The sequence below is a fragment of the Macaca mulatta genome, chromosome 14 (genome assembly GCF_049350105.2).
Source record: "Macaca mulatta isolate MMU2019108-1 chromosome 14, T2T-MMU8v2.0, whole genome shotgun sequence".
Taxonomy (NCBI): Eukaryota; Metazoa; Chordata; class Mammalia; order Primates; family Cercopithecidae; genus Macaca; species Macaca mulatta.
Window position 1 is genome coordinate 124,394,213 of NC_133419.1, and position 72,089 is coordinate 124,466,301.

At 36.7% G+C, this 72,089-nt stretch overlaps 3 protein-coding genes across 4 annotated transcripts; 1 reads left to right on the forward strand and 2 right to left on the reverse strand.

Annotated features, from left to right (window-relative positions):
* Positions 1-19,497: 19,497 nt before the first annotated feature.
* Positions 19,498-20,439, reverse strand: OR6M1 (olfactory receptor family 6 subfamily M member 1). Its single transcript, NM_001194292.3, is given in 1 exon segment — positions 19,498-20,439. A coding segment is annotated over 1 exon segment (942 nt).
* Positions 20,440-33,823: 13,384 nt separating this feature from the next.
* On the reverse strand, positions 33,824-36,711 carry TMEM225 (transmembrane protein 225). Of its 2 annotated transcripts, none has more exons than XM_028834114.2 (4): positions 36,437-36,711; positions 35,530-35,676; positions 34,997-35,131; positions 33,824-34,268 (listed from the first exon to the last, which is right to left on the reverse strand). In XM_028834114.2, the coding sequence occupies exons 1-4, from the start codon at positions 36,465-36,467 to the stop codon at positions 34,042-34,044; spliced, it is 540 nt and encodes a 179-aa protein (XP_028689947.1). In that variant the 5' UTR covers positions 36,468-36,711; the 3' UTR covers positions 33,824-34,041. The 2 variants fall into 2 exon arrangements, with proteins under 2 accessions (XP_028689947.1, XP_001108697.1); XM_001108697.4 differs by having other exon boundaries at positions 36,287-36,711.
* Positions 36,712-57,096: 20,385 nt separating this feature from the next.
* Positions 57,097-58,079, forward strand: OR8D4 (olfactory receptor family 8 subfamily D member 4). Its single transcript, XM_015116018.3, has 2 exons — positions 57,097-57,667; positions 57,712-58,079. The coding sequence occupies exons 1-2, from the start codon at positions 57,097-57,099 to the stop codon at positions 58,077-58,079; spliced, it is 939 nt and encodes a 312-aa protein (XP_014971504.1).
* Positions 58,080-72,089: the final 14,010 nt, after the last annotated feature.

The window sequence follows — 72,089 nt, forward strand, 5'->3', positions numbered from 1 at the left end:
TGCTCTTCTCGAGGAGTATCTTTGTGGCGTTCTCTGTATTTCCTGAATTTGAATGTTGGCCTGCCCTACTAGGTTGGGGAAGTTCTCCTGGATGATATCCTGAAGAGTGTTTTCCAACTTGGTTCCATTTTCCCTCTCACTTTCAGGCACCCCAATCAGACGTAGATTTGGTCTTTTTACATAATCCCATACTTCTTGCAGGCTTTGTTCATTTCTTTTTCTTCTTTTTTCTTTAGATTTCTCTTCTCGCTTCATTTCATTCATTTGATCCTCAATCGCTGATACTGTTTCTTCCAGTTGATCGAGTCGGTTATTGACGCTTGTGCGTTTGCCACGTATTTCTCATGTCATGGTTTTCATCTCTGTCCATTCGTTTATGGCCTTCTCTGCATTAATTATTCTGGTTATCAATTCTTCCATTCTTTTTTCAAGATTTTTAGTTTCTTTGCGCTGGGTACGTAATTCCTCCTTTAGCTCTGAGAAGTTTGATGGACTGAAGCCTTCTTCTCTCATCTCGTCAAAATCATTCTCCGTCCAGCTTTGATCCATTGCTGGCGATGAGCTGCGTTCCTTTGAAGGGGGAGATGCGCTCTTATTTTTTGAATTTCCAGCTTTTCTGCCCTGCTTTTTCCCCATCTTTGTGGTTTTATCTGCCTCTGGTCTTTGATGATGGTGACGTACTGATGGGGTTTTGGTGTGGGTGTCCTTCCTGTTTGTTAGTTTTCCTTCTAGCAGTTAGGAGCCTCAGCTGTAGGTCTGTTGGAGATTGCTTGAGGTCCACTCCAGACCCTGTTTGCCTGGGTGTCAGCAGCAGAGGCTGCAGAAGATAGAATACTGCTGAACAGCAAGTGTACCTGTCTGATTCTTGCTTTGGAAGCTTCCTCTCAGGGGTGTACTCCACCGTGTGAGGTGTGGGGTGTCCGTCTGCCCCTAGTGGAGGATGTCTCCCAGTTAGGCTACTCAGGGGCTAGGGACCCACTTGAGCAGGCTGTCTGTCCGTTCTCAGATCTCAACCTCCGTGTTGGGAGATCCACCGCTCACTTCAAAGCTGTCAGACAGAGTCCCTTGCATCTGCAGAGGTTTCTGCTGCTTTGTTGTTGTTGTTGTTGTTTAGCTGTGCCCTGTCCCCAGAGGTGGAGTCTACAGAGACTGGCAGGCCTCCTCAAGATTATTTCTTATACAAAATTATCTCTCTTTACTTTTTTTACCAAAAAATGCTTCTTTATTTCTATAACTTTCTTTACATGTCTTTTATTTTCTGGTTCCTTTTACCTTATTTTATACATAATCTTTAAATAAGCTTTGAATTAGACAAAATTTTCACCATTTTAAAAAGGATATATTCATTATTTTATTTTAAATGTTTACCTAGATTATTTATGAAAATTGTAATAGTCATCATTTAAAGTTATGGAACCATCATTGCCAAATTATAACTGAGACAATGAAAGAAAAATATGACCTAACTGACTCCATCTTGCTTTTAACCTCCAAACTGTCCTTCTTCATTCCTGAATGTAGGCTGAACTAACTTTGGGAAGAACACAGTTTATAGTTTAAGCTTTGAAACAAAGATGATAACAGTCCTTTCCCAAAACAATCTCCTTAATACCTGTGGACTAGATTGCCTAAAGCCACAGGATTAGAAGTTATGGTAATTTTACTAAATTCACAATGCAGTTATTTTCTTTAAACCAATATAAATGTCTTATTTATTATAAATTACACAAGCAAAGATCATTCTGTTTTGGGCTGGGTTTAGTTTTGAAACCACTGTGCCAAATTATGGCATCTTATAATATTTGGCATGGATAAGTATGAAATTGCTTGATTAACAAATGCAAACGAAGAGGTATGCTGGCAATTCTTAAGCCATTTCTAATATTACTTTACCAATAATTTTAAAGCTAGCTTATTTATTAAAGATTTTACTTAAGTTATGTAACTTGAAAAAACATTTGACTAGGCTTCTCTTTTTTCTTGACAAAGTATTGTTTTAAATTCTTTTATTTTCTGAAGCTGATTAATTAGAGCTCTTTTATATAGTTTCAGTAGTGAAACTGTGTACACAACACATAAATACATAGACGTATTAGACATGCCAGTAGAAGTATATCTTATAGATTCATAAAAAAGCTTTTTTTTCCTATCTTTCCCAGATTCTTAATAACCTGTTTCACAACCCTAAGCAGTAGTCAGATAAATAACCTTAAATTAACATGTCAAAGGAAACAACTCAGGTGAAAATCAAATAGCAAAATTTATATCATAAGGTATGGAGAAGAAAAGCGTGGTGTGCTAGAGAGAGATTAAAGATGGATGCCAAATGAAACATAAAATTATAAAAATCTATCATAGGATTACATAAGGAGACCAATTTTATTTAGATTGGGATTACCTGTCTTTTAACTGGATTTCTGAGCTCTGGGAAGAGCCCACACTGAATCCTGGGTTTCCCAAAAGGGAGAATTATGAGGTTAGACCACAGGATGTTTTTACAGAGCACTTAAAAAAATTTTTTTTAACAAAGACTTTTCTAAGTGTCCAAACTACACTCTTCTTTAAAAACCCAAGAACAACCTCTGTTGCAATAACTATTTTATTCAATAAATCAGGTAATGCAATACAAAAGCAAGCAGTTTAAGGTATAAGATAAACTTGTCTGTTTACACTCTTGACGTTCCCTAAGGAAAAACAGGTTTCTCTCCCAGAAGGAGTCTGGTGCCTTCTCCATTTTCTTTAAGGAACTCCACCTATTATAAACTATTTTAGGTCCCTTATGCAGCAGAGGGTGCAAGAGAAGGGAGAGACAGCAGAAGCAAGTAAAGAAAATAGAATTCAATCAACTAAGAAGAAAAGAAACTTTTGCTCAAAAAAAAGGAGTAGGTCTTAGGAGAGAAAAATAAAAACAAAAATATGAAGGCTTTTTAAATACAAACATACACATGCACACACACAAACACATCTTGGATGTTAGCTTTCAATTAAAATGACTTTAACCATTGAGATCCTTTAAAAAAATCTTTTAAAAATCTCATTACCATATTTCAGCTAGGACAAATTGCTGCTTTTGCAGAAGTACAGCCATTGCTCTTTCAGTTTGGCCTGATTAGCAAAAGGTGACCTTGTTATGTAAATACTACGTTAAATAAATAAAGTAGTCAAAATGAAAAATCTTTCCTTTTATTGTTTTCTTTCGTTGGCCATTTTTCTCCCCTCACCACACCACTTGTGTGTGTGTGTGTGTGTGTGTGTGTGTGTGTATTTAGCCACTTCATAGGCCTCATTCCCCATAATTTGGAACTTTCCTTCGAATTTGATCAAGTTGGATGGAGTTAATCAAACCCAATGGGAAAAAGACCGAAACAACAACAAAAACAGAAACAAGCAACAACAAAAAACGGTTAAGCAAAACAAATGATTGCACAACTTATACAATTACTGAGTGTTCTGATAAGAGAAATTGAGACCAGCTAGTTGTTTACCAAGACAAACCCAATTCAGTTACTTACCTAGGGATCCGTCCCAGGCTAAAGACTGCTCTCTACCATCCTAGAAGCAGGAAAAAAAAGCCCCTCATCTTCTCCTGTTGGAAGTGAACTCAAACTCCATAAAGGAGTTTCCTGTCTTCCGTCATCATGGAAGCAGGAAAAACTTGCCTTACGTGTGTTGGAAGCAAGTAAAACTCCAAGAAAAGGAGTTTTACAGCAAAATAAACTTTAGATCTCAACCAAATTTTGGGAGATCATGGATTCTCTGGAGGGGGTGCTTCCAAGCCTCCGCAAATTGTCCTATTGGTTTGAGCCATAAAGATAGCTCAAGCTAGTACCAAGCACTGATAGATTTCTCAAGGGTGAGGGGCACTTCCGCTCAGAATTTCTCTGTGGTTACTAAAATGTGAACCCCAAATATCGGAGACAGGTCTCAGTTAATTTAGAAAGCTTATTTTGCCAAGGTTGTGGACACATGCCCATGACATAGCCACAGGAAGTCCTGATGACATGTGCCTAAGGTGGTTAGAGCACAGTTTGGTTCTATACATTTTAGAAAGACATGAGACATCAACAACATATATCAGATAAACATTGGTTAGGTCTGGAAAGGTGGGGCAATGTGAAGTGGGGAGGGGGCTTCCAGGGCTAGATAAGAGACAAATGGTTGCATTCTTTTGAGTTTCTGATTAGCTATTCCAAAGGAGGCAATCAGATATGCATTTATCTCTGTGAACAGAGGGGTGACTGAATAGAATGGGAGGCAGGTTTGCCGTAAGCAGTTCCAAGATTCACTTTTCCCTTTAGCTTAGTGATTTGGGGGACCCAAGATATTTTCCTTTTGCAGAAGCCTTTGAAATGAAGACCTAAACATACAGGGAAAGTTGTCAGTTTTTATTCTTAGCTTCCACAAAGTATGAATAGCTGTTTGGAAATGATTGGACAGAAGGTGTATGAATGTAATGGTGATAGACAGAATGGGGAAACACAGCAAGGTCTGTCTAGATTCTTCTTGACATTTCTGATCAGGTGTTTCCTCCTTCTGGGAATGGGAGTCTTATGACCTACAGTCAAACAAAATAGGTCAGATAAATTATGGCTAGTTTTTATATCGAAAGGTGGAGGGAAAGTTTTAGTAACTTTTTTAGGTTTTATGTCTGGCTTTGGGGAGAAGGGATTCTGGTTTCTATGACCCACCTTGGGGAAGAGGGATTCTAGTTTCTATGCCTGACCTTGAGAGAGAATGGGACTGAGTGACAGGAGGGCAGGATAATATCAGAGCTAAACTTTTACTTCTGCACCTGCTCCTGAGTCCTTCATTTTCGTGTATTGTTTTCTGAGTCCCAACACAGACTACAGATTATTAAGCCACAATTGGGATACATGGAGTAGATATACACATAAAAACATACTTATCTCTATGAAACATAGTTGTTAGTGAAAAAAAGAAAAATATGATATATAAAATGCCATTTTTGTACATTAAAAATATACATACCATCAAAGCAAAAGCTGCAATGGTTATATAGGCCAAGAAAGACTATTCACAACATTACGATAGGGAAGAGACGCTGAAACTGTCTGACTCACCTCCACTGAAACAAATGCAGACAGGTTTTAATCACTACTGTTAGATAGCATAAAAGTACTGAAGCACATTGCAGGGAGATTGATCAGTGGGGTAGTTAAAGAACATTGAGCTGTTCCTGAGTTTGCAAATGTTTTTCTCTGTGATTAGGCCACGTGAGCTTGCTAACTGTCACCCATTAAAGTCAGGCTCCCACTCTTCCACAGAGATTGAGAGATAAGGTACTGTCTTCCTTGATTACATTTCGAAGAGCTAGATCCTGAGTTGTCAAACTGGCAAGAGGGTAAGATTAACATCTTACAGGAGGTAGAGAAAAAAATGTACAATTATAAGTTTTCTAAAGTAAATGATGGTAAAAAAAAAAAAGGAGGTCAAGGATACAGAGTTAGGAAAAAGGCTGTCTAAAGTTCAGTCAAGATGAGGGGAATTTTAAAGCTGTCTTAGAATGTTAGACATCGCTATCTAACAACAAAACACATTAGATACAAATACAAATAATTAGTGCCTGTCTGGAGAGGCAAGGAAAAATGGTGGTGTTACCGATGGAGGGTCTTGACTAAGAGTCATCCGGGTTCTTGGGGTTTTGAACAAAGAATTGGACATTGGACAAAATGTACAAACAAAACAATGAAAGAATGAAACAATGAAAACACAGATTTATTGAATTGAAAATACACTTCACAGACTGGGAGCGAGCTTGAGCAAGCAGCTGAAGAGCAATGGTTACAGAATTTTCTGGGATTTAAATACCCTCTAGAGGTTTCCCATTGGTTATTTGGTTTACACCCTGCCTAATGAAGTAGTGGTCCACAACCAGTCTGATTGATCACAGGAGGAGACCAATTGGAGGCTGAAGTTATAAAATTACACCCCTATGCAAATGAAGACTGAGCCTGTGACCAGTCTGATTGGTTGTGGGAGGGGATCAACTGGAGATAATTTTCAGTTTTCCTCTGCCAGAACTGGAAAGGGGGGTGGGTTGCAAAGGGAGTAATCCTCTGATCGTTTTGTTACTTGGGCATGGAGAGGTGGGGTTTTTCTTTTGATTCAGTTCTAAGAAGTCTGTGTGAATCAGCCGTAGGCTCCCTGCCTCCAGACCCTATTCTCCTGACTCAGTAGGGAATAGAGATAACAAGGAAATAAGATAAGTTGGTCTGAGATGCATGATTAACTAAACTCGTTCTGCCTGAGGTGAAAAAAGAAAGAGGAAAAGAAAAAAAAAAAGAAAGAAACCAAGAGTTATCCATGATAAATTCATTTTCCAATTCCTTAATCATTAGTGTTGTGGTTGAGCAGCAACTATCTGGGCTGGTGGCACAGGGATAAAATAATTTACCAAGACAGTTGTAGGTAAAGAAAGGCAGATTTATTCAAGAAAGCATTAAAATATGTTGCAAGGGAGCAATGGGCAGAATCAGCAAAAGAGGAGTTGACTTCGAGGAAACAAAGACTTGCTGGAGATTTTATATGATGATTCTTAGGCTGCAGAGTGCCATGTGCAGTACTGATAATGCCAACGTTGTAGGGAGCTAACTTGTACTGTTGTGGGAATTAGGAGGACAAGAGAGACCTCAGGGTAAATACAGGAGGATCTTTATTGAGTGCACTCAGACCCAGTGGACTTAACATCCAAAAACTGGGCCCAGAACCAAGACAGCACTTGACTTTTATAAACACTTCAAAAAGGGAGTGGGCTAGCTTGAAGCAGGCTTACAGTGGCACGAAAGCAAGGATACAGAGGCAGAACAAAGACAGTTAATCAAATTGCGACAGGTTCATAACTCAGGATTATGCATGACCATTGCAATGCAGCCCAGATGCCCATTATTTAGGCTGCTTTAGTGCCTAGCATGGGCTTATCTCATAACCTTCACTATGATGCCCAGGTGGCTGTATCTCAGGCCTGCTCAGATGGTTTATGACCTTCACTCCACTGCTTAGATAAACAGAATACTTGAAGTCACTAGTTGCAGAGAACAGGAATCTATAAACTCATACCATAAGAGAAAGGAAAATTTGTTTTTCTCCTCCCTATGTCGAGGGAGTGCTAGGATAGTCTTCAGGGCACATTAGGTAGTATTATCAAGACTTTTCCTGGGTTTGGGCTGTGCCTGTTGCTGCCTCTGGGACAAGCCAGCCTAATACAGGAAAACTTATTTCTCTTTTTTTTTTAATTTTATTTTTCTTTCTTTCTTTAATTTCCCACCTCAGCACATGTCTGGTGATAGGCACAGTAAGATTGTGAGTTATTTGTGCAGTAGGGCTATGTGTCCTGGACCATGAAGAAAGGCAGACTTCGAGCTTATCTGCGTTCTCTTTTTGCTTTCCCTTGTTTTGCCAGCCTAACTTCCTTTCCCTAATTAGGACACCACAATTAGCAGCAACCCACTTTACAAGTGAAATATGCCTGTGTTATCGAAGTGAAGTGGGGTCCACCACCCAGCACAGCAAAGCCAAACACTGACATGGGGATAGCAGCGAGAGAAAGTGAGGAATGTTTTGAAGGGCACCAAGCAAGGACATTCAGGCAGCTCATGCTTCAGGCCTGCACTATCTGATGGCTTACAGGTCAGCAGTTTTAAAGGTGGGGAGGCAGAGGTTACAGGCAAAGTCACAAGATAATACTTGGAGGCTACACATTCGTTTAACCTAAAAACACAGGACATCTTGAAGCAGAAGGGGGATATAGGTGGACTCAAAAATATTCTGCTTAGCGATTGGTTAAGGAGGCAAAGCTTTGTCTAAAAATTTGGGAAAAATTGTTTGCTCTGGCTCATGACTGTGACTTCCTCCAGGCCCCTCAGGAAGAAATTTAGAATAAAGAATAGCAGTTTGTCCTCAGTTCGCCTTATCTGAGGTCTGTGTGCCAGCAGATCATTTGGTGGGAATCTGGGTTTCTGAAAAACAAGTCAAGGACATATGTTAAAATGTTATTTTTAGTTTCTTTAGGGAACAAAACATCTCCTGCCTATAATTTCTTTGGCTATTGTTTTAAGTTATTATTACCTTCTTGCTTATCGAGTTTCTTATTTACTTCTCAAGGCTAGCTAGGTGCCTGGAATTTCCCTTGAAGGAACTGAAGATTTCCTTTTATTTCCATGTTTGGGGTGGACTGCAGCCCTCTAAGAGGGGTCTCTGGTCTCTCTCCTGGAGCTGCTGCTCTTTACTGACTCAAACGTTCTTACCTTGTTCATACAAGGTGTAAGAACATTTGTTCTTACAAATGTTCATACCTTTTGATATTTCTCATAACTATTGAACATTTACTTTCTCAATAAATCTTGGTTTCAGTTCTTTATAGTTTAGGGTTTTGGCTAGGCCCCCACCAAATTTCCTTGCCTAATTTCTGTTCTATTCACTTGCCTTACTTACTCCCTCATTTCAAAGGGCAATCAGACACCTAGCTGTTCTTTTACTGATCAGTCCTGTCTAGGAATATGGATTTGAACCAGCAAAATCCAATGTGTCACTATAAAAAATATGTAAACAAATAGCATCAAATCTTGTGGAAGCCAATTGGAAACGCAAAATATTAGGTCCCACTCAAGAGCTAGTGAATTAAAATCCACAGTAACTTCCTTCCTTCCTTCCTTCCTTCCTTCCTCCCTTCCTCCCTCCCTCTCTCTCTCTTTTTTCTTTCTTTCTCTCTCTCTTTCTTTCTTTCTTTCTTTCTTTCTTTCTTTCTTTCTTTCTTTCTCTTTCTCTCTCTCTCTCTCTCTTTCTTTCCCTTCCTTCCTTCCTTCCTTCCTTCCTTCCTTCCTTCCTTCCTTCCTTCCTTCTTTCTTTCATTTTTGAGACCAGGTTTCACTTTGTTGCCCAGGCTGGAGAGCAGTGGCACAATCACAGGTCTCTGCAGTCTCAACCTTCTGGGCTCAAGCAACCCTCTCACCTCAGCCTCCCAAGTAGCTGCAACTACAGGCATAAGCCACCACACCAGACTAATTTTTTAATAAAATTTTTTTGTAGAGACACGATCCTACTTAGTTGCCCAGGCTGGAGAATCTGCATTTTAAATCAACTCTCTAGGTAACTTATTTGCCTATTAGAGTTCAAGAAGCATTGTCCTAGGATTAGATGAAGCCCTGATGTCACAGACAACAGCAGTCACCTCATTGCATAATTGAGGCAACTGAGAAAAATAGAAATTTTTTGACTTCCATGAAGCTCTTGTTTTAATTTGTGGGTAGACCATGATTGGAACCCAGAACACCTGATTCCCATTCAAAGGCTTGTTCTAAACCACAATGCAGCTTGTCATTTCTAGGTTTCCCAGGATTAAGCTCTGGTCAGATTTTTACTTCTCTAGTCTGCATCAGTTTGGCATTAGCCTCAGCTGTTTCTGTCAGCTGCTCTTATTTCTGTCAATCTCTGTAATGCTCCATATGCGGGAACAGCTGTATGCTCCTCCTGCCAGAGTCCTCTCTGGCACTGTGCAGTTGCAGTATGTTCTCATGCATGAAGAATAGTATGAACAGTTATACTCTCTGTCAATACATCACGTGACCCAGGCACTAGTGGCAAATTTGTGTTGCCTGTGCCTCAATAATATTCATGGACATGAGAATACTTTCATAAGTTTAGAGAATTGTGTCACGTATAACGTCCTATCACATCTGATATAGAAGGATTTTTGTTTTTCAATTTATTAAAAATCATTCTTCATTAAATGAAATTTTAGTCTTTTGATTCTGTGAAACTAACTGTTGTCTACAATCAGGAGCCTTCTAGGTTTAAAGTTGGAAATAAATTGCTATGTGAGTTATTGAATTTTGCAAATGTCAACCATATTACACTCTATCTCTAAAGTATTCGACACTAAATTCTTATTATCCAGGGACAGTTTATAAACAATAGAAAGTATAGTTGCTCAAGTTGGCTGAACACACTTCTCTCAAAAGTTTGTCTCTAAGGTGGAAATCAACAGAAAGAGAGATGGCTGAGACCCATGATACTACATTCTCAATATTGTGACCAGCTGTCTACAGCAGCTATAGCCTCTCCCACAAATCCCTTGAGGACAAGAGCAAGAAAAGGCATGCTCTTTGTTACTGGCTTTGGAGGACAACCTCAATGTGTACCCTTGAAGGGCTGAGTTGAATTATGCCAAACATACCAAGACTTTGTTAGAGAAGGTAGATCCATGACTGAAAGTAGCTCAGGATCACCCTGTATTGACTTCCTCAGTGGCATAAAGAAGCACAGAAGGAATCCAAGGAGAGCACCTCAGGGACAGAAGGAGTATTTGTTCCTAAAACCCAGAGCCACAGGCCTACAAGGACTTCATGCCTCTCCTCGCTGTATCATTAATGTCTTAATGTGGAAATTGTAACAGAGGAAGGGCATCTGTCTTTAGTAGTAGGACAGCCCAGACCTGTCTTACTGCATAAGCCATATATGTGCAAAAAAGAGAATCCAAAAATTCTTAAACAGTTTTAACTGGTTCACTTATATCCAAAGCACCAAAACACCTGAACCCTAATGTATTTTGAATTTGAAATGTGTCATAGACTATAATATGAGTGGTGACCCTCACTGCACCTTTCTCCATAGTTGTGCAACACAGTGAACTTCCTAATTGCTTCTCCTCTGTTTGGAAAAGGAGGTGAATTGCATGGGTGGTGTGGTGTGGGGTGTGTGGGTGTGTGTGTGTGTGTTTTGCACTCCCTCTTGTAGTTGGAGAATGTTACTAATGAAACTTAATTTAAAATTTAACCCTGAGAGGAACTAGAATTTCTTTATGATATTTAACTATGAAAACAAATAAGTAACTAGATGTTTAAAAGGCACAGCATGGAATTTCTAGCAGTAAGATAGGAATTTCTAGTTGCAAAGTAGAAATCCTGGTAAGTTCCAAAATGAAGAGAATGGATTTTCAGTTTGCCCTTGAATTGGATGCATCATTGTATTATTAAATGCTTTTTCTCTGTTTTTTTTTTCCCTTGTGTTTGATATTGAAAAACCAGGAGTTAAATACCTAGAGAAATTTTCTAATATATGTTTACCACTTTCAAACTTGTAAGGCATTCTTGAATACTCCATTTCCATGAATTTTAATGTAATCTTACTCTTCCTTGTCTCTGTATTATGTTGGGCAGTATGAAGTATGTACAACATTGTCTCAGTTTTTTTTTTTTTTTTTTTTTTTAATTTTACTCAAAGAACAGTTGCATGAGCTGAAAGGGATTGAGAGTTCTTAAGAGCAGCAAATTTATCACAGATATTCAAATGTACTCTACTGAATTATCTAATGCTACCTGACTTCTGTCTTACTTATGTATATTAGGGGCCCCAGATAGAGGCTAAAAATGTATGACACACTGGTGGACAAAGGAATCCAAACTTATTATTTTTTTGAAATTAAAAAATTATTTATCTGAATGATAATAAAGATAAGCCATGTAAAACCTTGTCAAATATTGCTACAGCAGTGATTATAGAGCAGTATACAGCTTTAAATGCACATCTATTTATTTATTTATTTATTTATTATTATACTTTAAGTTCTAGGGTACATATGCACAACGTGCAGGTTTGTTACATGTATAAATGTGCCATGTTGGTGTGCTGCACCCATTAACTTGTCATTTACATTAGGTATTTCTCCTAATGCTCTCCCTCCCCCGGCCCCCCACCCCATGACAGGCCCCAGTGTGTGATGTTCCCCTTCCTGTGCCCAAGTGTTCTCATGGTTCAACTCCCATCTATGAGTGAGAACATGCGGTGTTTGGTTTTCTGTTCTTGCGATAGTTTGCTGAGAATGATGGTTTCCACCTGCATCCATGTCCTTACAAAGGACATGAACTCATTCTTTTTTATGGCTGCATAGTATTCCATGGTGTATATGTGCCACATTTTCTTAATCCAGTCTGTCATTGATGGACATTTGGTTTGGTTCCAAGTCTTTGCTATTGTGAATAGTGCCGCAATAAATATACGTGTGCATGTGTCTTTATAGTAGAATGATTTATTTGGGTATATCCCCAGTAATGGGATGGCTGGGTCAAATGGTATTTCTAGTTCTAGATCCTTGAGGAATTGCCACACTGTCTTCCACAATGGTCGAACTAGTTTACAGTCCCACCCAAAGTGTAAAAGTGTTCCTATTTCTCCACATCCTCTCCAGCACCTGTTGTTTCCTGACTTTTTAATGATCACCATTCTAACTGGTGTGCGATGGCATCTCCTTGTTTTTGATTTGCATTTCTCTGATGGCCAGTGATGATGAGCATTTTTTCATGTGTCTGTTGGCTGCATAAATGCCAAACTTATTTTATGCGAGAATTTTGGCTGGAAAAGGTGAGCACCTGTGAGAAGCACCAAGGTGGGGAGGATCATCTGGTATCTGTTTCAGGTATTGATTATCTAACCAAGACAGGGATTTATTTCTAAAATTATAAATAAAAGAAGTGTGTGAAGAAAATGAAGGGCTCACTGAAAAATAGTGCCTAAGCCACCTTATATCTGTGCCTCAGTAAATAAGTAGGGATAATGGGGATTCTCCTAATATCTGCTTTGAATACAGCTCAGTGTCTCTGTCTATAGCAGGAATAACAGCAGATATAGTGGCACACCTGCCACTCAGTAGTTTGCTGTTTTGAGATAATTGAAAGACAGCTCCTTTGTCATTGACAAAGATTTCTTACAGGGGGAATAGACTGCAGTAATAGTGAGGAAGCTCTGCCCTCAGGTGGCTTCAAAGAGTGTAAATCAATGAAGGGTAGCCAGAGCCACATAATATTGAGAGTTCATAAGTACGTAAGAAACATCCCTTGGGGATTCCAAGAAACACTTGCTAAAAATTACTTGGTAGTAATTGCATAGGAGAGCAAGAGCTTATGGTATGCACCTAGGTAAGGTGAACAAGGGCCAGTGACATTAGAAATTTTATTTTGGTCTTTGCATAGATAGGTGTGGCCAAGAAGAAATTCGGTCACATCTCCTACCTGTTATCCTGTGTGCAAGGGAAAGAAGAATGAATGAAAACTGTCTTTTATAGCCATTTAAAAAATAGATCATGTGCATTGTACTGAGCCAAATAACATTTCCTGCAAAGCTCTTCGTCTAATTACTTAAGGATATGGGATCATCATGGCCAACACTGTAAGAATAATGGATGCTAGCAAAAAATAAAATAATACAAGAAAGACATCTAAAGTTTTAAAAGTGTGCAGGACAAATGAAATGGTTATGATGATGATAATAATTATGATGATATATACCATTTGAGAGTATTTATATAAGAAATGCTTTAAATTATTATAAATATTAATACTTTTTATAATTTAATTGTTAAATCACCATACAGTCTAAATTCTTGGGCACATAGCTATTTAAATATTCTTTTCCTGTGAATTCCCATCATTTCCAGATTTGCTTCTTTTGATGATTTTCTTTCTGGTTATGTATCACAATATCCTGCTTCTTTATATGCTTAGAATTTTCTGTTTGGATACTGGATATTGTGATATTAAATTATTAAGTTATAGATTTGGTTGTATTCTTTTAAGTTGTGTTAGACTTTCTTCTCCTAGGCATTTACTTGTGGACTAGTTTGATCTTTTCAGGTTTGTTTCGAAAATCTTTTAAGAAAAAGCTAGGTCTGTCTTTGTACTAGAGATAATTTTTCCCCCTTACTCTACCTAATACCCTAATATTAAAAGGTCTTTTTACTCTGGCTGAAAGAAACACAAGCATTTCCATGCCAATGTGAACACTAGGAATTATTTGGCCTGTTGATTTCTCGTGGATCCTTTCACATCTTCAGGTAATTTCTTTTCATGACTGCTTAGTTCTATATTGAGCCAGTCTTCAGGGGATCCTTCTGCCTATCTCCAGAGTTCTCTTTCTATGCAACTCTTTCATTTCTAGTCATCTTCCCTGTAACTTCAAGTGGCCCTGGCCTCCCCAAACTGATCTCTATTTTCTTACTCATAGAAACTTCCAGCCTCTGTTTGAATACTGCCCCTAGACTGCAGACTAGGAGACTGCATCCAGGTTGCAAACTGGGGCAGTCTTAAGGCTCACCTCGTTTTGTTTTTCTTCTCTTAATAATCGTAATCTTGTATTGCTTGTTAGCCAATGTGTGAAATGGTTTGCTTTATGTATTTTTGTCATGTTCTAGTTGCCTAAGTCAAAAGGGAAAATCAAATATCTGTTACTCCACCATGGCCAATATCAGAAGTATTAATTCGCTTATTTTTTGAATTTATCATTCATAAAATTTTCTTGTATATTCTTTTATCTCAAACTAAAATGTGAATAACTTAGGAGTGGAGATCATGTCCTGTTTATCTTTGTATCATCAGCATCTCCCATTGAATTTTACACAGGGCCCTAAGAAAGATAAATAATATTCATCCAACATTTCTATATTATACAACTGATATAAGTGCTTTCAGGTTTATTTTACTTTAGCCCTACACCATAGAATTATCATTTTGTAGATAAGGAAGAAACTGAGATACTGAAAGATTCAATAACTTGCCCAAGATCATAATTCAGGTGTGCTCAGCACATCTCCTATGAATAAACGCCTGACTGACTAATGAGTTCTGAGGGAAAATGACCATAATGTATACAATGGTAGTTAAACTATACAGTTAAACTGAAGGATTTTTTTTTTCTTGCCAGAAAGAGCCAGAGACATTTAAATCACAAAAGATTTAGGTGACTGAGAAAAGGACCTTTAATACAATGGGCCTTTAATATAACTGTTGGGAACTCATTGTCTAGCAAGTCTTTATTTTATTGGCAAACGCCCATTAAAAGCACACACACAAGGTACTTTGGCAGCTATTTCTAGTGCTTCAGCAAAATACTTCTCTATACATAGGAAGAAGCTTGGCTTTTGGAGCTAATTCAACCATTTGGTAACAGTAAATGAACAGATATAATTAAGCACCTGTGATAAGACTAATGATAATCCTAATGATCATACTCATATTAATAATACTATATGCCAGAGGTACCTAACCCCCAGGTCATGGACTGGTACCCGTACAGGTTCGTGGCCTGTTAGGAACTTGGCCACATAGCAGGAGGTGAGCGGTGGGTGAGCAACCGAAACTTCATCTGTATTTACAGCCACTCCCCATCATTAGCATAACAGCCTGAGTTCTGTCTCCTGTTAGATCAGTAATGGCATTAGGTTCTTAGGAGCAGACACCCTATTGTGAACTGTACCCATGAACGATCTAGTTTGCATGCTCCTTATGAGAATATAATGCCTGATGATCTGTCACTATCTCCCATCACTCCCAGACGGGACCATCTAGTTGCAGGCAAACAAGCTCAGGGTTCCCACTGATTCTACATTATGGTGAATTGTATAATTATTTTATTACATATTACAATGTAATTATAATAGAAATAAAGTGCACAATAAAAGTAATGTGCTTGAATCATTCCAAAGTCAACCCTCTGCCTCCACCTGGCTGTGGAAAAACTGTCTTCCATGAAACTGGTCCCTGGTGCCAAAAAGACTGGGGACCACTGTTGTATGTTATATGATCTTTAACAATCAAATGTCAACCACATTTTATGACTTTTTTTTTCTTGGTAACATTTAATTAAGGCTCTTCCTGAGGCCTAGCAATGATATAGATTTCATGGTAACCAGTAGCTTGACTGGTTCTCCCTCAGTCCTGGTTCTCAAACTTTTGTATTCTTCAGGATCATCTGCAAGGCTTATTAAAACACATATTGCTGAGCTTCATCTCCAGTGTCACAGGTGTAGTAGGTCTGGGGTGGTGCTTGAGAAATTCTATGTCTAACACATTCCTAGGTAATGTTAAAGCTACTGGCCTACGACCTAGATTTTGAGAATCACTGTACTAACTGATGAAGTATTTTGATTTGTCTCAATATTAGTCCATTTTCACACTGCTGTAAAGACATATCGGAGACTGGGTAATTTATCAGGGAAAGAGGTTTAATTGACTCACAGTTCTGCATGGCTGTGGAGGCCTCAGGAAACTGACAATCATGGTGGAAGGCGAAGAAGAAGTACCTTTTTCACAAGGCAGCAGGAAAGAGAGCGAGTGTGTGAAGGAGGAACTATCAAATATTTATAAAACCATCAGATCTTGTGAGAACTCGCTCACTAACACGAGAACAGCATGGGGAACCACCTCCATAATTCAGTCACCTCCCCCTCTTGACACGTGGGGATTATCAGTCCCTCCCTCAACACATGGGGACTACAATTGGAGGTGGGATTTGGGAGAGGACACAGAGCCAAACCATATCATTCTCCTATTTCAGATGTTTCCTGCTTATAAAAACATAAATGAAAGGCTTTAGCTTCAAACTTGTTACGAAACCAATTCATTGAAAAAAAAATGACATTATAAGTAAAAATCACTTATGGTTTTACTTAAGAAGAAATTTTCTTACATATAGTCAGTCAGTATTTGTTGATTATATATGGCTGTGCTTGATGATCAATTCCTAATTGGTATGGGCTTAGTAAAACCTTCTAGTTTGTTCTGGCCTTTAGTTCCAGTGCAGCACACCAATGAACTTGGATTCCCATCTTGGTGCTCATGTGGTCCTCGGGATCTGGCAGCAGAGGCTCTCAGATAATTTCTGCCCTCAATGGCTGTTTGTTATAGCACAAGGACCTGCTTCCCTTACTCTTTCCACAGCATAGGGTCTTTGTCCTACTTTGTCTGGTTTTTCTCCCAGGTAGTTTTATGGCTCATATACTCATCTCCTTGAAATCTTTATTCACAGATCACCTTCTCAGAGAAGGCTTTCTTAACTACCTTATTAACACTTGAAAGTTGTCCCCCAAACTCTCTGTTCCCTTCCCTGCTTTAATGTTTTTTTCATAATTTTTGTAACCTGGCAACTTTTAACATATTTTTTCTCTATTATATTTTTACTTATGGCATGTCTCCGTCTATAATTCAAACTCATTAAAAAGCAGGGATTTTGTCTGTTCTGTTCATTGGCACACAGTAGACATTCAAACAACATTTGGTAAATGGATGAATGAATTCCTTTTGACCTGTGAACATTAATGCATTATACTGCTCAATGATGAACTTAATTATTTTGCTCTACTCTGCAAAGCTATATTTTCCTCTGGTCATTTTCTGCCTGAAGCCAGGTACCAAGCTTCTAGGTCTTCTTAAGATTCACTTTGGGCCACCTATCAAAAAGGACTGTGAAAATTTGCACCTTATTGTTACCTGGCATGGTGCCACTTCTGGATGCATCCATTCCTATTTACCAGTCAGTAACATTAACTTCTGCCAGCAACTCTCCTTCTACTAATGGCCTCAATGTCATCCCCTTTGACCATCCCAGGAAACCCCCCATGCTGATAATTCCTTGTTCTTCTGTTGCCTCAGCCTATCCCTACTGCTACACTTCAACCAACATTTTTAAAAAGCAAACACATCTTCCACTGGAAAATAATCTTTCCTTGATCCCGTGTTTCCGTCATTCATATAGGTTAAGTATCTCTTATCTGAAATGCTTGGGACCAGAAGTGTTTTGGACTTGGATTTATTAAGATTTTAGAATATTTGCATTATAGTTACCAGTTAAGCATACTTAATCCAAAACAAAAGAATCTGAAATTCTCCAGTGAGTATGTTTCCTTTAATATCATGTAAATACTCAAAAAGTTTCAGATTTTGGAAGATTTCTGATTGCAAATTTTTGGATTAGGGATACTCAACCTGTGTTGTAATACTGCTTATATTCTCAGTCAGCCTTCTTGAAAGTGTTTTCTATATTTATATTATCCATTTATTTATAGCTACACATTGTTCTACCTACAGTATTTTGAATTGTACCCCCAAAATTCTATTAAATTTTTTACTAAAGTAATTCAGGATTTGTTGCCCCTAAATGCAACAGATATTTTTCATTCTTTATCACGCCACTTGAAACGTTCACCCTTTGTCTTCCATACTATCTTTCATGGTGTACCTCCTGGTTTCTCTTCTGCTTCGTCATCCATCCTTAAACTAATTGATGGATTATCATCTCCTTTTGTACTCTTCCCTGTTGATCTCAGTCACTTTTATGGCTTTCATTATCGTTAATATATTTGATGACTCCATAAATTATATCTCTAGCTCAAGTTTTCCTCCTAAGCTTCAAATAATTATCCAACTGACAACTTATAACTGGATGACCCTCAAAAACCTTCGGTTCAATAGGTCCACCCCTAAGAAACCCCTCCTGTGTCTCTTTCTTCTTTTTCTTTTTGTTTTTTAGACGGAGTCTCACTCTGTCACCCAGGCTGGAGTGCAGTGGCGTGATCTTGGCTCACAGCAACCTCTGCCTCCCAGGTTCAAGCAATTCTCATGCCTCAGCCTCTCAAGCAGCTGAGATTATAGGCATGCACCACCACGTGCAGCTAATTTTTGTATTTTTAGTAGAGACAGGGTTTTACCATGTTGGCCAGACTGGTCTTGAACTCTTGACCTCAAGTGATCTGCCTGTGTCAGCCTCTCAAAGTGCTGGTATTACAGGTGTGAGCCGCCGCGCCCAGCCCTGTGTTCCTTTTCTCATCAAGTATCTTTCACTCTGTATAGCCAGAGGCTTTGATACCGTCCTAAGTCATACCTCTTTTTCTCTCATTTCTCACATCATCTTTACTTAATCTGGCCAATACAGGTTAAAACCAAGTCTCCAGAAATATTCAAAAGTGCCTAATAAGAAAATATTTTTTAACTTTACATGCCTTACTAGAAGTAGCGATATTTTATTATCTATTATTTTATTTAAAAATGGAGAGAGACATTGAGGATTGGATAAGTTGTAGCATGGTCAAAATCTGTGGAAAATAAGTGAACTTAGCCAGGACTAGAATTGGAGACCTCTGAATCCCTGTTAGGTTTCTTTCATGGTATATATATATATATTTTTAATGAGGTCTCATTCTGCCACCCAGGCTGGAGTGTAGTGGCTCAATCACAGCTCACTGCAGCCTCAACTTCCAGGGCTCAATCAGTCCTCCCATGTTGACCTTCCAAAGTGTTGGGATTACAGGTGTGAGCCACTGCACCCAGGCTCCCTTTGTGGTATATGCAAGATACTTCATGGATTGGATTTTCCCTCCAGACATGATCAAAGTTTGCTTTCAGTTTGGCATGATCATTGCTCATCCCGGGGCACCGTCTCAGTTTCTGGCACACCAAACACCCCACAGTCATGCAGAAAGAATGTTTCGAAGATAAGAAATATGTGCCGTCAGGGGAGGGCTAGGGGTTGGGGAGAGCATTAGGAAAAAGAACGAATGCATGCTGGGCTTAATACGTAGGCGATGGATTGATAGGTGCAGCAAACCACCATGGCACACGTTTAACTATGTAAGAAACCTGCACATCCTGCACACTTACCCTGGAACTTAAAAAAAAATAAAAAAAGGAAATTTATTTGATGTAGTACATACCAGTGTCAAGTTTTCCTTAGTATCAAGGTCATAATTCTTTTCACTGTCTCTCTCAACACTTCCTTTACCTTCTCATTCCTCAAGCTGTAGATAAAAGGATTCAGGAGAGGGGTCACCACTGTGATGAGGATAGCAGCCACCTTGTCATAATCCAGTGAGGAGTTCTGATTGGGTCGCACATACACAAAGATGTTGCTCCCATAGGCAATGGAGACAACAGTGATATGAGAAGCACAGGTAGAAAAAGCTTTCTGACGTCCCTGGGTGGAAGGGATATGTAGGATGGTAGAAATTATGCACACGTAGGACCCCGTAGTGAATGCCAGGGAACTCAGGATGACAAGGGCAGAGAGGAGAAAGTTTATCTTCTCAATGAGATGAGTATTTATACAGGCCACCTGTAAAAGAGGGGCAATGTCACAGAAAAAATGATTAATTTCTTTCCTACAGTAAGGTAGCCGTGTCACTGCAATGGTTGGAACCAACACAGACAGGAAGGCCCCCACCCAGCATCCCAGAACCAGCAGGAGGCAGGCCCTGCTGTTCATGATGACCATGTAGCGCAGTGGGTCGCAGATAGCCACGTAGCGGTCAAAGGACATTACTGCCAAGAGGATAAACTCCACTGTCCCCAGAAAGAAGTAGAAATATGCTTGGGTCATGCAACCAGCAAATGATATGGTTTTCTTTTCTCCTAGGAGGCAGGCTAACAACTTTGGGGTAATGACAGTGGTGTATAAGATATCCAGAGAGGACAAATTACTGAGGAAGAAGTACATTGGAGTTTGCAGGCGATGATCAATCCATATCAGGGAGATGATGATGATGTTTCCTGTTGCTGTTAATGTGTAAGTTAACACAAGAACCACAGAGAGAGATATTCGAATCTCCAGGAGAGCTGGGAAGGCAATTAGGGTGAATTCGGTCACAGTGCTCCAGTTTCCCATGTCGACTACTACATGGTGGGCAGGGTTTCCCTGAAGAAACAAGAGAACAAAATCAGCTTAGGTAATTTTGTAAATATGTGTTGAGAATGTATTGTGGAGAGTGGCTTGTATTGGGAGACATAGTCCTGGCGTGTAGTCCTCTATCAGCAAGTAATTATTGTGCCACGTTGGGAAAGTCAAGATTTAGGTATATGTTTGTTTGTTTTTTCCTGTAAAATGATACAATAAGGCTGGATAAAAAACTCCAAGCTTCCTTCTAGTTATAAAATTCTATTCCTTTTCATTAGATGCAATTTCTAATCTTTTCTACTCTTTTGGCTTCATTTTCTCAGCTAAAAATGTGCTAATGTACTGATGTATACTTAATCAGAATGCCCTTCTATTATTCTGGTTTACAGTTCCTGAGTGGCAAATCCTTTAAAAACTTTGTAGTGTTTTCTATAACAAACTTTATTTCACTTTGGTGGTTATCATGAGTAAAAGATAAAGGTTGATTTAGTTTTTTCTGTATTTGTAGATATCCAGAGTCTCCCAATTCTTAAAGTCTTTCTTTAGCATGTACAGATCTGTGAAAACAGTCCAGAGATGATTAAAAGGAACAACAGCTCATGGTTCCTATTAATCATTTTAGATGACATCTCAAAAAGAAATAATGGGTGTCTCGCCCTTAGATTATACCTTGTGTCTAAAACCTACCTTCAAGTTCTGTGAAGTACCTAATTAATATACATTATATATCTGGATGATCATTTGAGAGCACCATATATAGTGTGATAGCATCAGAGAGGCACAAATTATATACAGGAAGGCAAAAACAGAGGTAATTCATCTCACTTTATTTACTTTGTCAGCGGACGTCGTGAAACTGTACTTCAAGATCTAGTTTGTTCTTTATCCCACTATCTGAGAAATGATATTTTAGATAAAAACCAACCCATGCTTTAACTCTGATCTTGGTGCTTTATTTATCTAGATAGCACCTCTTTAGTAAATCCTTAATAGATTAGTCAGCATCTCCTCCACTCTTTGCCACCGATCGTGACCACCTCTTTTTCTTTTTCCAACCTCCCCCTGCACTTTCCTCAGGATAAAAAAGTTTGCCCTCTTATTTTATTTTTCTTTTTATTATTACAAGAAAGACATTTTTAGTGCAAAGAATTCAGAAATGCAACTGCAAAAAAGAAAATTATAATCTGTAATTAAACTTATTAGAGATACAGTGACATTTTGGTATATATAGTTTTAGGCTATTTTAAAGTTCAAATTACATATCTGTGTATCTAAAACAAATCATACTAGCAGATTGTTTTGTAATTAGCTTTTTAGCTTTTTTCCTTTTCCTTTCTTTCTCTTTTCTTTCTTTCTTTCTTTCTTTCTTTTTTTTTTTTTTAACAATTCAGCATCTTTCCAGGTCAATTCCTAGAAATCTTCACAATCATTTTTGAGAATTGTGTAGCGTTTGATTCTATCAGTGGGACTGTGATATATTTAGCCAGTTGCTTAGTGCTGAATATTTAGATGGTTTACATTTCTCGCTTGTATAAATAATGATCAAATAAATATTCTTCCACCTAAATTTTTTGTGCACTTGTCTTATTAATTCCTGAGAATCTTTTCCAGTAGGATGTTCGCCCTCACTATTTGTTACTCAGTACAAAAACCCAAGAAAGATTTGTTCTTATAATATTAGATTTTACTTTACTAGAGCAGTTGATAATGTAAAATCACTTACAAATCTCTTTCATGGGTTCTCAGTCTGAGGGAATAGTTCTATATCATAGCTGGGCTCAGGGAGCTAATACCTCAATAGTGTAGAAACACTGTGCTCTTTTTTTTTTTTTAGAAAATAAATCTTATTTTACACTCTGAACTTCAGTTTTCTCATCTTAGAATGCTGGGCTGCACATTTAAAAGGTCCATTAAAGTCTTAGAGTCCTGCTGTCAGTACTTTTTGACTCCCTGACCCACCTCAAAGAGTGTAACTTCTTTTATTCTCCATTAAATAAACTCCTAAATGATTTGCTAAGTTACTGCATAAAAGTGGCTAATCATGAATACATATACTAATATAATAGCATGGAAATTATATGTGAACTTTCTATACAAGGCATTTTGTTACGTTTTTTGTGTGTCTTATATTATTATTTCCGTGAGGTTGTTCAACAGGCAAATTATATTTTACACGTCGTTTTTGGTTTTCAATAATAATAGATAATATTTGTTGAGTTTTTGGTAGTTGCCAGACACAATCTAAAGCAGTTTACTCTTTTAATTTTCATTATAACCTATGAGATAAGCATTATCTTTATTCCTATTTTTAAATTTTACTTTAAGTATATTTTACATTTTAAGACTCAAGTATTAATTAGATTAGTGTGAGATAGTTTAAAGAACTGGGTTCCAGTCCTAGTTTTTACCACTTACAGCTCTTTTTTATTGAATTAAATTCTTCACCTCTGAGTCATAGCTTCTTTATCAGAGAAATAAAGATAATTCTCATGTTCAAAATGACCTGCCATGAGGTTTAAATTAAATCATATATGTGACAATACCTAATAAATTCTTGCTAAAAAATTGATTCTTTTAAGAAAGGAGATGAACAATTAACATTATTTGTTTCTTATCTGAATTAATAACAATAAATTGTAAAAACATTAATTTTTAACTGAGAAATATTTCTAGTGCTACTTAACCTGAATCATTCCAGATTGGCTTCTGACTCCATTCACTAAGAATATTGAAAGATTAGAGCAACTATACACAGAAAAGTAAATTTAACAAAAGTGATACTGTATTAGTAAATAAAAATATACAAAAAAGTATACTTACATTGCATCAATTACATAATGTAAAATTTTCCTGTTTTGTATGTGCAGAAGGAAGAGGCTCAAACTTTATCATATGTAAGTGTATGAATTAATTCATAGCATTGTATTTTGTACTTTGAATTTTTTTTTTTTTTTTTGCTAATTCTATTTCTAACTCATAGATATATCTCTCAAAGATGAAACAGCCCTTACTAGGCCACTGACCATCCAACCCCATAATGAATCCTTCTGATTAGCACTCTCACCACATATGCATCCAGCCATTGCTTGGATGACTTCAGTGATTAGTAAATTACTATCTTGCTTTACTACTGGCTGGATGAAAAACTCTTATCTTGAGTGGAAAACTCTGTTATGTAACTTCCAAATACATGTTCACGTACTGATTTTATAGATCAAATACTAATCTTTTCACCATGACAGCCCTTCAAGCACCTTTATGTTCTAGATATCCTCCTTGCCCTACATTCCAGTAAATTCAGCACAACACAAATTCTAAAGTCTGTTTTTGCAGATAAAGAAGGTAATACCTGTGGTAAGTGGCCTTAAAAACTTACAGAGTAGATCTTCCTCAACTTCCATTTATGGGAGACTGAAGCAGGAGTATTGCTTGAGGCCAGGAGTTTGATATCAGCCTGGGTGGCATAGCAAGACCCCATCTCTACAAATATTTTGAAAAAACTAGCCAGATGTGGTGGTGAGCATCTGTGGTCCTAGTTACTCTGGAGATGGAGGTGGCAGGATTGCTTGAGCCCAGCAGTTCCAGGTTGCAGTGAGCTATGACCATGGCATTGCACTCCAGCTTGGGCAACAGAGCGAGACCTTGTCTCTAAAATCAATTGATCAATCAATGAAAAACTATTAAGTCTTAATTCTCAGGTATTTTTCCCCATGCAGAATGACTATATTTTGTCTCTTTGCTTAATTTTCAATTATTTCAATTATCCAGTAACTGAGTTTTTTGAATATAGAATTTCATACAAGCAACTCATCTAGATGTGGCTAAGTGGACTCCTTCTTAAGCATACTTACCAAGTGATGGCTCAGTGAAGGGAACTCAGTAAAGTTTTTGGTATTTCATTGTACCTTCATGACTATTAGACTATCCTTCCACTGAAGCTTTTACTAAATGATCGTGAATGTTATAAATGTTTCACCAGATCAAAGGTGACTTGAATTTTTTTTAACTACTTCTTTCCTTTTCTCAATAGAGTAAAGCTTCCTTTCCTTTCTTCTGTCAGTTTTTTTTTAAGTAGGTGAATGAATTATGTTTTTTCATGGACCTATTTGCCTTAGAGATTTAGATGAGAACAGCTCTTGGGGATATGGGTCAAAAGAAGTTAATTAATATTGTTATAAAAGAATGTTGGTTCTGAACTTCCTAATCACAGAGTTTTAGACTGTCTATACATAGAGCAGTTAGGGATTCCTTGGGGATTTTCCAGCCATTTCGCTTCTTGCATTTAAAGAGAAAAGAATACCGTCGAGCCCAGGTATCTACAAGGAAGCTAAAAGCATGGAACACATCTCATCCTTCTTAAATTTATTTGTATAATAGGAAATATTCTACAACAGTAAATGTTCTAGAGTTTCAGATACCATGTACTATCTCTCTCTATGTTAGCATAATTTTTTAAAAAGTTCCAGATGAAAATAAGGTCATAGTAAATTCCATAATTTTTCCTCCCTGTCCTGTCCCTGTTGAAAAAGATGAGCTGTTGTGTAACAATCACATCATGCCATTATCAAGCACCTCATATACCCCATAAATATATACACCTACTATGTACCACAAAAATTAAAAATAGAAAAATTTTAAGAAGATGGGCTCTTGTACAGAACTCAGCCTAGTACAACTGTGTTCTTCCATGCTCTTGACTTACCTCATAGCTACAAGCTTTCCATAAATTTCCACTGTATTCTCTGATTTTTTTAAATGAAAATTCTTTCAAACATTTTTCACTTAACTAAAAAACCCTCCTTTTTATTTTATTATTTTTTTTTACCTTAACAGTAACCTGACTTTCACTTGAGGACACTGGTTCCACTGAGTTGAACACGCATCCTTCTTTCCATGTACAAGAGTGATAGAGTTACATAGCTGCAGGGACATTATAACAATATAACAATATTATATTGTTTTATATTTAGATTATATCAATTATATATTATGTAATATGCTATATGACATATATTACATGAGTATACAATGTGTTTGTACTTATATATATTATAATATATTTATACTATATTATTAATTTTATAATGATATAATAATTGTGTTGTTTTTGTTATTTTGCTCCCAATTTCTGCTTTCAATAAGAAATTATTCCTCTGGTTTCTGACAAAACTCCTCTGATGCTCATAGCATACAATTTCTTTTATTTTTGTAGTATGCAATCTTATAAATTTTCTCTGGTTCCACCATTTATTGCCTAAGTTTCAAGAAATAAGCAAATAACTGCTATAGAGCCTTCAAGTAAGACAATTATGGAAGTCATTTTTTAATTGACTCTTTTGGTGGTTCATGTGAACAGCTTTTGTCAGCTGTTTTTATTTGCTTTTGTTAGCTGTTCACATGAACCACTGAGTCAATTAAAAAAACACTTTCACAATTGTATTACTAAACTTGACAACTCAAGTTTAGGTTGATATTCGACCTAAAACTTGAATATCTTTTTAAAAAATAATTTCAACTTTATTTTAGATTTGGGGGTACATATCCAAGTTTGTTACATGGGTATGTTGTGGGATGCTGAAATCTGGGGTATGGATGATTCCATCACTTGGGTAATGGGCGTAGTACCCAATAGGTAGTTTTCTAGCCCACACACCCCTCCCTCCTTTCCCCCCTAGTAGTTCCCATTGTTTATTATTCCTATCTTTATGTCCACATGTACCCAATGTTTAGCTCCCACTTATAAGTTAACACATGTGGTATTTGGTTTTCTGTTCCTGTACTAATTCACTTAGGATAATGGCCTCCAGTTACATCCATGTTGCTGCAAAGGATGTGATTTCACTCTTTCTCATGGCTGTGTAGTATTCCATGGTGTATATATACTGCATTTTCTTTTTTCCACCATTGATGGGCATCTAGGTTGATTCTATATCTTCCGCTATTGTTAATAGTGCTGCAGTGAACATATGTGTGCATGTGTCTTTATGGTAGGACAATTTTATATTCCTTTAGGTATATATTCAGTAATGAGATTGCTGGCTCATATGGTAGTTTTGAGTTCTTTGAGAGTCATGCGGTAGTTTTAAGTTCTTTTAGAAATCTCCAAACTGCTTTCCACAATGGCTGAACTGATTTACATTGCTATCAACAGTGTATAAGCATTTCCTCTCCTCTGAAGCCTTGCTGGCATCTGTTATTTTTTATTCTTTTACCTTTTATTTTAGGTTCATGGGTACATGTGTAGGCTTGTTGTATAGGTAAATTGTATGTCATGGGGATTTGGTATACAGATAATTTTGTCACTCAGGTATGATAAGTAGTACACTATAAGTAGTGTTTCCATCATCACCACCCTCCCACCCTCCAATCTCAAGTAGGCCTCTGTGTCTATTGCTTTTGTGGCCATATGTATTCAAAGTTTAGCTCCCACTTATAAGTGATAACATGCAATATTTGGTTTTCTGTTCCTGTATTGATTCACTTAGGATAATGGCCTCCAGCTGCATTCATGTTGCTGAAAATGATATGGTCTCATCCTTTTTTAAAGTTACATAGTATTCTATTATGTATATGTACCACATGTTTTGATCCTGTCTATAGTTGATGGCCATTTAGGTTGATTCCATGTCTTTGCTATTGTGAATAGTGCTGCAGTGAACATACTTGTGCATGTGTCTTTATGGTAGAATGATTTATAGTCCTCTGGGTATATACCCTGTAATGGGATTACTGGGTTAAATGGCAATTCTGTTTTAAGTTCTTTGAGAAATCTCGAAACTGCTTTCCACAATGGTTGAACTAATATATACTCCCATCAGAGGTGTATAATCATTCCCTTTTCTCAACAACCTCTCCAGGTGTCTGTTATTTCTTGCCTTTTTAGTAATAGTCATTCTGACTGATATGAGCTGATATCTTATTAGGGTTTTGATTTGCATTTCTCTAATGATTAGTAATATTGAGCATTTTTTCATATGTTTGTTGGTCACTCGTATGTTTTCTTTCGGAAAGTGCCTGTCTGTGTCTTTTAGTTATTTTTTTAATGGGTTGTTTGTTTTTTGCTTGTACATTTGTTTAGGTTCCTTATTGATTGTACATATTAGATCTTTGTTGGATGCATAGTTTGCAAGTATTTTCTCCCGTTCCGTAGGATGCCTGTTTACTCTGTTGATAGTTTCTTTTGCCATGCAGAATCTCTTTAGTTTAATTAGGTTCCACTTGTCAATTTTTGTTTTGTTGCTATTTCTTTTGAGGACTTAATCACAAATTCTTTGTCAAGGCTGTTGTCAAGAAGGGCATTTCATAGGTTTTCTTTGCGGAATTTAGAGTTTAAGTTCTTACTTTAAATCTTTTATTTGAATATCTTAATCTTACTTCCAATGATTATTTCCTCTTAAGTCATCAACTCCAGTATTATAAATTAGATCTTGCCATTACATTTAACTAATCTCTGAAAAGTCAAACTCTAGGGTATCAATTTTGAACTATATTCCTCTAATTAAACAACTGTTTCTATGCACTTACTTCATGGCTTCACCCAGATCTCCAGCTGATAAATTCCCCCATTTTCTAGCAACCTTTCTGCATATATATATATATACACACACACATATACATATAGATAGATAGATATTTTAGAACACTTTACACATATATACACATATGAAACTTTTTTTCTTTCAGTATTTTAAAGATGTTACTTCACTATCTTCTGGTTTGTACTGCTTATCACAGGAAATCTGCTGTTAATCTATCTTTGTTTCTTAGTATGTAAGAGTTCCATTTTTGTTTTTTTTCTACTTTAAGATCTTTTCTTTATCAATGGTTTTAAGAAATTTGATTATCATGTGGTTTGGTGTAGTTTTATCCATGTCTCTTTTGCTTGGGGGTTTGTTGAGCTTCTTGAACCTTTAAGATTATAATTTTTATCAAATTTGGAAAATTTTTGGTCACGATTTTTTCAGATTTTTTTCCATTCTTATTTTACTTCAGAAAGTAAACACTTCTTGGTGTTTATCTTAATTGAGTTTCCTGGACTTTTGGGTTGACATACTTTATTAAATTTGAAAAAAACTATTGCCTATTACCTCTTCCAATAGCCCTCTGCCCTATTGTTTCTCATTATCTTCAATACAGTTACCTGTGTATTAGACAATTTGATATTGTCTCACAGATCTTAGACACATTAAGAAATTATTTTTCTTTATGTTTCAGTTTGACTAATTTCTACTTTGTCTTTAAGTTTATTCATTCTTTTTTCTCTTGATAAGGCTACTGAATTTTCAATACTGTGTATTTTGTTTCCAGTATTTTGTTAAATTTATTTTAATGTTGTGTATCTTTGAGAAAATTTTACCTCTCTTTATAAATGTTTTCCATCTTATTAATTAGATCATTCAACATCATAGTTAGTTTGAAGCTCTTGTCTACAAATTCCAACATCTGGGTTATCTGTGAGTATGCACCTATTGACTGATTTTCTCTTAATTTGGGGTTATTTTCTCTTTATTTGAATGTCTCATACTTTTTAACTTTATGTTTAACCTTTTTTTTTGAGACAGGATCTTGCTTTGTTGCCCAGGCTGGAGTACAGTGGCATGATCTTGGCTCTCTGTAGCCTCAACCTCCAGGGCTCAAGTAATCCTCTCACCTCAGCCTCCTGAGTAGCTGGGACTACAGATGTGCACCACCATGCCTGGCTAATTATTTTATTTCTGTAGAGATAAGGTTTCTCTATGTTACCCAGGTAGGTCTTAGACTCCTGTGCTCAAGCAATCTACCTGCCTTGGCTCCCAAAGTGCTGGGATTATAGGTGTGAGCCACTGTTCCTGGCCAATATGTTTAACATTATATGTAAAAGATCAAAGTAGATAATATGTATCCAGAAAGGGCATTAGTTTTTCCTCTGTTAGGCCACCAAAGCTAGAAATAGTTTTGTTAATTTTCTTTGTGACTTTTTTCTATTGATTTCTCATCTTTCCTATTTCCTTCTTTTAGGATTCATGTGTTCTTCTTTTATTAAAGTCTAAAAATGAAAGTTTAGAACATTGATATGAGACTTTTCTAATATAAGCTTTCCGTGGTACACTTTTCCTTTTAAACTTAACCTTAGCTGTGTCTAACTGATTTTGTTATATTTACTATGTTGTGTTTTTATTTTTGCTCAATTTAAAATATTTTCTAATTTCCCAATTGACTTCCTCTTGGACCAATAGATTATTTAAAGAGTTTGTTTATTTCTAATTTCCTAATATTTTGGAATGTCATATATACCTTTTCATTGATTAATTCTGAATTCTATTTTGGTCTGCAAATATACTTTGCATAATTTCAACACTTTTAAATTTGTGGAGGCTTGTTTATGGCATAGTATATGGTCTGTCTTGGTGAATCTTCTCTGTACCACTGAACACAGTATGACTTCTGTTTTGTCGGTGGAGTGTTGTACAAATACATTTAATTCTTGTAATTGAATTGGCTATAGGGTTCTTCAGTTCTCTATATTCTTACTGATCTTTTGTTTTTTTCTTCTTTGTTCTGTCAACTTGTTATATGAGAAAGGAGTGGTAAATTTTCTAATAGTAATTATGCATTTAACTATTTCTCCTTGGTTTATTCATTTGAATGCTCTTTTGTTAGGCATGTACACATTGTTTTATATTCTTAGTGTGTTGACTTCTTTGTCATTATATAATATTCATTTTTATCTTTTATAATATCCCTTGTTTTGAAATCTACTTTGTGGTATTAATAGAACCACTCCATCTTTCTATTGACTAATCTTTCTATGGTACGTATTTTCCATTTAACTTTTTTATTGTAGTAAAATACACATAACATAAAATATGCTGTTAATGATCTAGCTAAGCTTTTACATGTAAAGGGGATTTCTTGTAGGTAGCATTCAGCCAGATTTTCCTTTATTAAAATATTTTAATCCATTCTTATAATTTCTGTCTTTTAATTGTGGTGTTAAGATCATTACTTTTTAAAGTAGTTATTGACTTGGCTTTATTTGAATGTGCTCTCTAATTAGCTGTTTTCTGTTTGTTTTATATGTTTATTAATTATTTCTTTTCCATGTTTTTCTGCTTTCCTTTGCATTGGTTGCTTTTTTTTTTTTTTTTTTTAAAGAAACATAATTGTATTTTCTAACTGGTTTTATGGTGACTCTGTATTCCTCTCATGCTCTGCCAGAGCTGAGCTGACCCACAGTTTCTGTTTCTCTTTGGATGACCTGTCTGTCATTGGATTTCTGACTGTTTGTTTTTCCTCTGACTTCAGATCACACTGCTGGGTTCAAGAAAGTTGTGATTTTGTAGTTTAGCTTTTTGTCATTATCAGGTTGGGAGCTATTACCTTTGCAGCTTTCTACATCTTAGAGGGAAGCGCATATCCCATAATATTTTTTAAAATTCCCTAAATCTGTTGTTAATAGAAAAAACAAACTCTAAATGTTTTAAAGAGGTTTATTCTGAGTAAATAGGAGTGACCAGGGCCTGGGCCTGGTCTCAAGAGGTCCTAAAAATGGTTATAGGGTTACAGCTTGGTTTTATACATTTTTAGGGAGACAGGAGTTACAGGCAAAGACATAAATCAATATATGGAAGGTTTCTACCTGAAAAGGTGGAATATCTGGAAGCAGGGGTGAAGGTGTGGGGGTGGGGGTTGGGAGAGGCTTACGGGTTAGAGGTGGATTCAGAGATTCTTTAATTTTTGCAATTGGTTATAGGAGTAAGGCTGTTTCTAAAACTTGAACTCAGCAGAAAGGAAGGTCTTAAGATAAGGATGCTGTGTAGCAAGATTGATGACCTGCAGATGTGACTTAATCCTTGCCTTGTGTGGCTGTAGATCTTGTATAAGAGTTGACATGTTATTGCCACAGAGTTTGTTTTGTCAGCCTTAAGATCTCTATTTTAACATTAATGCTGATCAGTTATTGTACCTAAACTCCAAAAGGGTGGAGGTATAATGAGGCGCATCCAATCTTCCTTCCTGTCATGGCCAACAGTTCAGTTTTTAAGATAACTTTCTCCGTATTTATATTAGTCTATACCTAATCCTTGTACTGGCCTAAAGCCCTAAGGTTGATGAATTAGAGTGATGACTAGATGTAACTAAGCGAACACAGACATTTTCTAGATTTAAGAAATAATCTCAAAAAGATATGGGATCGACACCTTCCAAAGCAGCCAGACATGGAACGGAGAGGTGGTCAATTAACATTTCTCTCTGACAGTGTACTCCTGTATGTGTTCTTTGCATTGTGGCTCTTAGCACCTCTATTCAATGACACAAATTCAGTCTTTGAGACCCATCAATTTCTTACTATCAAAGCCTTGAGGCTTTGACACTTCTGTCTACTAAAAGTTAGAGATTGCTGCATTAAGTTAAGCAATTCAAATATAGTTTACTTGAGGCACACCTAATACAGAAGCAGAAGTAATAATTGAAAAATAATAGAAAAGGGATATACAAGGCAAACATTAAGCAACATTGGTTGATTGTATTATTGTTCTATCATTATGCACCCTTCTTTTTAATAAGAGGGATTGTGTATCTCCACTTACACATATCATGGGATTACAGGCATGAGCTTTTGCACCCGGTCAGGTATGTCTTTCTTATAACAATCCTGCAATGACATGAAAGCTACATTTTGTTTCCTTTCTTTTTTTTTTTTTTTTTGAGATGGAGTTTCCTTCTTGTCACCTAGGCTGGAGTGCAATGGCATGGACTCCGCTCATTGCAACCTCTGCCTCCTGGGTTCAAACGATTCTCCTGCCTCAGCCTCCCGAATAGCTGGAATTACAGGCACCTGCCACCACACCCAGCTAATTTTTGTATTTTTAGTAGAGATGGGGTTTTCCCATGTAGGCCAGGCTGGTCTTGAACTTCTGACCTCAGGCAATCTGCCCACCTCAGCCTCCCAAAAGTGCTGGGATTCTAGGTGTGAGCCACCGCTCCAAAAGCTGCATTTTCAATGTGAGATTAAAAGGTATTTAGCAAAAAGCACACTTTTTTTTATTTGCTGGCATGACTTCAGTGATAGCGTCACAAATTTGCTTTTCATTTTATACTATGATCCTTACACTTAATTCTTTTGTCTTGAAATGGTGAACAGCTGCACTTGCAAATCTCAATCTATGGCACATACAAAGCAATTCAACTTTTTGTTTTAACTTCATGACTTTGCTTCTTGGGAGCACTTCCAGCATCACTAGTGGCACTTCATATGAGTCCCATGGTGCTACAAAAGACATTGTCAAGAATGAAAATACAAACCACAGGCTGGGAGAGAGTATTTGCAAGACATATCTGGTAAAGGACTGTTATCCAAAATACACAAATAACATTTAAAGTCTCAACAAAAAAATGAAAAAGCTGATTACAAACAGGGCAAAAGAATGGAACAGATACCTCATGGATGCCAAGTAACCATATGAAAAGATGTTTTCATATTATATATCACTAGAGAATTGCAAATTAAAACAACGAGACATATTCACATCTATTAAAATGGTCAAAATTCAAAATACTGACAACATCAAATGCTGGCAAGGATGTGGTGTGGCAGGAGCTCTCATATATTGCTGGTAGAATGCAAAATGGTATAGCCACTTTGGAAGACAGTTTGGAAGTTTTTTACAAAACTAAACACATTCTTCTCATATAACCCAGCAATCATCCTCCTTGGTATTTACCCCAAAAAGTTGAAAGCTTATGTTCATATAAAAACCTGCACACAGGTGTTTATAACAACTTTATTCATAACTACCCAAACTTGGAAACAACCAAGATGTCCTTCAGTAGGTGAAATAGATAAGCAAATTGTGGTACATTCTTACAATGGAATATTATTTAGCACCACAAAGTATGAACCACAAAAAGGCATGAAGGAACCAAGTTCTGCTTATATAGATAGATTCAGGAATTCTAAAATAATTAGAAGATTTATTTCAGCAATTTATTAAAATAAATACAACATGATCTCTACGGTGTAATAGTTACCAACTTTCACACATTTGAAAAGCTGGTCTATATAATTTTTATAGATGCATAAATTTGTAATGAAAATGTCAACATGAATGTGAATCATCAGCAATGCATTCTTAAAAGTGTTTTATGATAGGAAACAAGAGAGGGAAATGAAATTAGAGAAGTTTTTAGAGGAACATCAGTTATATCTATAAATTTAATTGAAAAACTTCTCCAGGAAATACTGTTTAAATTGTAAAAAATTGGGTGATGTGTACATAGGTGTTTGATCATCGTTTTGTATTTCTTGTGTATGTTTGAAATATTTCACAATACAATAAAACTATTATATATTATTATAAGCGTTTGTGATGTATAGACTTAACAATACAGAAAGTATTATTTATGTTATAATATTTATTATATTAACAACAAATGTTGCAGAAGAAACTATTTGTTCAGCAGGCCAGGAGTTTTTAAAAAACCATCTTCCAGATCTTTTTACAAACCCCGACTATAATTCCAAATAGAGACAACATGGTTGGAGACACAGCACACACCCACAAAGCTTTTTCCGTAAAGATGAGAGTATACTGCAAGAAATAGATTGCCGAATCACAGAGCCCAGGTTACGCGACGTGTTTGAACTTGTTTGTTTAGGATGTCTTCCTTTGAGTTCACAGTGTGTGCACGGACAATGCTACGAGGCTTTGCAGCGTGTTCTGGTAATGAAGTACCTTCGATAGAATTCTCAGATTCCTTACATTCTGTGTCGGATGTATGGATGTTCAGGCAGGTACAGCTACCGGTAGACAACTTGCACTCTAGGAGAGAGAGGATTCCTAGGGAAAAGAGATTCCAGGGAGTGGGATGAAGGGACAATGGAGAGTCAGAAGCAGTTTCCTCCAATTTGGCTGAAGACCCTGACCCAAAGTCCAGTGGATCCCTTTTAACCACCCAAAGCCATCTGGGAGGTGAATGCTTTGGTGGAAGAAACTGGAAGTGTATGTACAATAGCTTAAATTCTGCTCAGCTTAAGAAAATTGATGATTCTTTTTGAAAGAGAACATGCTTCTTTTTGGGTTAGGAAGTGTAATTACAAATGAATTTTAAAAGACTTCTTAGGAAAGGAGAGACTTAGGTTTTGGTAGATGGCCATCTAGCATCAGATAGTCTCTCTGCCCTCAAACTGCCTTGACACTACACTATACTCCCAGGGTCACTGTTCCTCTCCACAGTGGCTGAGCATTCTGTCTCAGACACCCACCTTGGTCATGACTTTGATGGTTATCTCTACCCTAAAGTGGGGGAGGGTGTGAAAGGCAAAATAAAAAGTGGAGATGAGGAGCTACCCTCTGAGGCCAGGCACAGCAGACATCTCGCATAAGCCTGACCTCCCACTCTTCTTGGAAGAACTGTCATCAGAGAATGAATCCAGGTGAGCTGCAGCCTTTTAAAATGCAAGGTTTGGCACTTTTCCCTTTATTCCCCTATCCCATCTTTTTAGCCTCCCCTCTTGTCAGGGATGGATTGGTTCTTAACACCCTTCAAGGGCCCTGGAGACACTCACCACAGACAGACAAGAAGAAAACGTTTAAGTAAGCAGTATTCATGATCCAGGTGATCCTATAACTAGAGAAGTGCACGGATTGGCCATGCTTCAGTTTATTGTGATATAGCATGAGTGCCCAGAGCAGAAGGATACCTGATGTCCAGACAAAAGGAAAAAAAAAAAGTTCCTTCTGAGGAACTTTGGCTCCTTGATGCAAGTCTTCATTCCATATACACTTGACTTCCCAACCTCCACCCGGTCCAACTGCACCTTGCCCAAAGACTGATCCTGCTCCTGCTTTTATGGTAGATCTAACTCAGAAGCTACAGATATATACACACACACACACACACACACACACACACACACACACACATAAACATATATATAAATATATAAACATATATGAAAACATAAACATATAAATATATAAACATATATATGGTTTTTTATATATAAACATATATATATATATGTTTTCAGAGACTGCAGCCTGAACCCACCCATCAAAGTACACCTACAAGCCTGTGTTAGGGGAGCCAGGAAGTTACCTGAGAAGAAACTGAGGATGGCAGTGAAGAGTTGTAGAGATTTATTTTCAGGAATCAGATAGGTGAATTTCATACCCAGGATTAAGTTAAGGAGGAAGGAAAGGCCAAGGATCGACATCATCATAATCCTGACCACTTGCAGGTCATCTGTTGGAAAGCAAAAGCTGTTTTGAGAGTACAGATATTTCTTCTAGACTCATTTCTACCTGGGGTCCAGAAATCTCTAGGTGAAAATTGGAGTAGGGTGAAAGATTTGATTAAACAATAAGAAAGAAGTTGCAAAATAACAAAGAAGCAAGGGAACCTTAAGCTGAATAAGAGAACCAGAAACAATTGTTCTCTATCCTGGTGTCTCTCTATGTGTCTTTCTCTTCTATCATTTTCTTCAAACTCATTTCTTGTTAAATACCCCAATTCACCCTATCATCTAGTGGCAATACAGACAATTTAATGCCAGTTACCTTTCTTTCTTACCCACATGTCTAGTTGTGTGGATCACCCTGCTGCTACTGCTGACACTTCTCAAATGCCCAGCAGTTAAGGCTGTGAACATATAAACTTTTCTCCAGAACACCTAAATGGTGAGATTTTGGAATCTGCCTTGACTGCATTGACTATGGAAGGAAGAACACTGCAACTTGAGAAGCTGCACCAGAAAAGAATGGGTACATTAGTGAGATTAATGCAAGTTAAGGAAAGCAAAGTTAAGGACACACCCTTCCTTTCCACCCATCTCTTTCTAGAGTACAGTTCTGACCTTCTGGCCAAACAGCAGGGCAACATGTCATCCATGGACTGTGGTTTATCTTGATTCCTTCATCTTCTGAAATCAATTCAACCCATTCGTCTAAGGTGACTCCTATCACCGTTAAGACTACGACCCAGGAGGACAAAAGTATGTTCATACCCTGGATACTTCTATTTGAAACATGCACCATTGTGAGTGAAAATTTCTAGCTGGAACCACCACCACTATTTCGTAGATCTCTTCCTTGACTTGATTAGTTACAGGAAGGGTGATAGCTGAACTTTCAGTGGTTGCTGAGGCATTGGCAGCAGTAGAAGTTGAAGTAGTCTATAAAACAGAGAAGATCGATAACTCCCACCCTTCCCCACTTCTGTATCTATCAGGGACAGCCTGCTGTCAGGACTGCCAACTGCCATGGAATCATCTATTGGTTTGACCCTTGACCCTGGGGCCTAGTTGAGTGAAAGAACCAAGGGGCCCAGAAGTCCTGAGAGAGCTATCAGATATAGAGATCTGACATCACATGTAGAAAGAGCTGTCAGATACAGGAATCATTAGAGGCCTTGAATGAAGTTAGACGTGAATGACTAAAGAGGTCCAATTTAGGAGTTAGAATTACATGCTCCAAGATTAGTTACCATTTGGCAGGGGTCAGTGAAGAGGAAAAGGATTTCAAGATCATTGAAATAAACAGTTAGCTAGCTAGTATCACAACAGGGAATGACCATTCAAAATTTAAGATGTTTGAAGAAATGTGTGTTCCTATTGTGAGGTCCCAGTGACATTTAGTTAGGCAGTCATCCAGGAAATAAACCATCATCCTGAAACCAAACTACTGGCCTGATACACTGAGCTGTTATAGCCCAATATCATTTATAAGGCGTGGGCAATCATTTCTTGTCACGATTGCCTCTGTAACTTGGAATATAAAACATTTTTTGGATTCCTTGAGTAGGCATCAGAGTCAAGAGCTAGAGGACTTCTGCTGCAATCCAAAAAAAAAAAAAAAAAAAAAGCCTTTTACACAACTAAGATGAACTTCATTTCCAAAGGCCTCACTCAGCTTATTTTCTGACCTCAATGCAGGCGACTTTCCTTGGGTCAAAATAGACTTTTTTTTATTACCTCAAACATGTCAAGCTGTCTTTCTTCTAGATCTCTCTACACATCTTTGTATACTTTATTATTATTATTTAACTTTTTCATTTTTAAGCACAATACTCAACAATATACTTAATCTTATGAGGGAGGCTTTAGGGTTAAGAAAATGGTCTAAGGATCCTGGTTGTAAATTGTGGCTCTACCCCTCATTAGTTGTGTGGTCTTAGAGATAATAATGCTTCCTACTGCCTGGGGATTTTGTAAAGATTAAATACGTTTAGAGACATAAAGCACTTGAAAGAGTTCTTGGCACATAGTATATGATCTGTCAGCAATTACCATAGTATTAATTTGGGTTTTCTGGGAAAAGTTTCTGAGGCAGGAATTTGTATCCAGGGAGTTTTTTGTGAAGCACTTTCGGGAACCACACCTGTAATTGTTTAAGCGAAGCAGGTTTGAGCAGAAGTTGAACTGAGAGGTGGTTGCAAGAGAAGAAGCCCTGGCTGACTCCACCAGGTGCTCTGGCTCTGGGGTGGTCCTTCAGAGTCATCCTTTAAAGAGGCAAGAATGCCTAGCCTTTACACTGAGCATCTGGCTGCCCCTAGGGTGTTATTTCCCTTCTTTCTCAAGAGATATTCCTAAATCTCCTAGAAACTGCAAGCCACAGCAGCTAACACTTCTGGTAGCCGTGGGGATGAACTCCCACCCTTCACCAATCCCATATCAGGGTGAGTTTGTTGTTAGGGTTGCCAGCTGCCATGAGATTAACTATTGGTTTGACCCTTGACCCTGGGGCCTAGGGGAGTTGGGGTACCAAGAGGGTATATAGGCAACTCCAATTATGTTCTTTTGTGTTGATCATTTTATTTCTATGCTGTTGATTCTTAAGAGTAGAATGCCTGTGCTGAAAGGCTTTTGTCTCATTCTGGTTTTAACTGGTAGTGGCAGTAAAGAGTCAAAGATGTAGCCAAATTAGAGAAAGAGATAGGATGTGAAGGACGAGTAAGATACAGGTCAAAAAAGAAATCAAGTTTTTAGCTAGGGAGAACTAGTCAAATATACCATTCCAGGTGCCATTCTATCTGCTATTCCAGCTAGTCAAAGATGCCATATAGTAAGAACTAAAATATGGGAGGAAGTGCAAACAGGGTGAGGAAGAACTTGGTAAGCACTGGTCTGGTTAAGCTGAAGGAGTTTACAACAGGCAATAGGCAGAAAAAATTTAATTCTGGAACTGACAATAGATTAGAGGGTTATCAACCTTGGATGAGATTGGGTGCATTCAGGGGGTAATAGACAAGGGGTTATCAGACTTGGGATAACAATTGAAACCTAGATGTGCGTGTCACCGTGCAGAAGTGTCACACAGAATGTGACAAGGGATAGAAAAGGAAAGGCCATTGGATTTGGCAATTAGAACGTCATTGGGCCATAACATTTTCAGTAGAATAATGAGAGAAGTGGTAGGACAGTATTTTTTTTTTCTTTTAACAGGTGACAAGAGCAAATAAATAATGAAAAAGGGAAAAAGAAAAATAGAATTGTAGCTTAAGGGGAAATGTACAATTTTGAACATAAATTAGACAGTAGTATAATGAATTTCCATGTATCCTTCATCCCGTTTCAAAGTTCATCCTCTGAATTATTCTGAACCAAATCCTGACATAATTTTATGTTTAAATATTTGTTTGTGTCACTAGAAGATGAGGATTGATTTTTATTTTTTTGCTGTAGATTTACGTACTCTCTCTCTGTTTCTTCTTAAAATGGTTTATTAGAGGATTATCAGTTTTGTTGGTCTTTTCAAGGTTCATTTATTTAGGTATTTATCCGTTTGAAAATATTATTTTCAAGATCATATTTCATTATTTTGAGCTATTATTTTAATTATTTTCCTTTTGTTTTTGCTTGTATCCCTTAAACTTCTTAAAATAGTTTTAAATTCTTTAATATGTGTAGACTTAAGACCGTATATTTTTCTCTAGGCACTGAGTTTGCTATATCTCCTACATTTCCTATAACTTTTTTACTATTTTGCTTCTTGTTAGACAGTTTTTAATTTTAGGTTTGATTTCACCAAGAATTCAGGGATTGTCTAGGAGAATCTCTTAATTACCAAGCAGCTATCGATTTTAGGTCACTGTTTAAATTTTTTTTTTCTTTGTTAAAAATAAATTATGATAAATATACACCTTGCCGGGCATGGTGGTTACCCCTGTAATCCCAGCACTTTGGGAGGCCAAGGCGGGCAGATCACCTGAGGTTGGGAATTTGAGACCAGACTGGCCAACATGGTAAAGCACCATCTCTAATAAAAATACAAAAATTAGCTGGATGTGATGGCACACGCCTATAATACCAGCTACTCGGGAGGCTGAGGCAGGAGAATCACTTGAACCCACGAGGTGGAGGTTGTAGTGAGCCGGAGGTTGTAGTGAGCTGAAGGCTGTAGTGAGCCAAGATTGTGCCATTGCACTCCAGCCTAGGCAACAGAGCAAGACTCTGTCTCAAATAAGTAAATAAATACATATACTGAAAAATTTACTTTTTGAATTTGTCAAGGTTTCCTTTGTGGTTGAGCACATGATTAATTTTCATATTCCATCAGCAAACAAAAAGGTAAAATTCTTATACCAATAATGAAATTTATGTATGATGGAAGGTTATATAAATCAGCTTGTTTATTGATTAGTTTAATTATTCTACGCTTTAATCTGCTAGGATATGTCTTATTTTGAAATAGCTGTGTTGACGTCTGTCTTTATGGCTATATAGTTTGATTAGATCTTCTATTCTATTGCATTTTTGTATTGGTTATAATTTGTATATATAAAGTCTCATGGTTTTGGTATGTTAATTTTATTCCCACTGAATTCCTACAAAATTCTTGTTATTCTCTTATTGAAAATTATTTTTTATATTCTCTTAGGTTTTCAAGTTATGATTTTATATGTTCTTAACAGAGATTTATTTTTACCTCCTTCTTTATAATTTTTATGCCTTTAATTGTTTCTGCTTGGTTCTTTGATTTGTCAGAGACTTGTATTACAAGGTCAAACAGTAGTGAAAACAGTAGGTTTCTTCGTCCTTGTCCTACCTTAATTGAAACGATGTTTCTCCATTATACAATATATGTTATATTTTTTAAGAAAGTAGACATTGATTCCTATCTCATCAACTAAAAAAAACAAATTAGGTGTTGAATTTTGTTAAATGATTTTTTTGGTGTCTATGGAGAAAAATGTGTAATCTCAACTTAGATCTATTAAGATGATGAATTATATTAATGGATTTCCTGATATTCTGTAATTCTTCCATTCTTGTAATAAACCTCACTTGGTTATACATATTATTTTTAAATGTTCAATGAACTTTGTTTTTGGTACTTTTGCCCTGGTGGGTAGAGTGAGGTAAATTTTTAGGGGTGGACAATTAATATCAGATTTTAAATCAATGTTATGTTCATTCCAACACGGAAATACGGAAATGTTCTTTCATTTCCAATGCTCAGTAACAGTTTGCAGCATTGGACTTACTAGCTCTTAGAGTTGTGGTAGAATGCCTTTGCAAAATCCTCTGTGCCTATGCTTTTATGCATTGTAGCTCATTGGCAACTTTCCCCCATTTCTTTTATGGAAAATTATGTGTTTAAACTCTCTATATCTATAGGGGTCATTTTTTATCTAAAAATTTCAATTTTGTATCTTAGTTCTGTTAGTTTCTGTTTTACACCTACATAATTTAGCTTACCTATTTCTGTTCTGAGTTTTTTAAAAATAAACTGTTTGATAGACTTTGGCAATATGTTTTCTAAAATCATGTTCATTTAGGTATAATTTACAAATAATAAAGTCCACCCTTTAAAAGTGTACAGATAGATGAGATTTTGATAAGTGTGTGCATTTATGTAACCACTATAATATTTAATACATAGAACATGTCTGTCATCCCAAGACATTTCTTCATGCTCTTTGGTGGTCAGCCTCTTCTCCCACCCCTACCTTCTGGGAAACATTGACCTGATTTCTGTTTTTATAGGTTTGCCTTTTCTAGAATGTGATATAAATTGAAATCATGCAAAATATAGACATTTTGATCATCCACTTTGACTTAGCAAAATACGTACTTTCCAGATGCATTCACTTTGTTGGGTATATGGGTAGTACATTCCTTTTTATTACTGAATGGAATTTCATTGGATGATTATTACTACAATTTGTTTATTATTCTCCTACAAGTGGAAATTTTGGCTTTTCCAGTTTTTGGCTATCTTGAATCCAAGTGTTATAAATATTAGCATGTAGGTCTTTGTATGGGCATTTGTTTTCATTTTACCTGGGTAAATACCTAATAAGATTGTATAGTATGTGTATTTGTAGCCTTACAAGAAAGTGTTAAACTGTTTTCCAAAGTGGCTGTACCATTTGGTATTCTCTATAGCAATGTTTGAGATTTCCCCTTGCTTCGTATCCTCATCAGCACTCAATATTGTTAGCCTTTTCAATTTCAGCTATTCTCATAGATTTGAGATTTGATTTGTGGTATCTCATATTTTGGTTTTGATTTGTATTTTCCTTATGACTGATGTCATAAAGAATGTTTTTACGTGCAAATTCATCATTTTACATACATTTTCTGGTAAAGTATGTGTTAAAATATTTTGGTTAATTTTTGAAATATTTGCTATTTTATTGTTGTAACCTGGACCTTTTTTTTGTTCAAAGTGTTTTTATATCTGAAATTATTTGTTTAATTAAAAAAATTTATGTTGGTTGTGTGTTATAGTTTTTCTCTGCTTTATTGGCTATTGCTAACATGTATGCGTGTATGTGTATGCATGTATGTGTACGTTCTATCATTTGCTCAGAATTTTTTATTTTCATTTTCTGTTTTGAAAATTATGGTATCTTTTTATGGATGCTATATTTTGTCTTTTTATGGATGTTAAATTTATTTATTTATTTATTTATTTGCAACAATAGAGGCAACCCAATGAAGGAGGTGGAAGAGGAATTTGTGTGGCTCTTCAAATTCTCAGTTCAACAGGACAAGGGTCCTATTGAAACACGATTCAGACACTTTGTTTTTTTCTATCACATTCCAGACTCCATGTGACTCATTAAACTTCCTAGGTCCCTACCTTTTCTCTAGCAAAGCACCTTTTTGGAACTCTGGTCCTTTGAACTTTACCAGCAAATTCCTCTTGGCTTTCCAGTAGCCAGTACTCAGACCTGTCATATCTCAGACATCCTCTTAGTATTGCATACTCAGAAATGGCTTCTTACTTGCTGATGGGGAACCCTAGCTGCTGTCATCTGTGTTTTACAAAGACGATTGGTTATTGAAGGGGCAACGCTAGCAACAAGAGGCAAAGTGCTATACCATTGGTGTACTAAGTTACAGTAAGCTACAAAAAAGTAACAGAAACATTGTAGAATGTGATATAAATTGAAATCATGCAAAATATAGACATTTTGATAATCTACTTTGACTTGGCAAAATATGTACTTTTAGCAAAATACATACTTAGCAAATTACGTATTGCCAAACTTTATTCAGTGATATATAAATGTAACCAGTCAGTGACCCTACATCCACTGGAGTCTATATAATACACTCTAGACCTAATGCTAGGCTTCCCAGGATTGGTGAAGAGAAAACTGAAGGCAAACATTTTTACAAAAAGAGTTTATAATCCACTTCATCCAGCAATCACAGTCTTGGATTCAGCGTTCTGCCCTATTTGATGTACTTCTTCCTATTGCCCATATTGAGTCCTTTCAATTTCTGCTCAGAGTGATCTAAGAACTCAAAACTGAATGATACAGTTTTCTCTTGCCAGGGCAGCAATAAATGTAGCTTTGCTTTAGACTTATTTGATGTCCTTTTTTTGTTTCCTTCTGACAAGATCTCAGCAGCGTTCAGCTCTCACAGCAGTAGGCTGATTAATAAGGAGATTCCTTCATGACCTCCAAAAGAATTATTCACACTTTTGTCCCTCTAGAGAGCTGTTAGTTGTGTTTCTGCCTTAGAGACAGCAGATGGCTGCATAAGGAGTGGATGTGTGATATACACATATTTGACAAAGAACTAGTATCCAGGATATATGGCGAATTGCTATAAATAAATATAAAAAAGGCTGCTCAAGAGAAAAATGGACAAAACACATGAACAAGACATGTCACAAAAAGAATATCCAAATGTTCAATATACAAATGCTCATCCTTATATATCATAAACAAATGGAAGATAGTGCAGAAATGCTGAGCAGGTTAGTGGGAAATGGACTCAAGATGAAGAATTATGAAAAAAGACTCATGCCTGTAATCCCAGCACTTTGGGAGGCTGAGGTGGGCAGATCACGAGGTCAAGAGATCGAGACCATCCTGGCCAACATGGTGAAACCCCATCTCTACTAAAAATACAAAAATTAGCTGGGTGTGGTGGCGTGTGCCTGTAGTCCCAGCTACTCTGGAGGCTGAGGCAGGAGAATCACTTGAATCCAGGAGGTGGAAGTTGCAGTCAGCCAAGATCACACCACTGAACTCCAGCCTGGTGACAGAGCGAGACTCTGTCTCAATAAAAAAAGAAAAGAAAAAAAAAAAAAAGAAAGACTTGATTTATGTTTCATAGCAATTTTAAGAGCTTTGGAAATATAGTTTCCCATAAGATACATCTATAAACAGTTTTAGTGAATGTAAAATATTTCCATACCTATCTTATATTTGTTCTTTTCAGATAAAATTGAACTCATATAAAATTCTTTTTAAGAAATATGCTTAGTATCTCATTGTATCAGTGTAGAATTAATTCTTCACGATAGGTAAATGATCAGAGAAACATTGAAGAGAAACCTTTTTAAAAGTATGTGTGGATCAATGTAAAGAGTGTTAAAAAGTAGTTTTAAAAGGGCTTGCATTCTAGTTTCCATTCTGCCACTAACTAGCGATTTTTGTTAATGGAAAAGTAACTGTATTCTTTGAGCTTTAACTTAAAATGACATGGTTTTATTTGATCTTTCTGGCTCTCTCTAGCTGTAGCTTTGTATGCTATCATTATTTGAAGTCATATGGGACATTACATCTCTACTGAAAGGAGAATAATACAGTCTGTGTCTTAATTCAGGGTTTAGGGTTTGCATGGCTGAAATCAGGCCAAAGACTAGGCTAGTACCCTCTTTTCTGCTAATACAGGATGCCGTCTATGTTTTTTAATATTGGAGAAAGAAATCTAATCATTTATTCCACCATGCTTATTCAGGTCACATTTTGGAATAGAGACAGGACTTCAGTAAATATACTACTTACCACTGAATGTCCTCTTTCTTTTCTTCTGTTTCACACTGTGCATATTTTCTGAAATTATTTTTCACAGGATTTTAAAATGTTTTGCTTATAGATGTATTTTTCCTATATCATGAACTCTTCAAAGGCATTTTTTCCCCATAGTTGTATCCTTAGTGCCTGAAACAGCACCTATCATGCATTAGACAAGATTCACCGAGCAGATAAATTTTCACTGCTCTAACACTCACTAGATATCCTACTATCCATCTTTCTCAGCCCCCTAAATGCAATAGATGGGTATACTTAGGAGTTAATTGAAGCAGTGTCTCAAACATCTGACCTATGGTGTTAGAAAAATGGGAATGAAGGCTTCACTGTTTACATTCTTCATCCTTACTCTGAGAAATAGGATCTAGTATTTAAAGAGTCACTAGAGCAATTTATATTCCAATTTGATGTCTCCACTCCTCAGTTATTAATATAAGTGCTTCCTTTTAGCTATTTTGTCTTCTTTCCCATATCTCCACATATTTAGTATGATTTCCTACCTTTATTTTGTTTTCTTGAGGGTTGAGATACTCTGGGTTTTCTTTCCCAGGTTATCCTTCCAGATGAAATGTAGATGAGAACTCAAAGGTGGTAAAATCATCTGTAACCACAGCCTTGCATTACAATGAAGTTTGATTCCCTTCTACCTCTCTAAGTGAAGGAGCTGAAGACAGAGTTCCTAAGAAGGCAATTTTTTTTATTTATGATGAGTTAGCAACAGACAAAGATAAGAAAATATCTTTATTGAAAAAGGTGAGGAGAGGCCAAAATTGTGAGAAATTGAAAGGACTTAGAATTATTATTGAAAACAAAAGAAAAAAGGAAGAATAGATAACAGCAATATGCAAAAATATTTAGGAAAAAATCCATAAATTATACCATTCTACCACAGCAACTAATTTCCTTTGGCGTATTATTTTCCAGGTTCTGTTTATATGCACACATGTTCTACGTGGTTTCAATCAAAACATTCTTATTATATGTAACTAGTAGTGTGAACAGTTAGAAACAGACTTTCAAATTATAATTTTAATAAATGCACACACTGTCTATTGTATCAATTTACAAAAGTATGTGATAACAAAGCTGGGTGTAGATGTGTGCACCTGTAGTCCTAGTAACTTGGGAGAAGGAGGTGGGAGGGTGAGACAAGAAGATGACTTGAGCCCATGAGGTTGAAGCTTTAGTATGCTATAATCACACCTGTGAATAGCCAGTACACTTCAGTATGGGCAAGTGAGACCTAGTGAGACCTAGTTTCTAAAAAAGAAAAATTGTGTCAAAACATTCTCCAGTGGTGTGTAGGTGTTTTTCATAGATTGTACTGACACCCACCTTGAAAAATGGGATGGAGTTAGAGGAAGTAGGTGGTTCACATATCTGATCCCCTCACCACTCCCTCCTTCAGAAGCTACCCAGCAAGCACTATTAATAACAGCAAACATATATGAAACCCTTTATGTTTTGGAAAATACTTCTGTATCTATTTCTTACTTGATCCTTAAAAGAACGTGCAACATTCAAATAGAGGATCTGTTGGTAGTGTTATATATCTAGCTTATCAATATTGAAACCTTTGTGAAAACAGGCACAAAATCAGTGGAACAGAATAGAGAACTCAGAAATTAATCCACGTATGTACAGCTAACTGATTTTTAACAAAGGCACCAAAAACATACATTGGGAAAAGGACACTTTCTTCAATGAACAATGCTGAGAAAGCTGAATATTCATATGCAGAAGAATGAAATGAGATACATTCTTACCATATATACAAATAAACTCAAGACGGATTAAAGACTTCCACGTTAGACCTCAAACTACAAAACTACTAGAAGAAAACATAGGAAAAGTGCTTTAGGACATTGGTCTGGGCAAAGGTTTTATGGGTAAGATTTCAAAAGCACAGGAAACAAAAATAAAAATAGATAAATGGGGCTATATTAAACTGAAAAGCTTCTGCACAGCACTAGAAACAGTCAGCAGAGTGAAGCTATAACCTGTAAAGTGGGAAAAATATTTGCAAAGTATTCATCTGACAAGAGACTCAACAACAAAAAGTTAAATAACCTCATTAAAAAGTGGGCAATGGAACTGAATAGACATTTCTCAAAAGAAGACGTATTAATGGCCAATAAACATAAAAAATGCTCAAGATTTATGAGAATCATCCGGTTAATACAAATTAAAACCACAATGAAATATTGCCTCATCCCAGTTAGAATGGCTATTAAAACAAAGACAACAAATAATAAATGCTGGTGATGATGCAGAGAAAAGGGAACTCTTATACACGGTTGGTAGAAATGTGAATTAGTACAGCCATTGTGGATAACAGTATGGAGGTTCCTTGACAAACTACAAACAGAACTACCATGTGATCCAACAATCCCACTACTGGGTATATATCCAAAGGAAAAGAGATAAGTATGTCAAAGAGGGATCTAAACTTCAATGTTTATTGTAGCACTATTCACAATCAAGATACAGAATCAACCTATGTGTCCATCAACAGGTGGATAAATAAGAAAATGTGATATATGTGTGTAGATATGTGTGTGTGCGTACACACATAGTACACATGCACGCACACACACACATGGAATACTATTCAGCCAGAAAAAGAATAAAATCCTGTCATCCACAATAACTTGGATGTGTCTGGAGAATGTTATGTTAGGCAAAGTAAGTCAGGCACAGAAAGATAAATAGCACATGTTTTTGCTCGCATGTTGGAACTAAAAAATTATTTTGAGCCCATGGAAGTAGAGTAGAATTATGGGTATTAGAGGCTGGGAAGAGTAAGGGGAAGGGGAGGATGGAGGGAGGTTCGTCCATGGATACAAAATTATAGCTGGATAGAAGGCATGATTCTAGCGTTCTGCAGCATGGTAGGGTGAATACGGTTGCATGTAATTTAGTGTTATTTGCAGAAAGCTAGAAGAGAGAACTGTGAATGTTCACAACCTAAAGAATGATAAATGTTTGAGGAAATAGATATACTAATTACTGTGATTTGAGCATTATACATTGTATAGACATATGGAAATATCACTCTGTACCCCATAAATTATTTCATGCCAACTAAAAATAAAAAGGAAAAAAAAGTAAGAAAACTTTGGCTTAGAGAGGTGAGATAACTTGTGAAAAGACCACATGCTACTAGTTAATAGCAGAAATGGATCTTAATAAGTTTGGAAAATGAGAAGCCTGTGTGTGCATTCATTTTCTCTCTCCCTCTGACTCTCTCTGTGTATCTGCTCCAGCCAGATATTTAGTTATTAGATGAGTAGGGTCCACAAGAGAAATGTATAACATGAATCATAAATCATGTCGGCCTTATGATAGATAATTGGGAAAAGTCCAGGGATGATTTTTAAAAACTGGAATCCACTTGGGACTGTATATACATGTGCAAATGTTGTTCCACCTGTAGGGATCTTCAAAAGTAGAAACTATAACATTGTAGCATTAATGATTACAGGATTCACTTGAAAATAATTGAACATAGTCCCAACTGGGGCAATTAAAACTTTTTATAAACAACACAAGCTCTGGAGACCATGAAGGAAAGTGGAATGATTACTAATCTAAATAAGCCAATGTCACTTAGCAGCTGGATTAGGTAGCTACGATCCAAACAATAATTGCAAGATCAGGAAAGTCTAATAATAAACTTTTGTCTATCAGGATTGGGATTTCATGAGCAAATCTTTTATTTGATTGTTTCCTGGGACTGTCACCTGGGTACTCATTTTCTTTTACAGTCATGCATGGCCTAATGACATTTTGGTCAATGACGGAACACATCTATGACAGTGGTTCCATAAGATTATAATACTGTATTTTTACCATATCTTTTCTAAGTTCAGATATGTTTAGGCACATAAATACTTGCTGTTGTGTTATAATTGCCTGAAGTACTCAGTACAGTAACATGCTGTACAGGTTTGCAGTTCGGGAGCAATAGGGTATACCATATAGCCTGGGTGTGTAGTAGGTTTTACCATCTAGGTTTGTGTAAATACATTCTATGATGTCCACACAGCCACAAAATTGCCTAAATACTCATTTCTCAGAATGTATCACCATTATTAAGCAATGCATGGCTGTATTTTAAAGTGAAAGCATGTGTCTACCTGCCTCTACTCCACCAGAAATATTCTTTGGCTTGGAGTTGAGAGGCTGTATGCTGGCAGTCCTCACTATCTGAGGCCTTGTTAGTCTGATTCATGGCCAAGAAATGTGTTTCCAAGGCAGTACTATCTCCTGCTCTGTGTAGCTGAAACAGCTGTTCCTGACATCTTTCTGAAGGGAAAGGCACAAAAGGGACACTGTGATACCTGGGGGAACATATATAAGGATGTGAAGTTTCTCTTCCACTTGTTGGGCCTTAGTGAAGCTAATGCTTGTGTTAATGAGTGAACAATATCTGTGCAGTATGCTTATGGTATATGACCATATTACCACTCAGATAGTTTTTCATGGCACTTGGATTCCCTATTCTTTTCTTCATCAGGATACCTTCCCAAGGTGTAGGCATATGTCATTAGGACAGGATTCCTTGGTGTGCAGAAGTGGACGATGGCATTTTGCTGCACTACAGGATTTCTCGACTATGTAAATCTCTGAAATGCTTATTCAAATTGAAGATTCCTATTCCCAACCACATACTTGCAGAATCAGAGCTTTGGGGGCTGGGAGGAGGAGCTCCTTTTTTTTTTTTTTTTTTTTTTTTTTAACCAGGTGCTCTGCATGACTGTTTTTAGTACACTAACATTTAAGAATCTTTTCCAGAGATAGCACAGATAGCCTGGCACCTATCGATGTTGGGACATGTTGCGGTACTTCATTTTTGGAGATGTTCCTTATATTTTTAGACCCTTCATACAGTGGTCAGGTTCTTTGAGGAAGGAATCCACAAGCTCGGGAATTCTAAATCTAGGGATCTTTTGGCTTCTGGGGCTTCTCTTCAAGAATCATTCATATATGTATGCAAACTTTTGAGTTTTATGTATTATTTTTGGAGATAAGAATGATAGAAAGATTTGGAGATATTTCGCTAGCAAGGTGTGCTAGCTTTGTTCTCGGATGGAGCCTTTGCCCCAAATCTGTGTTTCCTTTTCAAATTTCATAGTGTGTGCAAAGTCACCTAGAAGGACAATAAAACTCCTCTTTATCCATCTCCAAATATAAGTAGCCAACTTCCTGTTTGCTTTTCTCTTGGGGCAGCAAGGCATGGACTCTTGGGTGAAGGACTCCTAGATTTGCTTCTTGGGTCTGCCGTTTATTAGCTGTGCTGCCTTGAGCAAATAAAATGGTCACTCTGGGCTCTGGTAGTCTCACCAGTGAAGTGGAGCTAAATGTTTACCTCATTGAGTGGTTACTGCCACTCATGGGATCATGTTTATAAAATGCCTGGATCAGTACTCAAAAAATATCAGTTTCTTTTGCCATTTCTTCCTGTGTGTGTGTGTGTGTGTGTTGTGTGTGTGTTTTTGCATAAGTGGGCCTGTAGGCAGGTGAGCAGGTCAGACATACATAGACATGTCAGGTGATATAGTGAAGGCCATCTTTAAGGTTCCATTTTCATCAAAACCAGGATTTCTTGAAAAATTAGAAAGGAGAGAAAGCAGGAACTTGATTTGCTGAGTTTGACCTAGTAAAAGAAGCCATATTCACCCTTAGGAAGGTGAGAACAGTATGGCTTTCACTGAGATCTGACTGGGCCATGTTTCTTTGCGTTTTCATGGTACTTGAGGGAAGTAGAAACAAATTTAATTTTCGTATACATCTCTGGAAAATATTGCTACGCCATTAGCATTTCTTGGATAAAACCTCTAGCAATGTACAGTGCAGGAGACCAAATGTAAGCAAGACGTCTTTGCTCCACCTACCCTTGGCTCCATTTGGACTAAGGCAGCAGTGACTGGAGGAGAGCGGCAAAGGCTAAGGTTGCCTGGTGGAGGCAGCTGCGCACTGCTGGGTAGGGTGGAGCGGAGTTTCTTCCCAGTGGGCAGGAGGTTGATTTCTAGGACTTACCATGGTGATAGTGAGAGTGGTAGGAGGAGGCTAATGGTCCTGTGGTTCTTCCCAAACCTAGACACCCTTACTGAGTACTCAGAAGGCCCTAGCTAAAGGGTGAAAAACTAAAAATAAACAAAAGCCCAGATAGCATAACAACAAGAACAACAAAACAACCTCTCTAGATTCCTGGCTTTATACTAGCCCACCTGACTTTATACTTTTCTCATTTCTGATCAAAAACTTCCTGTACACATTGGGAGGAATCTCTAACATAACTATAAAGAGATTGCTATAGCTAAGTTAATTTTGATGTACCCACATTAACAAAGAAGACTAACAGATAATCTGAACATTTCTCTTTGCCTTTGGATTATATTTCTTCCTTTGCTTTTTAGAAATTTTTTTGTAATCAGATACACTCCATGTAATATTTGTGTATCAAATCACTAATTTTTTTGTTCCAAAATAAACTATTTGCATAGTGAGGCAGTAATACACACACACTCTCTCACACACACATGATCTTAACAGGGATTTACTTCACTAAACATTATTCATAATATGTGTAATTCAGAGGCTGGTAATGGGCATCTTGACTACAGCTGAAGTTTTGTGTTTTAAGTATTTGACTCCAGTAGGCCTATATGTAATAAGCTTGCTAGGACAAGTGTAAGTAGAATTGATGATTATCTATAATATTTGATTTTAGAAATAAGCAAGAATGTTGTATGTTAAGTATCTGCTCTTCTAATCTCATAAGCTTCCTCATTCATGACTGATTTCCCCTGGTTAAGAATTGATCTCATTTTGTTACTTATCTAGTAAGTGAAAATGCTCTCCTGTAAGATAGCCTATTTTAATCAGCTTTTCAGATCGTGATCTAGACAGGAGAGAACAAAGTGTTCTGATTGAACTAGATGCTGGATAGGAATGAGGATGATGCTGAAAAAAATAAATTCTACTCTACGCCGGTCATTGTGATAGGCCCTAATGAATGAGAAATTGTCCCTTGTCTCATCGAGGGGGACAATTTCCAAAGAGCAGGGAAGACAGGCACAAATACATGTATGGTGGAGCAGTGTTAAAGCAGAGGTCAGTACACTGGGAGAATAGTTAAGGGAATAGGAATAGTATCAAAGGCACTTTTCCCAAGAAAATAAATTGACATTAAAACATGTTTTAATAGTCATGCAATATGAATAGGGGAAGGACCACGTTTTATTTATCCTGGCTCTATCTCCAGAAATTTAGTGTCTTTGACATGGTAGACACTGTTGATTATGAGATAATCTGAAGGGGTGTTACAGTTTTTCCCAAAGCCGGATCTGAATATAGCTATTTGCTCCTGAAAATTTGGAGGGTTTAAGTGCATGTGTTATTTTAACAGAGCCACAAAAAGCTCATCCAGGGATCACCAGGCACATTCTTCCAGATGTCCTGGAAAACCATTAGAACTGACTGGAGGGCTGGACCCAGAGTCATTCCCCTGACTCTGCTTCCATCATTAGCAGATACTAGAAACACTGAATCCACTGCTTTCATCCAAGAAACACTACACTTTTTCCCAATGTTCTTCACATATTCCTTATGTTTTCTAATTCTCAGTTCCTTTGCTTATACCTTTATTTACATCTTGGATATTCTTTCATATCCTCTCAGCTTAAATGGATCCTCCCCACCTTTGAAGGCATATTTTACAATCTACCTTTCTATGAAGATTGTCCTTATTGCTGTAAATAGTAGTGATCTGTTCCATCTCTGACCTCAAAGTCTACCTACTGCTTATTATACCAAGCACTGTCTATGATGCCTCATTTGTTCAACATTTTAAAATGCAAGCCATGTGTTAGACCATGTATCTTTCCCCACTGAATGGCAAGGGGCATTCGCGTGACTCATCCATGTTAGATTCCCAAAATGATAGGCCAGCTCATGGATAGTTCTTACAAATACATAGGCTGCTGTACCTCAGGAGACAAGAAACCCTTGGGACTACTGGTCTTTATATTTCTTGACACAAAATACCTGAACTGAGAATAAAAGTCATAGCTTCTTGTTAGCTGTTGTTGCTCAGACTCCTAAAGAAGAAGATATAATCAATCCATCTCTACTCCTGAAGTGATGAGTTTAGGAGAAAGAAGAGATACTAACCCACAATCTTCAGAAGGAAAAAGGTGAGTTTCAGAATTATGTGTTCATATTATAAGGATATTAAAATGTGTTCTAAAATCAATTCCCGATTGTCCCCATGGGTTCTAGAGCTTCTGCATGTTTGAGGCCACTGAGTCACAGAAGTACAAGGAAGAGGCCATGGGCATCCATCTTAGACTCATTCATGCATTGTCCACTCACCTTATCTAAGTATCTTGTGTCTAACATAGGAACTAATCTGTGAAATCACCTGCTTTAAAAATATATTTACAATTATATTTATATGGACCTTATAATATATAAAGTACATTCACAGTTATTGTCTCATTTAATTTGCATAACAATCCTTTGAAGTATTTATTATTTTTTACAGACTAAAATATGAAGTTCAGAGAGACTTTATGAGTTAAAAGTTGCACTGTCTTAGAAATGAAAATGATACTACATCTTATAACTCGGGATTCAGTGGTCTTTCTGTTACCTCTGTACTAATGGTTTCTTTCTGTAAAAGGGGACAATTCAGATTTGAAAGATTTAGGGAAAAAATCACATTCTAGACTTTTGTTGTCCAGTAATATAGCCACTAGCCATAGGTGGCTACTGAGCATTTGAAATCTGGCCAGGTATAAAATACACTATGAATTTCAAAGATTTGTATAATAAAAGAACATAAAATATCTCATTATTTTTAAAATATAAATTACATGTTGAAATGATAACATTTTGCATGTACAGCTGGCCTGTGTGTCTGTGGGTTCCACATCTGTGGATTCAACCAACTGCAGATGGAAGATTTTTTTTTTAAATGGGTGGTTATATCTATACTGAATATGTACAGACATTTTTCTTGCAATTTTTCCCCAAAAATATACTAAAAGAAATATTAACATAGCGTTTACATTGTATTAGGTATTCTAAGTAATCTAGAGATGATTTAAACTATACAAAAGGTTGTTCTTAGATTATATAAAAATATTACACCATTTCAAATCAGGGTCTTGAGCATGCAGGGATTTTGGTATCTGAGGGGGTCCTGAAACCAATCTCCCTTGGATATCAAGGTATGACTGAACTGAGTTAAATAAAACATACTACTAAAATGTATTTTTTCTTTTTATTTTGACTTTTTACAAAATGAACTTCTAGGATATTTTAAATTGCCCATGTGTCTGCATTATATGTCTATTGGGCAATGCTGATCTAGCATTTACCTTTGTGAAATACTTTCAACAGTTATAGTTTTAATAATACTGTGAGATGCATTGAAATGTTTAAAAACACTTTTCTTATGCTTTTAAATTGCTAAAAACTACCTGGGTCCTGAATGAGGTCTGAATCAATGTAGTAGATTATTTTGGTCAGAAATACAACCTCATAAATTTGTATCCCTAGGCTAGTCGAGTTTACTGTTTATCGGTTGGTTAAATAAAGCAGATGCCAATTATCATTGCTTATTTTGTGTGGACTAAGATGGAATGTGTATAATATTTTTTTCTACAAACACAAAAACAATACAATTTGTTGCAATAAGCTATTTGACATGCACATTACACTGCCATGGAATCTCTGAGTTTTCAAATAGGTGGCAAAATACTGAAATGTAAAATTGTACAGTTTCTATTCTTCATCTCAGAAAACTTTCTTTGAGAAGATATCTTCAAAGATGGGCTTTACATAATCAGCTAATGCTTTCTGGCACAAAATGAATCAGAGAGAAAAGTTTAGAGAACGAAACAAGAAAGAAGAAGGATGACTTCAGCTCTAAGAGAAAATAACCGAAAATAGTGCCTCTCAAATGTTAATGCGCTCACAAATCATGTGAGAATCCCACTAAAATGTAGATCCTTACTCAGCAGGTGTGAGGTAGGGCCTGAGACTGTGCATTTCTCAAAAGATCTCTGAGTGATGCTGCCACTACTGGTTCATAGACCACACTGCGTAGCAAGAACCTAAAGCACAGAAATGTTTTAGAAAGTGAGAACATAGGAAAAAGAAACCTAACAGGCTTGAGAAGATGGAAGAAGAGTGCAGAACACTAGAATAAAACAAGGAACATGAGCAGAATAAGACATTTTACTTGGAGAGGGAGCCCAGCAGGAATTACGGGGCATGCAGGAGAATTACATATGAGTTAAGAGTGGTCAGTGTGTTTGTAACACTCAGGACAGATTTAAAAACATGCTTTAAAAAACCCATGATATTAAAGACAAAAAACTGAGCATATAGGTTTTTTGAACATTACTTTGATAAGCCTCTGTGACTAGACTACACTCATGGATGATAACTGGGAAGGAGTAATGGGAAAGGAAGACTCCAGGGTATTTCTGTAACAGGCAAAGGGCAATTCGACACTCACTTTTGCACATGACCCTCCATCTCCATCATTTAGGATGAGAAAGAGCAGATACAAAAGGCACAGTTTCGGTAGAATGGGGAAGCTTGCTCAGAGAATAGCTGTTCCGTGACCAGGCAGCTCATTTGTTTTAAACTGTGAGAAGGATTTGGGAAATAAGGAGTCACCTACATCCTGGGAATTCAAGCTGCCTAAGGAAGTGGGCTTGTCCTATTATAGCAGTAATATATTGGAAACAAGAAGACATGAACAGCCTATTACATAGCCAGGTAGCTGGGCAGAATGACAAAATGCAACCCTAGACATCTGAGCCAGATTCGATGTAATGTTGGGGCAAATATGAGAGTCTGGAGAGGGCTCTGTGAGAAGCCCAACACTAAATAAAGGGTCAGCTTTTTCAGAGAAAAGGCCATGATTGACCCCAGAATAGATGATTCCACGATGTTTGCTATGTGGGAGCCTCCAAATGGCAACACAAACATCTGGGTTGTTTGCATTGCCAGTAGTGGCAGCACTAGTGTGTTATATTGGACTCCATGGCCTCGGCGAGAGACGTAGCCTTAGCCCAGAGGAAGGCCAGAGATCCAGAAGGTAGAAATAGGTTTGGGAAGTCTGCCATTCTACCATCATCCAGCTTTTTACTCAACTATAAGAACAAACTTCCCACCTGGAAATCAACGTATGATTAGATTAAAAATAGAACAAACACACAAATGAAAATATAGTTTTCTAAAATACATTCTGAGCCATGCTCGTGCTATAAAATGTTTTTAGAAAGCGTGCAGTTGGCCTATCATCAAGTAAGTTTGATAAATATTGTATTGATATAGTCCTTCAGGAGGACTGAGACATCCTCCAGTTACAAAACCAGTGTAACTATTTAATTCAGGATGTCTGAAATCATATGATCCTTGGATACTTATTTAACATCTCCCTGAATGATTCTTTTGCTGAACACCTTTGGAAACCTTGATGTAGAAAATTATAATTCACCTTAATAGTAGATACCTTCTTTATAGGAAATCCCGGAGGAAGAGTCAGCCGTTGGCAAATGTGTCATTAGCAAAAGTGTTCTCATAGTCCTCAGCCTATTGTTTATGCATCTACTTAACTAATTTGCTTTAAGAAGCTGTGGAGTCCTAATTAGGGAAAGGGAGTCAGGCTGGTGGGAGCAGGCAAAAGCAAAAGAGAGAAAGCAGAGGAGCTACAAGTCTGCTTTTCTTCATGGCCCAGGACACACAGCTCTCCTGCACAAATAACTCAGTCTTCTTGCACCCAACTATCACCAGACACCTGCAAATCAGCTCCCTGCAACCTTGGTGTTATCAGTACTGCACAAAGCCCTCCTCAACAAACAGCATAAACACCACCCTATAAAATTTTCAGCAAGCCTTTGTTTCTTTGCAGTCAGCTTCTGCTGACTAGCTCATCGTCTCCCTGGCAACGTATTTTCCTACTTTCTCTAATAAGTCTGTCTTCCTTTACCCACAACTGTCTTGCTAAATTATTTTACCCCTGCGCCAGCGGCTGACGTTTCTCCACAACAGAAATGCCCTGGTTTTAAGCATTAGTCTTGTCTCTAACTCTAGAGTTAAAGGTTCTGTCCTTTGCTAAGAGAATTTGTTCCACTGGAGGGTATGGAAAAGTGTGCTTGTGGTTCCTAAAATCTATGGGTAGGTAAATGTTTACTGACTCTATTTCATCTGAGTGCTCACTTTTTGGTCTTCATAATACAAAGTCAGTGTTTTCATAGATAGAAATATCTGTGCTGTGAGGTATATTAGAGGCAAGCTGGGTTCTACCTGTCTAATTAGACTTTTTCTCTCTCATCTCCACAGATTTCTCAGAGAAGAATGGGTATAAAAAACCATTCCATAGTGACTGAGTTTCTGCTTTCAGGATTAACTGAACAGCCAGAGCTTCAGCTGCCCCTCTTTGGCCTCTTCTTAGGAATTTATACAATTACTGTGGTGGGAAACCTCGGCATGATCTCAATAATTAGGCTGAATCATCAACTTCATATCCCCATGTACTATTTCCTGAGTAGTTTGTCCTTTTTAGATGTCTGCTATTCTTCTGTCATTACCCCTAAAATGCTATCAGGGTTTTTATGCAGAGACAGATCCATCTCTTATTCTGGATGCATGACTCAGCTGTTTTTTTTCTGTGTTTGTGTTATTTCTGAATGCTACATGCTGGCAGCCATGGCCTATGATCACTACGTGGCCATCTGCAATCCACTGCTCTACAAGGTCATCATGTCCCCTAGTGTCTGTTCTCTGCTGGTGGCTGCTGTCTTCTCAGTAGGTTTCACTGATGCTGTGATCCATGGAGGTTGTATACTCAGGTTGTCCTTCTGTGGATCAAACATCATTAAACATTATTTCTGTGACATTGTCCCTCTTATTAAACTCTCCTGCTCTAGCTTATATTATTATATATATATAAGCTATTATATTATATATAAGCTTATATTGATGAGCTTTTGATTTTTGTCATTGGTGGATTTAACATGGTGGCCACAAGCCTAGCAATCATCATTTCATATGCTTTTATCCTCACCGGCATCCTGCGCATCCACTCTAAAAAGGGCAGGTGCAAAGCCTTTAGTACCTGTAGCTCCCACCTGACAGCTGTTCTTATATTTTATGGGTCTCTGATGTCCATGTATCTCAAACCTGCTTTTAGCAGCTCACTCACCCAGGAGAAAGTATCCTCAGTATTTTATACCACTGTGATTCCCATGTTGAATCCTCTGATATATAGTCTGAGGAACAAGGAAGTGAAAAATGCCCTGACGAAACTTTTAAGAAGAAAAATACCTTTATCTCCATGACAAATATGCTCTTTATTAAGATCTATTTATGTATTCATAATCATGATTAGATGTATACGTTTATACCTTGACTCTTTAAAAGTAATTTGAGCGCCAGGCGCAGTGACTTACGTCTGTAATTCCGGCACTTTGGGAGGCTGAGGTGGGTGGATCATGAGGTCTGGTGTTCAAGACCAGCCTGGCCAAGATGGTGAAACCCCATCACTACTAAAAATACAAAAAAATTAGCTGGGCATGGTGGCAGGCACCTGTAATCCCACCTACTTGGGAGACTGAGGCAGGTGAATCGCTTAAACTCAGGAGGTGGAGGTCGCAGTGAGCCAAGATTGCACCATTGCACTCTAGCCTGGGTGACAAGAGCGAAACTCTGTCTCAACAAGAAGAAAAAATGTAATTTGAAATCAGATGAAATTACTTATATTTAGATTAGTAAATATATGCACAGATAATTACATTAATAAAATGTAAAACAACATATATGAAAGTGAAAAGTAAAAAATATTTTCAATTTAAAGTTAATACCATTGCTGTAATTGAACAACAATTTTTACCTTTAGTTTCCTGAATCCAAGCCCAAAAAGAAATCATCATCATGCTGTACTGCATAGTCGTATCAGAAGAAAACCACACCTAATTTAAAAAAAAATTGAGCAATGTGATGGAAATTATGACAACAATTTTATAATAACTGTGGGAGAATTTTTCTTGATTGTTTCTTGTGAAGGGCTTATTGAAAGCCAATATTGTCTTAAAGTGTAATTCAATGAAGAAGATTCAACAAAGGACTAAGCTAATATGGTCTCAGTATTCGGCAAATGTTGATCCAAAAATAAGACTTACAATGTCTAGATGAAGAGATAATGTTATAATCTTATTAAAATATCTTGTTTTTTTCAGCATGACCAGTATATGTGCAGTATTTTATAACTTTGTTTGTTTCTTTTGAGTTGGTATTTTCTTTGTAAGCTGTAACTAGGTGTCTCTAATTTCCTCCACATGTTTTGAGATAAACACAATAAAAAAGTTTATGATTTTTAAGAATGAACTCATACAGTCAACCAAGATAGTACGCTGTATGGGGAATGTGATGTATTAGTTAATTCATTTGTTCAGCATATGCTTATCATGGACATCATGTGCCAGGCACTGTCCTAAGTGTTGGAATATTATGGTGAACATGATAGACAAGGTATCTCTTTACTTTTAGGAGATGAAAAAGATGATAGACAATACAGAAGTAATTCAATGAGCAAACATGATAATTATAGACATAGATGAGGCTTTCGAAAAAAATGAGTTATGTAATTTTCGGTGGGTCAAATTCTACTCTCAATAGAGTTCTTTGAAGAAAGGACATTTGAGATGAAACCTAAATGAAGAAAAGGGTATAGTTCTGCAGAAACCAGAAAGGCAGTGGCAAGTACAAAGTCCAAGGCTGGAACAAACTTGGCAATATTCAAGAAACGGAGAAGGCAGTATCGCAGACGGTCAGTGAGAGAGGGAAAAAAGGAAGCAAGGGAGGCTGGATGAGTAGGCAAATTCTAGATCGCTTAGGGAGTTTTAATTCTATCCTAAGTACAATGAGAAGCAATCGGAATGTTTCAAAAGTAGAGCGATGTAATCTGTTTTACATTTGAAAAATAATTTCTGGTTATTGATTAGAAAATAGATAGATGTATATGTGTGTGTATGTTTGTGGGAAGGGTGAGATAGGGAAAGACAGTGCTACTGGCCAGAGTGGAAGCAGAGAGGACACTTTTGATGCTGTTAAACTTATTTTGGTAAGAAACAATGTGATTTTAGTTCTAGGAATAACAGTAGAAATAAAAAAAATAGATTCAAGACACTTTTTTGATGGTGAATAAATAAGATTTGCGTTGAATTGAAAGTGTGATGCTTGAGGATGATATATTTTAATAAAGTTAAAATAAAAATTTCAAGATAAGGAAAATGTAAACAATAAAAGCAAGTCAAGACCAGTCAAAATAAAAACACAGATGCACCATAAAATCTGAAATAGTTGCAATGTTTGATCATATCTGTCTGAGATTCCAAGTAGCCAAAATTAACATAAATATAATAGTAGAGTTAGTTACACAATTTTCAATGTATGTTAAACAATGCTTATTATAAAGAAGCAAGCATTTCAGTTACTCATAGTAAGCAAAGTTTTCTTATAAAGTAACAATCACTTCTAACTCATTTTCTCTTCCCCAAAGAGACAAAAACGATTTACATGGAAATTTATATAGGAGTTACTGAAAGATACTACTACACAGATCTTTTGAAAGAAAGAGAAAAGCTGTGTTTTTACATAAAGTGCTTAGTTTTTCTGTGTGTTATATCTCCATTATGGAAAGCCTCTCATGTTACTGACTAGTTAACAAGGACCTGAGGTCTTCTTCTACTTAGAAGATTTTCTTCACTCCTGTTTAGAAAGTCAATTAAGAAAATTCGCAGAGAGTAGGTAAGAAATAGATTGATTGAGGGATGATACATAGGTGGGGTTCCTGCATTTACTCCCTGCATTTACTCTTTTTTGCATATCCACGGCAGATAAAACTTTTGCATTGTGGTACTCCAAAAAAGTCAGATGTGGTCTCCTTTTTTTTTTTTTTTTTTTTTTAACTCAGTGCACAAGACTACCACTGTCATTTGACTAGTAATGACAAATATAAAGAAATCTGATTTCCCTGGGGCTTTTACTAATTTTATATGCAGCTTATTCATATTTTAGTACATTTTCCAAGGCTGAGACTACGTAATAATTTAGGAACAACATCCTAGCTAGGGCTAAAGAGTATTTGTTTTTTGTATGGTCTCTTTGAACATATTCCATTTTAAAATTTAGAGGTGGAAGGTGGAGCAAGAGGGCAGAATAGAAGCCTACACTCTTTGTCCCCCTGTACTGTAACATCAAATTTTTAACAACTATCGCCACACAGAAAAGCACCTTCACAAGAACCAAAAAGCCGATGAACAATCACAGTACCTGGTTTTAACTTAATATCATGGACAGAGGCATCGAGGAAGCCAGGAGAGACAGTCTAGAATCACCTTTGCCATCTTTCCTCCATTCCCTGGCAGTAGCTATGAAGCATGTAGAATCTGTGCACTTTGGGAAGGGAGAGTACAGTGACTGCGGGACTTGGCATTGAACTCAGTGCTGCCCTATCAAAGCAGAGAATAAACCCATGCTAGGCTCAGCCAGCGCCTGCACACACAGGGACCATTTGGACCAGCCCTAGCCAGAGAAGAATCACCCATCCCAGGACTCAGAACATGAGTTTCTTGCCAAGCCTCGCCACCGCAGGCTGAAGTGCTCTGTAGTCCTAGGTAACCTTGAAAGGCAGTCTAGGGCACAAGGACTGTAATCCCTAAGCAACTCCTAGTGCTAGTGTGGGCTTAGAACCAGTGAACTAGGATGACATGTGACCTAGGGATACACCAGCTGGCATGGCTAAGGGAGAATTTGCACTATGCCTCCCCCAACCCCAAGCAGAGCAGCTTGTAGCAATGAAAGTGACTCCTTCCTTCTGCTTAAGAAGCGGAGAGTGAAGAGTAAAGCAGACTTTGTCTTGCATCTTGGATATCAGCTAAGTCACAGTAGGACAGGGTACCAGGCAGAGTTGTGAGACCCCCATTCCTGGCCCTAGTTCCTGGATGACATTTCTAGACTCACCCTGGGAGAAAGGGAGCCATTGCCTTGAAGGAAAAGACCCAGTCCTGGCAGGGTTCATCACCTGCTAACTAAAGAGACCTTGGTCTTTGAATAATCAGCAATGATACTCAGGGAATATGCCATGGGCTTGGGCTCTGAGACATGCTAGCTTTAGGAGAGACTCAGCATATTCCCAGCTGTGGTGACTACAATGAAAGTTTCCTGTTTGAGAAAAACAGAGGGAAGAGTAAAGAAACTTTTTATTGCACCCTAGCTACCAGCTTGGCTACAGTGAGATATAGAAATGAGCAGGCCTAAGTCCATGCCTAAGCTCTTGGACAGCACATCTGGGCCTGCCCTGGGCTATAGCGGAGGCCATTGCCCTAAAGGGTGAGTCCCAAGCCTGGCAGTATTCACCATAGAAGAGTCCTTGGGCTTTAAGCAAACATCAGCAGTGGCCTGACAGAACTCCCCATGGTGGTGGTGGTGGCCACAAAAAGAGGCTCCTCTGCCTTTGGTAAGGGGAGGGAAGAGTGGGAAGGATTTTGTATTGTGATTTGAGTGCCAGCTTAGCTGCAGTAAAACAAAACATCAAGTAAGGTTTTTGACTCCAATTCCTGGCTCCCAGACAGCATTTGCAGACATACCCAGGGCCTGGGGAACTCGCTATGCTGAAGGAAAAAGCCTTGGGCAAAACCCAGTGCTCTGCTGGCATCAAGTCTGACCCAATTCAGTCCAGCGGTGGTGGCCACAGGGGTGCTTGCCTTACTCCCACCATGCACACCAGCTCCGGGTGGATCAGCACAGAGAGAGTGAGACCTTGTGTATCTGGGAGAAAGTAAGGGAAAAGAATAAGAATCTCTTCTGGGTAATCCAGAGAATTCTTTTGGATCCTATCAAAGACCAAGGCAGTACCTCTGCAAGTCTGCAAAACGCACAGCATTATTGGGCATGGGACACATGTCCCTTTGAATACCTGGAAAACCTTCCCAAGAAGGACAGGCACAAACAAGCCTAGACTGTGAAGATTACAAGTGCCTAACTCTTTAATGTCCGGACACTAAAGAACATCTACAAGCATCAACACCATCTACAAAACGTGACCTCACCAAATGAACTATGTGAGGCAACAGGGTCCAATCCTGGAGAAACAGATATGTGACCTTTCAGATGGAGAATTCAAAATAGCTATTTTGAGGTAACTCAAATAGTTTCAAGATAACACAGAGAAGAAATTCAGAATTTTATCAGATAAATTTAACAAAGAGATTAAAATAATTAAAAAGAATCAAGCAGAAATTATAGAGCTGAAAAATGCAATTAACATGTTTAAGAATGCATCAGAGACCTTTAACAGCAGAATTGATCAAGTAGAAGAAAGAATTAGTGAACTTGAAGACAGCCTATTTGAAAATACAGAGGAGAGAGAAGGAAAAAGAATACAAAATGGTGAAACAGCCTACAAAATCTAGAAAATAGCTTCAAAAGCAAAAATCTAAGAGTTCTTGGCATTAAAGAGGAGATAGAGAATGAGATAAAGGTAAAAAGTTTATTCAAAGGGACAATAACAGAGAACTTCCCAAACCTAAAGAAATACATTAATATTTAAATACAGGAAGGTTATAGAACACTAAGCAAATCTAACCCAAAGAAGACTACCTCATGGCATTTAATAATCAAACTCCCAAAGGTCAATGATAAAGAAAGGATCCTAAAAGCAGCAAGAGAAAATAAACAAATACCGTATAATAGAGCTCCAATACATCTGGCAGCTAACTTTTCAGTGGAAACCTTACAGCCCGGGAAAGTGTGTCATGACAATTCAATTCCTGAAAGAAAAAAAACTTGTACCCTAGAATAGTATATCCACTGAAAGTGTCCTTTGTACACAAAGGAGAAATAAAGACCTTCCTAGACGAACAAAAGTTGAGGATTTCGTCAACACCAGACTTGTCCTACAAGAAATGCTAAAGGGAATTCTTCAATCTGAAAGAAAAATATGTGAACGAGCAAAAAGAAGCCACGTGGAGGTACACAACTCACTGGTAATATTATACAGCAAGCACACAGACAAGCACAGATTAATATAATGCAGTAATTGTGGCACATAAACTTCTCTTAAGTATAAAGACTAAATGATGGGCTAATCAAAAATAACTACAACAACTTTTGAAGACACAGACAGTACAATAAGACATAAAGAGAAACAATAAAACATTGAAAAGCAGAGAGATAAAGTGTAGTGTTTTTATTATTAGTTTTTCTTTTGCATGTTTGTTTATGCAATCAGTGTTAAGTTATCATCAGTTTAAAATAATGGATTATAAGATAACACTTGCAAGCTTCATGGTAATCTCCAACAATACACAACAGATACACAAAAAAATAAGAAGCAAGAAATTAAAGCATATCAGTAGAGAAAATCACCTTCACTAAAAGGAAGACAGGAAAGAAGAAGGAAGAGAATACCACAAAACAACCAGAAAATCCAATAACAAAATGGCAGTAGTATGTCCCCATTTATCAATAATGACACTAAATGTAAATGGTCTAAACTCTCCAATCAAAAGACATAGAGTGGCTGAGTGGATGAATAAACAGGACCCAACAATCTATTGCCTAAAAGAAACACACTTCATCTATAAAGATACACATAGATTTAAAACAAAGGGATGGAAAAAGATATTCCATGCTAATGGAAACAAAAAAAGAGCAGGACTAGCTATACTTATATCAGACAGAATAGATTTCAAGAAAAAAAAAACTGTAGGAAGAGACAAGGAAGGTCATTATATAATGATACAGGGGTCAATTCAACAATAGGATATAAAAATTATAAATACATACACACCCAACACTGGAGCACACAGATATATAAAGCAAATATTATTAAAGCAACAGAGAGAGCTAGATGTCAATACAATAACAACTTGTGACTTCTACACCCCACTGTCAACATTGGGCAGATCGCCTACACAGAAAATCGACAAGGAAACTTCAGACTTTATCTGCACTATAGAACAAATTGACCTAATAGATATTTACAGGACATTTCATCCAGTGGCTATAGAATACACATTTTTCTCCTCAGCACATGGATCCTTCTAAAAAATGGACCATATGTTAGACCATAAAACAAGTCTTAAATCATTCAAAAAATTTAAAATAATATCAAGTATCTTCTCTAACCACAATGGAATAAAACTACAAATCAGTAATGAGAAGAATTTTGGAAACAACACAAACACAAAGAAATTAAACAATATGCTCCTAAATGACCAGTGGGTCAATGAAGAAATTAGGAAGGAAATTGAGAAAATTTCTTGAAACAAATAATGGAAACACAACATAGAAAAACCTATGGGCTACAGCAAAAGCAGTACTCAGAGAAAAATTTATAGCTATAAGTAGTGACATCAAAAAAGAGGAGAAACTTCAAGTAAATAATGTAATGATGCATCTTAAAGAATTATAAAACTAAGACCAAACCAAATGAAAAAATTAGTAGAAGAAAATGAATAATAAAGGTCAGATAAGAAATAAATGAATTTAAAATGAACAAAAAATACAAAAATCAAAATAAAAAGTTGGTTTTTGAAAAGCTAAACAAAACTGACAAACTTTTAGCCAGACTAACTAAGAAAAAAAGAAGACCCAAATAAATAAAATCAGAGATGAAGAAGATGTTATGACTGATACTGCAGAAATTCAAAGGATCATTAGTGACTAATATGAGCAACTATATGCCAATAAATCAGAAAATCCAGAATAAATATATACATTCCTAAACAAATACAACCTACCAAGATTAAACTAAGAAAAAATGCAAAACCTGACCAGACCAATAACAAGTTGTGAGATCAAAGCCATAATAAATAGTCTCCCAGTAAAGAAAAGCTTGGGATCCAATAGCTTCATGGCTGAATTCTACTAAATATTTAAAGAAGAACTAATACTAACCCTACTCAAACTGTTCTGAAAAATACAGGAGGAGGGAATACTTCCAAACTCATTCTATGAGGCCAGTATTACCAAGGTACCAAAACCAGACAAAGACACATCAAAAAATAAAAAATAAAAAAAAAAGAAAAGAAAAAAAGAAACTACAGGCCAATGTCTCTGATGAATATTGATGCAAAAAACCTTAACAAAATACTTGCAAACCAAATTCAAGAATACATTAAAAAGATTATCCATCATGACCAAGTGGGATTTATCCCAGGGATGCAAGGATGGTTCAACATACATGAATCAATCAATATGTATACATCATATCATCAGAATGGAGGATAAAAACCATATGATCATATCAATTGATGCCCAAAAAGTATTTGATAAAATCCAACCATCCTTTCAGGATAAAAACCCTCAAAAACTGAATATAGAGGGAACATACAGCAACATAATAAAAACCATATATGACAAATCCACAGTAAATGGAGAAAAGCTGAAAGCCCTTCCTCTAAGATCTGGAACATGACAAGGATGCCCACTTTCACCACTGTTTTTCAACATAGTACTGGGAGTCTCAGCTAGAGGAATCAGAAAAGAAAAAGAAATAAAGGACATTCAAATTGGAAAGGAAGAAGTCAAATTAACCTTGTTTGCAGATGATAATAATCTAATATTTGGAAGAACCTAAAGACTCCACCAAAAAACTATTAGAACTGATAAATTCAGTAAAGTTGTAGGATACAAAATCAACATAAAAAATCAGTAGCATTTCTATATGTCAACAATGAACAATCTGAAAAAAAATTTAAACAGTAATCCCACTTACAACAGCAACAAATAAAATTAAATACTGAGTAATTAACCAAAGAAGCGAACGATCTCTGCAATCAAAACTAGAGAATGCTGATGAAAGAAATTGAAGAGGACACAAAAAATGGAAAGATATTTTATGTTCATAGATTGGAAAAATCAGTATTGTTAAATATTGTTAAAGTGTCTGTACTCCCCAAAGCAATCTACAGATTCAGTATAATCCCTATCAAAATACCAATGACATTATTCACAGAAATAGCAAAAACAATTCTTACACCACAAAACACCCAGAATAGCCAAAGCTATTCTGAGCAAAAAGAATAAAACTGGAGAAAATTAATTCAAGATGGATTAGATACTTCAATGTTAGACCTAATACCATAAAAATCCTAGAGGAAAACCTAGGTAGTACCATTCAGGACATAGGCATGGGCAAAGACTTCATGTCTAAAACACCAAAAGCAACGGCAGCAAAAGCCAAAATTGACAAATGGGATCTCATTAAACTAAAGAGCTTCTGCACAGCAAAAGAAACTACCATCAGAGTGAACAGGCAACCTACAGAATGGGAGAAAATTTTTGCAATCTACTTATCTGACAAAGGGCTAATATCCAGAACCTACAAAGAACTCAAACAAATTTACAAGAAAAAAACAAACAGCCCCATCAAAAAGTGGGCAAAGGATATGAACAGACATTTCTCAAAAGAAGACATTCATACAGCCAACAGACACATGAAAAGATGCTCATCATCACTGGCCATCAGAGAAATGCAAATCAAAACCACAATGAGATACCATCTCACACCAGTTAGAATGGTGATCATTAAAAAGTCAGGAAACAACAGGTGCTGGAGAGGATGTGGAGAAATAGGAACACTTTTACACTGTTGGTGGGATTGTAAACTAGTTCAACCATTATGGAAAACAGTATGGCGATTCCTCAAGGATCTAGAACTAGATGTACCATATGACCCAGCCATCCCATTACTGGGTATATACCCAAAGGATTATAAATCATGCTGCTATAAAGACACATGCACACATATGTTTATTGTGGCACTATTCATAATAGCAAAGACTTGGAATCAACCCAAATGTCCATCAGTGACAGACTGGATTAAGAAAATGTGGCACATATACACCATGGAATACTATGCAGCCATCAAAAAGGATGAGTTTGTGTCCTTTGTAGGGACATGGATGCAGCTGGAAACCATCATTCTTAGCAAACTATCACAAGAACAGAAAACCAAACACCGCATGTTCTCACTCATAGGTGGGAACTGAACAATGAGATCACTTGGACTCGGGAAGGGGAACATCACACACTGGGGCCTATCATGGGGAGGGGGGAGGGGGAAGGGGGAGGGATTGCATTGGGAGTTATACCTGATGTAAATGACGAGTTGATGGGTGCTGACGAGTTGATGGGTGCAGCACAGCAACATGGCACAAGTATACATATGTAACAAACCTGCACGTTATGCACATGTACCCTAGAACTTAAAGTATAATAATAAAAAAAAAAACCTGGAGAAATAACATTACCTGACTTTAAATTATACTATAGAGCTACAGTAACCAAGACAGCATGATACTGGCATAAAAACAGACATATAGACCAATGGAACAGAATAGAGAACCCAGAAATAAATCCACACATCTATAGTCACTTTCTACAAAGGTATCAAGAATATACACTGGGGGAAAAAACCAGTCTTTAAAATAAATGGTGCTGGAAAAACTGGATATCCATATGCAGGAGAATAAACTTGACCCCTGTCTCTAGCCTTATACAAAAATCAAATACAAATGGATTAAATACTTAAATCTAAAACCTCAAACTATGAAACTACTACAAGAAAACATTGGGGAAACACTCCAGGACATTGGTCTAAGCAATAATTTATTGAGAAATACCCCATAAGCACTGCACCCAAAGCAAAAACGGGCAAATGGGATCACATCAAGTTAAACAGCGTCCGTACAACAAAGAATGCAATCAACAAAGTGGCAAGACAACCCACAGAATGGGAGAAAATATTTGCGAACTACCCATCTGACAAGGGATTAATAACCAAAATAGCTCAAAACAACTCTATAGGAATAAAACCTAATAATCTGATTAAAAATAGGCAAAATATTTTAATAGACATTTCTCAAAAGAAGACATGCAAACGGCAAACAGGCATATGAAAAAGTGCTCAACATCATTGATCATCAGAGAAATGCAAGCAGAACTACAGTGAGATGTCATCTCATCCCAGTTAAAATGACTTTTCTCCAAAATTCCAGCAATAACAAATGCTGATGAGGGCATGGAGCAAAGAGAACCCCCTTACACTTTTGATGCGAATGTAAACTACTACAACCACTATGGCAAACAGCTTAAAAGTTTCTCACAAAACTAAAAATAGAGCTACCATAAGATTCAGCAATCCCACTGCTGGGCATATACACAAAAGAAAGAAAATCAGTATATCAAAGAGCAATTTGTACTCCCGTGTTTATTGCAGGACTGTTCATAATAGCCACCTAAGTGTCCATCAACAGATGAGTGGAAAAAGAAAATGTGGTACCTATAAACAATAAAGAACTATTAAACCATAACAAAGAATGAGAGTCTGTCATTTGCAATGACATGGATGGAACTGGAGATCATTATGTTGCATAAAATAAGTCAGGCACAGAAAGACAAACATTGCATGTTCTCACTTATTTGTGGGAACTGAAAGTTAAAACAATCGAACTCATGGAGATAGAGCACAGAAGAGTAACTACCAGAGTCTGAGAAGCTCACTGGGCAGATGAGAGGGAGTTAGGGATGATTAATGGGTAAAAAAATAAATTAGAAAGAATGAATAATTCCTAGTATTTGATAGCACAACAGAAGGACTATAGAAAATAATAATCTACTTTTACATTTTTAAATAATTAAAGAGTATAATTGAATCATTTGTAAGAAAAAAGATAAATGCTTGAGGGGATGGATGCCAAATTTTCCATAATGTAATTATTATGTATTGTGTGCCTGTACCAAAATATCTCATGTACGCCTTAAGTATATATGCCTACTATTTACCACAAGAAATATTAAAACATTAAAAAAAATTAGGGGGCATTTAGAAACAACTGCTGGGGAAATAAGAGTGTCAGGATGGCAGCCATTTTTTCCCCAAAAGTACAACTAATATAATTTTAAAATATAATTAATATATATTTATTAAAACTTATGCTCTCCAGAGAAAACCTCTTTGTTTCTATCCATGCTTTGTAAGGAGTCAGTATATAAATCTCTGGGGAAAAAGTCAACAAATTCAAAACAACAGAAATGCCTTTAACCACAGCATAATAAAATTTGAAATTAATATGTGCAGTTTAAACACACCAATATATTTCATACGTAAATTTTTAAAAAGTCTTCTAAATAGCCAGAGTCAAAAAAGAATTCTTAGAATTAACAAAAACTCAAATAAACGAGAAACTTCCACATTGGGCATGAAGAATAACTGAGATCAGGTTAAGTTCCTGCCATAAACAACCAGAAACAAAAAAATATATATTTAAAAAACACTGCTTGGACACATTGGCAATAGGTAGGCAGAGTATGATCCCTGATAGAAGAGAAACAGCTGAGGTGAGTCTTATAATCACGTTGATTTTTCTCCCTATTGGCACTTTCTAGACTATAACTCAGAGAAGGGAATCCTTAACAAAGCACAGTAGTCTTACTGTGTTGAGGAGAGTTTGGGGAGGTGAAGTCACTTAGACTATTTGATACACATCTTCAGAGAGGAGGGGCATTATATAGAGGAAGAACTCTATAAATTCTCATAGGAAGTTACCTTAAGTGTTTGACTGAACACCAATGTTCAGGGTAGAACCCCACAAGGCCTAGCAAATAACAGCTGGGAAGCTGTAAGGTAAAAGCTTCTCAGAGCTCACAACCAATTGATCTTTTCATTTGACAAAATTGATCATCCATTTATGTAAAAAATATGTTTGCAAAGCAGGAAATGGCGTATGATAAAAGCTTTAAAATTATTAAAAATCTATGTATTACTTCTCTACAATGACTTGAAAGTCTTACTAAAATGGAGCAACTTTAAGAGAAAATTTGTATTGAGTCAAAGAGGTATTTAAAGCACAAATAAAAACTTTGAAAGAAATTGTTTCCAAAAGAGGATCCAAGCCTATGTCACTGGTGAATTCTGTAAAAAGCATCAAGAAGTAAATTTTCCGGATATAGAAAATCTTGAGAGGACCTCCTGTTTAGTAGGTATAATTCTAATTCCAAAACCTATCCAGATTTCTTGAAAAGTGAAGTCTGAAGACTGATTTCACCAATATAGATGTAAACGTCCTAAAACCGTCACTAACAAACCAAAGCAATGGTACATTAAAACGTCATCCAGAAAGTCTAGAATTTGTGTAATTAAGCCATCTATCAAATTTATTTCATATAAATTGATTCTATTAGAAAATATTGATAATTTTAATATCTTTCTTATTTCCATAAATTTTTGGGGAATAGGTGGCATTTGGTTGCATGAGTAAGCTCTTTAGTGAGATTTTGGTGCACCCAACACCCAAGCAGTATACACGGAACCCAAATTGTCATCTTTTATTCCTCAGCCCCTTCCACCCTTTCCCACTCAGTGTCCAAAGTCTATTGTATCATTCTTATGCCTTTGCATCCTCATAGCTTAGCTCTCACTTGTGAATGAGAACATACAATGTTTTATTTTCCATTCCTGAGTTAGAAAATGTTGATAATCTTAATAACTGCCTTGTGTTCTTCCAAGTTCTGATTTGAAACAAAGCAATAACCACCAAAAAACCTTTCAATAGCTTTAATCATCTAATAATAAAATGATCTTACCTCAACAAAGAAAAAAGCCATATTTAATATTAAAACGAGAGACTCAAGACAATAATGTTTGCTATCACCATTGTTATCTAGTATTTTCTGGATTTACAGCTGATTTTGAACTGGTGAAACCTATGTAAGTGTACTATTTTAAAAACAAGTAGAGCTTAGTCATACTGGTAGGAGAATTGACAGAATCTTCAATGGAATTGAATCAAAACTCTTAAAACGAAGTTATAGATATATATATAGAAAAACTTAGTATATTATTTTTTAAAATTACAAAGTTTTTAAAAATTTTTTAAATTTTTTAAAATTAGGCAAAGTGCTAATTTACACTAAAAATTTTTTAAAAATTAGGCAAAGTGCTAATTTACACTAAAAACAGAGTTTGAAAATTTAATTTTTTTTTTTTAAAGAAATGAAGTCTCAGTAAGTTGCCCAGACTTATCTTGAACTCCTGGCCTCAAGCACTTCTCCCACCTTCACCTCCCAAAATATAGCTTTTTAAATTTTTTTTGGAAGAAAACTTTAGCTCTTCACTTAAGAAAATCCTGGACTCTATAGATTTAAATAGAAAATTTAAAAATAAAGGAAAAATTTTGAATAAAGCAATTCATTCCAGGTGATATAGGATGAACATTGGGATGGGCGAAGTCTTTTTAAACAGAAAAAACAAACAATAGAATAATATTTAAAAGACAAAGAAG

What these genes read in the sequence shown, in the direction of transcription:
- OR8D4 (XM_015116018.3), top strand. Translation starts at nt 57,097, where the DNA reads ATGGGTATAAAAAACCATTCCATAGTGACTGAGTTTCTGCTTTCAGGA. An exon ending in TATTAAACTCTCCTGCTCTA is followed by an intron (nt 57,668 to 57,711) that starts GCTTATATTATT and finishes ATTATATATAAG; the next exon opens with CTTATATTGATGAGCTTTTG.
- TMEM225 (XM_001108697.4), bottom strand. Translation starts at nt 36,467, where the DNA reads ATGGTGCATGTTTCAAATAGAAGTATCCAGGGTATGAACATACTTTTG. An exon ending in CATCCTCAGTTTCTTCTCAG is followed by an intron (nt 35,132 to 35,529) that starts GTAACTTCCTGG and finishes TCTGGACATCAG; the next exon opens with GTATCCTTCTGCTCTGGGCA. An exon ending in TTTCTTCTTGTCTGTCTGTG is followed by an intron (nt 34,269 to 34,996) that starts GTGAGTGTCTCC and finishes TCTTTTCCCTAG; the next exon opens with GAATCCTCTCTCTCCTAGAG.